The sequence below is a fragment of the Oncorhynchus gorbuscha genome, linkage group LG07 (assembly GCF_021184085.1).
Source record: "Oncorhynchus gorbuscha isolate QuinsamMale2020 ecotype Even-year linkage group LG07, OgorEven_v1.0, whole genome shotgun sequence".
Lineage (NCBI taxonomy): Eukaryota > Metazoa > Chordata > Actinopteri > Salmoniformes > Salmonidae > Oncorhynchus > Oncorhynchus gorbuscha.
Window position 1 is genome coordinate 33,326,530 of NC_060179.1, and position 72,089 is coordinate 33,398,618.

Here is a 72,089-nt window from a genome sequence, read left to right on the forward strand (position 1 = left end):
CAGACGGCCTTGACCGCTTCAGTGTCGTGGGTAATCGTAATCTCGAGCTGGTACAATTACAGTTGAACAATCGGTGAAATCGAAGCAGGCTTGGCTGCTCCGTTTTGGGGTCAATTTCATAAAAATTCAGGAATAGACTAAATTGAATCATTCTAGATGTACTATTAGGGGTATTGTAATTGTAATTTCAATTGGGTTATTTGCCTATTCACTGGATCAAAATAAGGTTTAGGCTACGCATGACCTTTAGATCTATCCAAATCGCACAGGTATTTTTCAATTCTTGCCCATGTAGTTTAGAAAATTCCATTACTTATTCTATGCCATTGAATGAGATTATAATAAGACAATCAGCAGACTACATCAGCTACATTTGCTCAGCAGATGGCGTGAATTTGCATGATAGAATGGACCTTTCCAATACTTTCGCATTCCTTCATACACTTCTAGCTTTGAAACGCAAACCGGTGTTGAGTAATGTCAATGACCCTTCGAGCAAATTGGCATTTTCCAGAACATTAACAAATTCCAGCGTCACCATTCACAACGGTTCCCAACCCCCTCCATATAATGCAGGAAGTGACAGTTGTTCACATGTGCGCAGAGCGCATCAATTGCACAGCTCCTATTGGCATACGGGTGTTTTACAGTCACGAGACTATCCATGTATATATGACATCTGAGAAAGCGTTGCTCTGTTCAAACACTGATGAGGTACTACAAGCACGAGCAGAATATCCGGAGACGCACAGTTTCCAACTATAGACGGATCGCTAAAAACAAAACCTAGTTCATTGGAATTCACATAGGTCAGTAAACGAAGGCACGGACAAATCTCTTCAGCTGGGGTGGAAGGTGAGCGCATTTTGTCTCAAATATTTGGACGTTAATGTAGTCGCTGGTGATGGTTAATTTGGGTTCTCGGGGGGGGGGGGCGAGGTCAACTCACGACCTCTGTGATCTTCAGGTCGGGAAAGTCGAGCTCTAGAAAGATACTAGAGATCTGACTTTGAAATCTGAGTTGGATGACCATTAAAAAAACAATTCTCAGTCGGATCTCGTGGTTTTTTTTCGAGTTCCAATTTGCCGTGAACGCAGTAATTGTGTCAGTGTTAAAATCCGCTGTAGCGTCTCGTTCCTGTCAGCGTCCCGAGCCCACGTATACCAGTGTTTCCAATTCCGGTCCTCGAGTACCCCAAACAGCACACATTTCTGTTGTTGTCCCAGACAAAAACACCTGAGTCAACAAGTCATTGGCTTGATGACAAGTACATTCAGGTGTCCTTGTCCGGGGCCACACAAAAAATATGTGCTTGGGGTACCCGAGGACTGGAGTTGGGAGCCGCTGTCACTTGACTATATTCTGTTGCAGCTGCGTATTTTAAGCCCTTCAGTCAGCTCAAACGAACGTCATCATAGGTATAGAATATTGTTTCAATAACTAATGTCATATTAGTTGTTGTTTTTGATCTATGTATAGGTAGGTACCTAGCACTTGATAATGAATCTGTGCCATTACATTACACATACGAGTCATTGGACGAAGGCGTCGTCAGTAAGGGGAAGTTTTGATAAGAGCCCTGATAACAGCATCACGTAGTTCATCGGCGCACAATTGGCCCAGCGTCGTTAGGGTAGGTTTTGGCCGGGGTAGGTGTCATTGTCAAATAATAGTTTTTGTTCTTAACTAACTTGCATAGTTAAAGTTTAAATAAATAAATAAATATGGGTTTGGAAGCATGAAGACTTTATCTTTCATATCAGTGAGGAATAAAAGGTTAAATTGATACACACCTTTTGTAGGGTTAGTGTTCCCATATGGCCATATCTCCACGTTACAGTGCGTGTTTAGCATAACAGAAATAAGACCGAGGAACCACCAGCGCTAGTTAGCTATTTAGCATGTCAACAGAAAGGCCGCCAGAAACCTGTTGTCACTGAACACTCTCAAGCCGGTTAAAACAGTCTACAGTGTATATTTTGCATTTGCGACATGATTTGAATGTGATATGAAAGTAAAGGGCTTCATGTTTCTAAGAACCGTATCGCAATTGGGAAATCAATTCACGTTTAGATGGAGTATTTAGCTCCCAGAGACAGTCTCCCTCTGAAAATAACACACAAGGATCTTGGAGTAATGGTAGGCTCCATCTCGGGAGTATATCTTGAGTATATCTTGGGCTAATAGGTACCATGCATTTATGCTGAAGGACAGGGCAATGTTTCCCTAACTTAGTTCAATGTTTTCAACCAGACAGTTCCTATGGTATTTGTTTTTGTCAGTGCAGCATTGGCATCAGTAGTATACAATATGCTAATGACACACCTTTGCTATAACATTTCAAGGAGATAGTTTACTTATTATCAAATCTAGAATGACAAAAACACTATCTTCAATATTTACAGTTGAAGTTGGAAGGTTACAGACACCTTAGCCAAAAACATTTAAACTCAGTTTTTCACAATTACTGACATTTAATCATAGTAAAAATGCCCTGTCTTAGGTTGGGATGGCGTTCTTCGGCCTGCAAGCCTTCCCCTTTTTCCTCCAAATATAACGACGGTCATTATGGCCAAACGTATCTATTTTTGTTTCATCAGACCAGAGGACATTTCTCCAAAAAGTATGATATTGTCCCCCCCCATGTGTAGTTGAAAACCGTAGTCTGGCTTTATGGCGGTTTTGGAGCAGTGGCTTCTTCCTCGCTAAACGGCCTTTCAGGTTACGTCAATATAGGACTTGTTTTACTGTGGATATAAATATGTTTGTACCTGTTTCCTCCAGCATCTTCACACGGTCCTTTGCTGTTCTGGGATTGATTTGCACTTTTCGCACCAAAGCACGTTCATTTCTAGGAGACAGAACACATCTCCTTCCTGAGCAGTAGGACGACTGCGTGGTCCCATGGTGTTTATACTTGCGTACTATTGATTGTACAGATTAACGTGGTACTTTCAGGCGTTTGGAAATTGCTCCCAAGGATGAACCAGACTTGTGATGGTCTACATCAAAACAATTCTGGGTTCTTGGCTGATTTCTTTTTATTTTCCCATGATGTCCAGCTAAGAGACACTGAGTTTGAAGGTAGGCCTTGAAATACATCCACAGGTACACCTCCAATTGACTCAAATTATGTAAACTATATCCAGTCAACTATCATCTACTATTACAGAACAATTAAGCACAGAGTATTTTACTGTAAGTAATGAGGCATAAAGAGAGCACAGTAACTATTACTTATGTCATTGAATTACCACCTCAACTGCCAGAAGATAGGGCCAACTCTGTCTAGCAGAGGACAGGAGTCCATTAAGATGCCTGAATTCCAGTGGGCTCACAATGACTTTACAGCATGGTGCCACTAATCTGGGGATTGAATGCACATTGTGTTGTTCCCTATGTCACAGAAACCACGTTCTCACTAGATGCCAGTTATGAAAACGAGTTACATTTCGTGTAGCCTACATACAGAAGTTATGCATGAATTAACTTGAATGTCTGATCCTGTTTGTAGTTCTATGCATCCCCATAACAACTTGACCCGATTCTTACCATCAGACAAATGTGAATCTAAAACAAGTTTGCTAGCCTTTTCCCCGTGCGTTTTACACAAAGGTAGGCAAAGAGTTCTTAGGAAGAGTTAATGATAGTACTTCTCCCTAATTCTAGTGGCTCTCATTCCCCCCCCCCTTATCCCTGGCTGTAACTTTTTCACTAGTTGGCAAAGAAGTGAGTCATCATATTTTAGAACCTGCCCTGGGCGATAGGAACCTCTGTTAGTCAGTAGAAGTAGACTACTCTATCTTTCCGTTACACAGGCATTATTGATGAGGTTTGACTTCTTCATACTGGCCCATACACACTCGGGTTGCGTAACACATTTGAAACAACGGCTATGATACAACTGCTATTCTTGTGACGCAACAGAGTTTGTCTGCACCAAAATATTGTCTCCACAAGAGCTGTGTAAACATTTTTGTTCAGACAAATGCTCTGTTCGATCACAACAGTTTTGTCAAATGCGTTCTACGTCAGTTCTACAATATGGGGGCGTTAATACTATGGACTCTAGATAGTAGTCTGTAGTTGATCCAGTCAAATAGATTTATAAGTGTGCAATAGTTATAAACTGCCTGGAAAAGTTGTGAGGTGCATACCATCGTTAGACATGAGATATTATGCTGGCCCCATGGGTATATTTCCAAACTCAAACAAAAATTGTTTTGTCTGATTTTACCACAGTTGGATTTGGCAATTTAATCAAACTTTCTGGGAAGATTTAACATCTTGGCACCCTTGTGAGCTCACGTGTTTTTCTAGTTTTCATGAATCCCCATGAAAGATCTTTTAATTGCTTTCATCAAATATTGTATTCAGAAGCTTCCACCTTGTAATGTATTTTGGCACAGCACTACAGTATAATGCTTAACAAACTGAAAATGTTTGTTTTAGTCTCGGCAACCCAGGCTCAAATCTCACAAGATTGGGCCAAGTCGGCCCACCACCAGGTGCACCCCTGCAAAATTGTGATTCGCCAGAAAAGAGTGACTCAAAAAACCCCAGAAAAAACAGTCTACCAGTAGAAATGTTTCTCATAATCCATATCGCTCAGCCTACCGACAGATGTAACCTAACATTTGAATGTTTATAGACTATAGCCTAACAAACTCAATGTGTTTTGTGTGAACTTTGTCTGCTTGGCTTACACACTGAGAACAAATGTCTTCAGTGTGCGTCTCTCTCCAATTCTAACCGGGTAGCTTCTGGGGCTAGGTACCTTATCTGCGTCTGTTCACACTAATAACCCCCCTCAACCTAACCTCTGTAACTCACCTGTAAATCACACAACTCAGTTACCCTAGCAACCAGCTGAAATGAGAATGCAAGAGTACATTTCCTGCACCATTTGCATGTGCCTTTAAAGTGGAATATACAGCGGGTTAGCAACATGAAGTCTTGTTAAAATCTGTTCATATACTTTTTCAGCTTGTAGTTCGCTATCAAAATTGAACTGTTAAACGATGGGGAATAGTAGCCTGTTCGCCCCTTCTGCAGTTTGCCTGCCAACCTGGTCTTGGAGCATTTTGTATTATTCTGTACGTAAATCATACTCCATTTAGTATGATATGTTACGTTTCGTATGGTATGGACATCAACAAATTAATACATCAGTCATTTCATATATGTTAACAATTATAATTTGTATTTGTTAAAAATTTGAAAAATGTACAATATGTTACGAATTTGCAAATATACAATATGTTACCAACCACCCTTAGGCCTTAAGTAACTATGATGGAAAATTTGTTGTGGAAATTCAACACCAGGGACACCTGAGGTCAATATTAAATGAATCGTCCTTTAATATCAGTTCGCTGGAGAGGTTCCAGCCAACTCAATGCACCATGTACATACGTCGGTCAGGAGCTCCCCCGGGGCAGTCCCGTTAGTTCTCTTATATACTGCTTACACAGACAAGTTATATTTGCATGATTTACATGATTTAATTATGCATCATTAATACATCATTAACTTTAGTTCCTGCATGTGACTGACCAATACCTCCACGAGGCTTCTTCGCTCCAAAGCTGGGACCTTGAAAATGAGATGCCTTTTGGTTCTCAAAACAATATTCTTGGTGAAATTGCTTATAGTGAGGATTCCTCCCAGGCACATTCAATCAGTCACTTGCATGAACACAGACATTGGTTATTAGAAAAGCACCAACATTTTCCATCACATTCCCTCTTATCACCCACTCTGATAATTATCATGACATTTTATTAATTTGGTTATTACTTAATCTATCAAAGTATTAAACAATCCATGCATAAAAACACACTCTTTCAAACCCTTCATCCTGGGTTGTACAATCCAATTTGTAAAACCATGGCTTAAGACCTTTGCTTCAAACAGTTACACATGTTTCATTACACAATTTCATTTATGGATTCTAGCAATGACATTTCAGCCGTAGCTTTTGTCACGAGTGGCATGTTGATGACTGATCGGTATCTCAATGCATTTTTTGTCTAAATTACTATACATTTTGAAGTGTGCAGACCTCCACAATCAACCTGATACCACAAATGAACTATTTTAAACAAGCCTATATCCATTATGGACACGGTTGACCACACCCTCCCTCCCGGCACTTGTTCTTCTGCCACCTATATTTTCCTCAGATAATGATTGTGTTGTTAGAATTAAATATTATTGGATGTAATGTATTTGTATTGTTTTAATGAGTATTTGAATAGTGGCTGTGTAAATGCCCTTACCTGCCCAGGGGCTACAGGTGCATTTTAGCTTTTGGCTAAATGCGGGAAATTTTACAGTTGAAGTTTACATAGGTTGGAGTCATTAACTCATTTTTGAACCACTCCACAAATTTCTGTTTAACAAACTATAGTTTTTTTCAAGTCGGTTAGGACATCTACTTTGTGCATGACACAAGTAATTTTTCCAACAGTTGTTTACAGATTATTTCACTTATTATTCACTATCACAATTCCAGTGGGTCAGAAGTTTACATACACTAAGTTGACTGTGCCTTTAAACAGCTTGGAAAATTCCAGACAATTATGTCATGGCTTTAGAAGCTTCTGATAGGCTAATTGACATCATTTGAGTCAATTGGAGGTGTACCTGTGGATATATTTCAAACTTGGTGCTTCTTTGCTTGACATCATGGGAAAATCAAAATAAATCAGCCAAGACTTCAGAAAAAAATGTAGACCTCCACAAGTCTGGTTCATCCTTGTGAGCAATTTCCAAATGCCTGAAGGTACCATGTTCATCTGTACAAACAATAGTACACAAGTATAAACACCATGGGACCACGCAACCGTCATACCGCTCAGGAAGGAGATGTGTTCGGTCTCCTAGAGGTGAACGTACTTTGGTGCGAAAAGTGCAAATCAATCCCAGAACAACAGCAAAGGACCTTGTGAAGATGCTGGAGGAAATGGGTACAAAAGTATCTATATCCACAGTAAAACGAGTCCTATATTGACATAACTGAAAGGCCACTCGGCAAGGAGGAAGCCACTGCTCTAAAACTGCCATTAAAAAGCATGACTACGGTTTGCAACTGCACATGGGGACAAAGATTCTAGTTTTAGGAGAAATGTCCTCTGGTCTGATGAAACAAAATTAGAACTGTTTGGCCATAATGACCATAACTATGTTTGGAGGAAAAAGGGGGAGGCTTGCAAGTCAAAGAACACCATCTCAACCATGAAGCACGGGGATGGCAGCATCATGTTGTGGGGGTGCTTTGCTGTAGGTGGGACTGATGCACTTCACAAAATAGATAGCATCATGAGGTAGGAAAATTATGTGGATATATTGAAGCAATATCTGAAGACATCAGTCAGAAAGTTAAAGCTTGATCGCAAATGGGTCTTCCAAATGGACAATTATCCCAAGCATACTTCCAAAGTTGTGGCAAAATGACTTAAGGACAACAAAGTCAAGGTATTGGAGTGGCCATCACAAAGCCCTGAACTCAATCCCATAGAACATTTTTGGGCAGAACTGAAAAAGCATGTGCAAGCAAGGAGGCCTACAAACCTAACCTCCATAACACCAGCCCTGTCCGGAGGAATGGGCCAAAATTCACCCAACTTGATTGTGGAAGGCTACCCAAAACGTTTGACCAAAGTTAAGCAATTTAAAGGCAATACACTCAATTAGTATTTGGTAGCATGTAAACTTCTGACCCACTGGGAATGTGATGTAGCTGTGATAAAGCTGAAATGTATAATTCTCTCTCCTATTATCATGACATTTCACATTCTTAAAATAAAATGGTGATCCTAAGATAGCAAATTTTTACTAGAATTTAATGTCAGGAATTGTGAAAAACTGGACTGTACATTGATGTTGCATTATTGATGTTGCATTGTCCCCAATAAATAAATAAATAAATTAACAACCACTTTCTATGTTCATGCAAGTGACAATGTGCCTGGGAGGAATCCTCACTATCAGTATCTGCAATTTGGCAGTTCACCCAGAACATTGTTTAGAGAACGGAAGGCGAGATCTCAGTTTCAAGGTCTCTGCTCGGAGAGAAGAAGCCTCGTGAGGTATTGGTCGGTCACATGCATGAACCAAACGTTAGTGATCTATTAATTGTGAATAATGAATAAGAAAAATAATGCAAATATGACTTGTCTGTGTAAGCAGTATATAGGAGATCTAACTGGACTAACCCGAGGGAGCTCACTTCAGACCGGTACTTTATGCAACTAAGTTTGACTGTGACCTCTCCAGCTTGCTGTTAATAAGGAATGATTCATTTCAATATTAACTTCGAGTGTCCCTGTGTTGAATTTCCACGACATAACCATCTGTCTTATGTAACCATACCAAACGTAACATATTTGGGTGTCCCGGATTTCTATGTTACGTCTAGTCTGAGACCAGGCTGTGCCTGCCAATGCATTATTGTCCCAATTCCTGTTTTGACAACTGAATGGGAACTTGCCTGCCTGCCCGCCCATTTGATCGACGCCAAATGCATTTGACCGACAACTAGGTAAAGGGGATACCTGGTCAGTTGCACAACTGAAATCTGTCTTCCGCATTTAACCCAAACTCTCTGAATCAAAACTAAGAGATATGCTAACTGTAACAGTGGTTCAGCATAGCTAGCTAGCAAAGAGATTAACATTTCTTGCGTGGTCACCAAATGACACCTGCATACCTTATCTAACTAGTCACACAAAAAAAAAAACGGTATGGCGGGACAAAGTCGGCCACTCGTCCAATGACATCCTCCCAGCAGCTAGCTAATAGCTAGCTAACGTTAGGATCCGTGTATTTAGCTTGCTACATAAATACAAACTGAAACCGTGCATCCTGAATGGGTGGAGGAACCAAGCAATGTTCCAGGTCAGCTGTGAATTTACAACATTATAGCAATATTTCTTGGACTACCAAGACATGTGATGGTGAATTATATTAATCATGCATTGAACTGCATCTATCTATTCTGCCAACAATTCCTTACTCTACATCAGCTGTTCCCAAACTAAGGGTTGTGACCCCATGTGGGGTCACCTGACGTGAAAATGGTGTCGCGGGAGAATTGACAAAATACTGAGAACAATGTATACCTTTTTATTTGCATACAGTCAAAAGTTTGGAAACACCTTCTCATTCAAGGGTTTCTTTATTGTTTTCTACATGGTAGAATAATAGTGAAGACATCAACTATGAAATAACACATGGAATCATGTAGTAACCAAAAAAGTGTTAAACAAATCAAAATGCATTTTATATTAGAGATTCTTCGAAGTAGCCACCGTTTGCTTTGATGACAGCTTTGCACACCAATTTCATGAGATAGTCACCTGGAATGCATTTCAATTAACAGGTGTGCCTTAAGTTCATTTGTGGAATTTCTTTCCTTTTAATGCGTTTGAGCCAATCAGTTGTTGTGACATGGTAGGGGTGGTATACAGAAGATATCCCTATTTTGAAAAAGACCAAGTCAATCTGGAACATTTCAAGAACTTTGAAAGTTTCTTCAAGTGCAGTCACAAAAGACATCAAGCTCTATGATGCAACTGGCTCTCATGAGGACCGCCATAGGAAAGGAAGACCCAGAGTTATCTCTGCTGCAGAGGATCAGTTCGAGTTACCAGCCGCAGAAATTGCAGCCCAAATAAATGCTTCAGAGTTCAAGTAAGACATATCTCAACATCAGCTGTTCAGTGGAGACTGCGTGAATCAGGTTTTCATGGTTGAATTATTGCAGAAAAAAAACAGTACTATAGGACACCAATAAGAAGAGACTTGCTTGGGCCAAGAAACACGAGCAATTGACATTAGACTGGTATAAATTCGTCCTTTGGTCTGATGAGTCCAAATTTGAGATATTTGGTCTTTGTGAGATGCAGAGTAGGTGAACGGATGATCTCCGCATGTGTGGTTCCCACTGGGAAGCATGGAGGAGGAGGTGTGATGCTGTGGGGGTGCTTTGCTGGTGACTGTCAGTGATTTGATTTAAAATTCAAGGCACACTTAACTAGCATGACTATCCACAGCATTCTGCAGCGATACACCATCCCATCTGGTTTGCGCTTAGTGGGACTATCATTTTGTTTTTGAACAGGAAAATTACCCATCAAACCTCCATGCTGTGTACGGGATATTTGAACAAGGAGAGTGATGCAGCACTCCATCAATGACCTGGCCTCAACAATTACCTGACCTCAACCCAATTGAGGTGGTTTGGGATAAATTGGACCACAGAGTGAAGGAAAAGCAGCCAACAAGTGCTCAGCATATGTGGGAACTCCTTCAAGACTGTTGGAAAAGCATTCCAGGTGAAGCTGGTTGAGAATTCCAAGAGTGTGCAAAGCTGTCATCAAGGCAAAGGGTGGCTACTTTGAAGAATCTAAAATATATTTAGATTTTTTTGCTTACTACATAATTCCATGTGTTATTTCATTGATTTGTCTTTACTATTATTCTACAATGTAGAAAATGGTAAAAATAAAGAAACCCTTGAATGAGTAGGTGTCCCAACTTTTGACTGTATCTCATTATTCTTGAAGAATGTCAGTCATTAATGCCTCATGAGATTTTTTCAACTGTCCTACCCCAACAGCACCCAAAGTACAAGCTTTCTTCATCCCCGTTGTCTGTAAACAATGTAATTATAAACAAATACTGTATAGCCTCAACACCACTCTGTATAGCTGGGATAATTGATATTGTGAATAGACGGTACCACAGACTGATGCATTAAACCTAAACTCTGCAACCAAGGACCACTTGGACATCGTCAATTTTTAAGATTCTGCGCGATGATCCTCAGCTTGGCAACAAAAATAATAGCAGTGGTGGGGCGGCCTGTGGCGCCATTTCCCCCTACTGCTGATTCTGTCTTTATTGTAGGATTGTTGCATTTGACGAAGGTAATGTCTAGGGCATCACTTTATGAATTTGTGACATTATTATAACTCAACTGTTTGGCCATTCATCTAATAACATGGCACATTTGTTTTGCCCTCTAACAATGCCAAACTAATTGGTCATGATGACTTTCATTTCCTGTCCATTAGTCAGCAGTCTAGCTCTATGCCTGGCCACTGTAACAATTCAATACTGTCGAACGAATGGCATCGATCATTGCATTGAGTAGGGATCTGATGCACTGAGGCATTGGGATTGATTGACCCACATTCAGAGCTCAGACGGGCACAGGTAGCTGTCAAACACTGACAGTATTCTAATCCATTAGCTAGAATGGACGTGAGGGAGACTTTCAGTACATGTGCCTTGAGTCAAGACATTGCGATTGTTGAGAGAGTCATGAGATGGGTCAGTGGCCAGGGCAATATCAGAGTAGGAGTGCTGATCTAGAATCAGTTCTCCTGTCCATGAGATCTTATTCACAATGGTCTAAATGCCAAGATTAATCCTAGATCAGCAGTTAAATTCTGAAACATTTTATGAATATAGGTCCTGTGCTCATCTGTATGTCTATTGAGCATGACTCCTATTCATGATCTAGTTCTATTGGAAGGGTGCGAGGGGGGGGGGGGGGAGGACCGAGCAAGCGAAGGAAAATGATAAACGAGAGGGAAAGAGTGTAGGATGAAGAGAGGAGTGTATCCCCTGCTCTGGGACAGCAACACTGACCAGGCCTGCTAGAGGTTTACCATCACTGTGCCAACCAGGAGGTGCATGAGGCATCATCTGCCCCTCCCCCAAAAAACACACACGCTCACATACACTAACAGAGCAGAAAAGGGCACAGAGGTTATTAATAGCAAACAAACAAACAGGATACAACTGGACTCCCAGTGGAACTGGTAACTGATTGCTCTACAAAGTTGATTTCATTGTTTACTAGTTTGTTTGTGGTTAAGAACATATTACTTGACAAATATCCTTCATGTATCAGTTTGTTTTAAACCTGGGCTTGGGGTCATATGTTTATGCCGTATTTCTATCTTTGGTAAGTATTGTTTGAAATAGTAGACATGGCTATTAGCTTTGAACATGTCTACGACTTTCGTTGGTCGTGTTTTCTCCGTCTATCTTTGACGAACTTGGGCTGCTCTACGGTTTCAGGTTTAGTTGAGGACCAGGCTGATTTGACCCATAAGTAGTTTGCTGTGGAGTAATGGTGTTTGTTTACCTGGTTTGTGTATCTACTGTAAGCTATGTCAGTTAGTGTAAGACAAGTGAAGTTTTGTGGGTTTTTTAAGGTCATTTGAAGGCCATTGTAAACAGCAGAGATTCTCCCACTGTCAATTAATATGTAAACAGATCTGTCTCTCTGCCTGCGTTTACACAGCCAGGCCAATTTTAATGTTTACCACTATTTGGTCTTTTGACAAATCGCATTAGATCTTTTTACATCAGATCTTTTTCAGAGCTGATCTGATCTGAAGTCAAAAGACCGATTAGTGACAATAATATAATAAACTGGCTGCCTGTGTACATGCAGCGTGTGTTTCTCACTCTCTTTCAGCCAGGATTTAACACTTGGCAGGTTCATAGCTTTTGGAATACAACATTTTATGGTTTAGTATGGATCGTATGACCGTGACTACAGTGTAGTAATTATTTATTTTTGATATGCGACAACCGACTAACTGCTACAGTAAGGTACTCACGGCTAAGTCCTAAATGGCATCCTATTCCCTATATAGTGCACTACGTTTGACCAGAGCCCATGGTTAAAAGTAGTGCACTATATAGGGAATAGGATGCCATTTAGGACATACACTCGAGAGCATAGCGCTTTACTTCAGTTCTGTCCTCACTGCTCTGTCTGTCTACAATTTGAGATCTGCTGTCTCGGGGACTTCCATTGGGCTACATAGAAATAGAAACCCTTAGAAAAGATCCACCGTTGAAAAGTTGCCTCTGTTAGCCACGTGGCCGTTCAGCAGATACAATGTACTATCGGTAGGTATGCACCTTGAGCTATGCACTTTTTACCTGGTAATCTTGCTCAATAGGGCATGTCCTGTTCTGATGACTGGAGTATTGGATCTCTCTCTCTCTCAACTTTCTTTGTTTCACAATGCTCCATTTGTACTCTTTTAAACATCTGATGTGATTTCCAAATAAACCGGGAATACCAGGCCTCGGGCAGAGACCTAGTCGCGTTATGACTGTTACTTAGTCATGGATGTTTCATTAAGTGTTGAACAGTGTGAGGCCACAGTAAGGAAATCATGCAGATTTTCTCCCGGTGTTGTGTGAAGGATCTCCTGTTAGATCAGGGGCCGTATGCATCGAGCATTTTGGAGTAGGAGTGCGGATCTAGAATCAGGCCCCTCCCTGTGTAGGTCATCTTAATCTTTGTGATCTGAAGGCAATGCTGAGACACTCGATAAACACAGCTCTTGCTCTCTAAAGGTTTCCCTTCCTATACCCCCTGTAGCACCCACTAGGTGCCCTATATACACCCACTAGGTATACTTTGTATGCTCTATACATTCTAGGAAATATCTCATCTGCTGCTACACCAAAAAAAATCTAAATACTAAATACAACATGTAAAGTGTTGGTCCTATGTTTCATGAGCTGAAATAAAATATCCCAGAAATGTTCCATTCGCACAAAGCTTATTTCTCTCAATGTTGTGCACAGATTTGTATACATCCCTGTTAGTGAGCATTTCTCCATTGCCAAGATAATCCATCCACCTCACAGGTGTGGCATATCAAGAAGCTGATTTAAGCAGCATGATCATTACACAGGTGCATCTTGGGCTGGGGACAACAAAACGGCACTCTAAAATATGCCGTTTTGTCACAACACAATGCCACAGATATCAAATTGAGGGAGTGTGCAATTGGCATGCTGACTGCAAGAATGTCTACCAGAGCTGTTACCAGATTATTTAATGTTAATTTCTCTACCATAAGCCGCCACTAACATCATTTTGGAAAATTTTGCAGTACGTACAACTGGCCTCAACCGCAGACCACGTGTAACCGTGCCAGCCAAGGACCTCTACATCCAGCTTCTTCGCCTTCATTAGAAACCGTCTCAGGGAAGCTCATCTGTGTGCTCGTTGTCCTCACCAGGGTCATGACCTCACTGCAGTTTAGCGTCGTAACCGAATTCAGTGGGCAAATGCTCACCTTTTGATGACCACTGATGTTGCTGGAGAAGTATGTTCTTCATGGACGAATCCCAGTTTCAACTGTACCGCCTGATCAAATCCTATGTGAAGATGTGTCGTGCTGCTTGAGGCAAATCGTGGTCACACCAGATACTGACTGATTTTCTGATCCACATCCCTACTTAAAATGTAAAAAACAAAATCTGTTGGTCACAGATTCATATCTGTATTCCCAGGGATGTGAAATCCACAGATTAGTCTAATGAATTTATTTTAATTGACTGATTTCTTTCCTTTTTATGAACTGTAACTCAGTAAAATCTTTGAAATTGTTTCAGTTTGCATGTTAAAAGTGAATTTCTAAATATGAAGGCTACATTGACTCTTTCGGGTGCGTGAGGAATAGCCGCTCGGATTGGAGAGGAGGCAGAGCGCAAGTTAAGCTTTCCTGATGAACTGGGCCTGCCTGGAGCATATGTGACCACATCCTCATTATTATTATTTTTATAGGACGCCTTGGGAGAATAATGATCTGCAACAGACAGCAAGTCTCTGTATCAAAAGTTTTTTTTAAATACAGCCAGTCTGGCCTGCTAAGGTGTTTTTCTAGACCTTATAAACTGTCGACTAGACCCACAACCGACCCAAATGAAATATTAAAATCACAGGAATTTTGCGGCGCTATTGAAAATGACATTTTCACTGCAGCTGGGAGTAGAATTTTTGTACTCACTTGAAAACAATAATGCAATTATTCATTGTGTTGTAGGCTAGTATAGGTAGGATCATTTGTATTGTCCCTAAAGATCAATAGGGTAGCTTTTTGAGCTGCGTGTCTCTTGTCTTCACTATTATTTCATGCGCAATGAGGGACCTGGCCTCTCTGCTGCCTATCAGCTATTCCTATTTATTGTAGTGGATTCATATTAAAAATGGATGCAGCTTTGAATGCGTTTTATATGTGGTATTATGCTAGTTAGCCTATTGCAGATCTGGACAAACGATCCACCTTTGCTGAATATACTTTTACACTGGTAGATTATACTGACCTGTGGTATAGTAAAAGTTAGCACACAGAAAAACATAAGGGGAAGTGCCAAAACATATGGGGACGTACATGCAAGCACATGAGGAAATCTGGCTAGTATGGAAGAAATTCTATAGTAAAATCTCCAAAATAATAATAATAATAATAATAATAATATATAATAATAATAATATATGCCATTTAGCAGACTCTTTTATCCAAAGCGACTTACAGTCATGTGTACATACATTCTACGTATGGGTGGTCCCGGGGATCGAACCCACTACCCTGGCATTACAAGCACCATGCTCTACCAACTGAGCTACAGAAGGAGAATGTAAACCATTAGGGGAAATGCACTACCCTCCCATGTGCCTAATTTTTTAAAAATAACCACACAAAAAGCCAACACACAAAAAAGGATGGACTTCCCCTATTTTGGAACCCCCCCCCCTCTCCCCAGTAAATTTTGATCTGTCCCTACTGTTAACTGTCACATGTTTGGAAAGTGGTCAGACACACACACACACACTTTTGCATGAAATCAACCTGTTTTTAAAGAGGATTTTAGTGATATATACTGTATGTTAATTGAGTTGTAATTGGACCGTTAATATGTGAAATGAATAAAGGGTGTACAGTGTGACTGGGGTGTCAGTGGGGGTTGAACGTGTGGTACGGGAGTGTTAACACTGTCTGGTGGATCATGCAGATGACTACTGGGGCTGTAAATTGACAGGGGAAGACGACGTCCCATAGAGATCCACTTTGGAGTTTATTCTTTTCAAAGCTGCCTCTCATTGGCCACATTAAGTAGCGAGGAAATGGAAGAGTTGTATGGGATGGAAGTACTGTATATCTGGGCACGTTTCGCCTGGTCCTCCAGGCCGCCTATGATATCAGTAAAGAAATGCTTATGGAAAGGGGGTCACTTGGGCGTTTTGGCTGTGGCTTCAGATCTTCATTCGTCCATATGCAATCGTAAATCACACTTTCACTCTTACTTATATTGGCAGGTCAGGGTATCCACTCTACCCCATCAGTATGTAACGTTAGAGCTAATGTTAGCTTAAGTCTTGTCCCCAGCTCGCCCTCCTTTCTTTCATCTTTCTCTTGCGCTCTCTCTTTCTCTCTTTTGCGCTCGCTCTCAAGAGGGCTCTATTTTTAAGGGCAGTTGATTACATTGTTTAGTTGTGCCACCCTGTGAAACCCTGCCCCTCCCCCCTTCTATCCTCACCCCACTGGGCCTGGAGGGAGGGAGGGAGGTTTCTTAGCTGTCACACATGGCTGCCTCTGTCACGGCCCCACTTTGTTGTGCTTTTCCCCTCATTGAGTTCCTCCACATTGTGTTTGTTTTTTTTTTTTAAAACGGCGCTTTGCTCCCTCTGCAGAGCGACGGCTGTTTAGAAGAAGGAACCAGAGAAAAACAGCCATGACCGAATACTACCAGATCTTAGGTGTCCAGAGAAACGCTTCGGCCGAGGACATTAAAAAAGCGTGAGTACCCAGTGTTCGGCCTCTTTTTTTACACGCATGTCGACTTTACTAGTGTGGGACACTCTCTTTAGGATGTAGTAGACTATAGAAACGGAGGAGAAACTGAGAGAGCGCTAACCGCTAATGCTTTAGAAAGTTTCCACTTTTCTCACTCCGCTATTCCTGTAACCTGGCTGAATAACGCTGTCGCAAACCTTCCTGCATGCTCACACACCGGCAGACACACTGAGCAGCCCCGCTCACGCACCGTGACCAAGGTTTCCTATTGTCTTTTGTGAACCGTCACGCGTGTCGTTTTGCCAGTAATGTGTTGTGAATGACGGACTCGCGCACCCCTCTTTTTAAAACTGCGGTATGATTGTGAGATGATTATCTGCCCTTTTGTGCTGCTAGGCTTGGGAATATAAGGTATGCTTTTTAAAATATATTTTTAGGGTTTAAGTTAGTGCCGACTCCACTGTGAAGGGAGTATTTTTCCTCTTTTCGTTTTTCAGTTTAAGTGTTGAATACAATGGTAACATAACCGTCTGTCACTAAATTACCCGAGAAGTGATCTTTTAAACACAAGCGAACTGTTTTTTCACTTTCAGTTTCAACGCTGACTAGGTCAATTGTGTAACCCAATCTCTCTGATACACTGGGCTAACCACTTCTAACCCTGCCAATTTGAACTGCTTTACCTCAATCTTGGAACCTCTTCGCACTTAATAGACTTCCTGTAAAAATATACACATATTTACACATATTACTCAAATGTACATTTGTGCGCATACTACATCTCGACCTCTACCTCCGGAGGTAGTTCATGACACTCGCCAGACAGTTGTTCCCCTTGAAGCAGGGCATTTTAAACGGAGTTGTCTCGTTAAGCTAACACACCCACGGTGTATATGGTAATGGCAGAGCATTGTTTTTGAAAAGGCTACAATTTAATAGACATTTTCCTAATATTTGAATTATGTTTTTATTAAGTTTTAACTTGAAATTGCAGTAACGGCCTGCTACATTTGCATTTTTAAAATTTAACCTTGTATTTAACTAGGCAAGCCCGTTAAGAACAAATTCTTATTTACAATGACTGCCTAGGAACAGTGGGTTAACTGCTTTTGTTCAGGGGCAGAACGACAGATTTTTACCTTGTTAGCTCAGGGATTCGATCCAGCAACCTTTCGGTTACGCTGTAACTGCCGGCTGCACTGAGCCACGTAACTATGTGAGCCCATCCCCCAATCCTTATCTGGTAGCAGGCTAATATAACCAACTCCGAACCTTAGTTGTAAGCTTATAATGTAGTAATTAAACCAGCTGTAAAAAAAAAAAAAAATATATTGGCTCTGATGGTGACCAGATTATCAGGTCATATTGTTTAAACATAACTCCTATCCCAGGGAGGATGAATACCCCTTAGACAGAGACAACTGCAGTTGAACAAAAACTAACAGGGTTGAGATCGCCATATGCAGGGTTGCATCATGTAAGGCCTTTGCATCAGTAATTAAAAATTATACTCATACACTGTCATCACTATTGTCATGAATGATTAATCCCAGTCAATCATTTTGGATTAAAAAGGCCGAGGTAGCCTAGCCACCCGACGACGTGTGATTATCAACCACATTCACATTTTCTCCGAACACAAAAACGTTTGCCTATTTCAGGCTAAAGATCCATTGCTTAGGCTATAAAAACATGGTGTTACATTTCCCCTGGCCCCTATGGGACAAGAGCGCATGGGCTTCTCTAGGTTACCTGCAGCTATGGTTGTTAACGGTAGGATACAGTTGATCAGACTTAAAAAGTAATTGGTGGCGGGTATGGGCTTCCATATAAAACAGCTTGTCGTGAGGAATTCACCGATTTTTATCCACGTTTTTCAGTCGCAATTTGCTTTTACCACATGCAATGATTTGCGTTACATTGATAAAAAATGAAGCCTGTTTTTTAAAATATAAGGTGTACTTTTTATATTTGTATGAGAGGGTTAATCGTTCATTTTGGATAGGCTAATGTTATGTGATGAAGACATGCTGTAGCAATTGTCTGAACATGATTTTGATTTGTTTTAATATGGTTTGGTTGCATTATTCAATCGTTTCAATGTTTTAGAAGAAAAGTCTGTCATTGTTGAATAGTTTGTTTACTGGATAGTGGCTACTATGATATTTACAGTCAATTTGAGCTGCGGACCAAGAATGTCGCGTTGCCAGCCGCCAGGCAAGAATGTCATGTGAATTGTAAAGTAAAATTCTCTTTCGCCATACCGCTCCTCAGACTCTCCTTGATATCTCGTAGTGGGAATTAGGGCCTTAGCCGCCTTGGTCATGTAGCTTGTTAATGTTAATTGTACTATACTGACTCTGTTTTACACATCCTTTATTGAGTATTTAAAAAATACAAATAAATTGTATTGTTTGTTGGTTTGGCAATGCCACTGTCAGCCAGAGAAATATGCTGAGAAGGATTATCACCACAGCAAGCAATGTACTTGGAGTCAAACAGACAGGCCTGGATGAGATCTTTAAGGTCAGGGCCCTCCAAGGCTCACAAAATCCCCTTGTACCTGCACTTTGAACTACTCCCCTCTGGGTGCAGGCATAGGGCATCCCTTGGCATGAAAAAAATAACTAGACAATAATTTGTGCCAGGTGTGATATCCCTCCTAAATAGCTACGGCTAATGGTCCTATCGACCCATTAAGGCCAGCAGGACAAAGTCGGTCAAGTAAAGTAACAAGAGAACCCCTGTTTACACCTCTCTGTGACAGTTAGTTACAGGATGAAGTAGTTTGCAGACATAAGCTCTTCTGAAAAATGCACAGGAAAAGCACTTAAGTATTTGTACCTGTATTCTCTCATGCAGGCCCGGTCCTGGCTGTTCTGCCGCCCACTGATTATCATGCCAATTTAGCCCACGAGTATATACTCAAAAGTATGTGGACACTCCTTCAAATGAGTGGTTTCGACTATTTCAGCCACACCCTTTGCTGACAGGTGTGTAAAATTGAGCACATAGCCATGCAATCTCCATAGTCCAACATTGCCAGTAGAATGGCCTTACTGAAGATGAAGAGCTCAGTGACTTTCAACATGCCACTATCATAGGATGCCACCTTTCCAACAAGTCAGTAAGTCAAATTTCTGCCCAGCTAGAGCTACCCCGGTCAACTCTTAGTGCTGTTATTGTGAAGTGGAAAGGTCTTGGAGCAAAAACGGCTCGGCTGCAAAGTGGTAGGCCACACAAACTCACAGAACCGGACCTCTGAGTGCTGAAGTGCATACCGCGTAGAAATCACCCGTCCTCTGTTGCAACGCTCACTACCCACTTCCAAACGGCCTCTGGAAGCAACATCAGGGAGTGTCATGATATGGATTTCCATGTCCCAGCAGCCAAACACCAACCTAAAATCAGTGGAAGCGCATCTCTCTCGTGATGAATCACCATCTGGCAATCCAACGGACAAATCTGGGTTTGGCAGATGCCAGGAGAGCACTAGCTGGCTGACTGCATAGTGCCCAACTGTACAGTTTGGTGGAGGAGGAATAATAGTCTGGGGCTGTTTTTCATGGTTCAGGCTAGGCCCCTTATTTCCAGTGAAGGGAAATCTTAACACTACAGCATGCAATGACATTCTAGACGATTCTGTGCTTCCAACTTTGTGGCCACAGTTTTGGGGAAGGCCCGTTCCTGTTTCAGCATGACAATGCCCCGTGCAAAATGCGAGGTCCGTACAGAAATGGTTTGTCGATCGGTGTGGAAGAACTTGACTGGCCTGCACAGAGCCCTGACCTCAACCCCATTGACCTCCTTTGGGATGAATTGGAACACCGACTGCGAGCCAGGTCTAATTGCCCAACGTCAGTGCCAGATCTCACTAATGCTCTCGTGGCAAGTCCCCGCAGCAATGTTCCAACATCTAGTGGAAAGCTTTCCCAGAAGAGTGGAGGGTGTTATAGCAGCAAAGGGGGGTCCAACTCTCTATTAATGCCTGTGATTTTGGAATGAGCACATGTCCACACATTTTTGGTCATGTACTGTATATAGAAAGCATTCACACCCCTTTACTTTTTCCACATTTAGTTGTTTCAGCCTGAATTTAAAATGGGTAAAATCTCAATTTTATGTCAAAGTGGAATTATGTTTTTTGCATTTTTCACAAATGTATTAAAAGCTGAAAGGTCTTCAGTCAATAAGTATTCAACCACTTTATAACACATACTGTCCACATACTTTTGTTCATGTAGTGTATATAAACCCTGGATGACTGGCAGGGGGCGCTGTATTAAAGCCATCGCTCAGCCATCTTGGTACTCCGCCATTGTATAAAAGATTTTGGAAGCTTTACAAATGCATTTATTAATGTCTACGTTAGTTTTTGACACTTGTTAATGCATAGGGCTTACTTTTAAATTATTATTTTAGCTAAGCATACAAATAAGTATATATAAACATTTTCCTTAGTGTTTTTGTCTTGAAACATTTTAATTGAAATACTGTAGCATTCCAATACCCTTTACTGTGGAGTACCAATATGGCCGACCGATGGTTACTAAGACTCAATGGCCAATAGATGGCAATCCAGGCTTTATATACATCATTGGTTGAAATTCCTGGACAGCAGTTGTGAGGAGCCTGGTTTTTCCATTCCAGATATTGTCCATTTAACTTTGACCTTTCCTGTTTTTAGCGTTGTGAATATGACATGTTAACAAAAATCATAGCACATTTTTATTTGATTGGGACACCATTTTAGGTTAGCTATTTGATCGGAAAACATGCATGATGTACAAAGTATCTGTCTCATGACATCGTCAAAAATATATCTCCAGTCTGTAGGCTACAGAAAACTGCACTTTTTTTGTACCGTAGGCTACAGGCTACGTGATTTATGGTCCTTTTTTTTTTACGTAACATTGTTGAGAGACTCAGCAGTGCGTCTCTCTCCAACAACACCGTTGAGTGTTATATGGATAATAATGTGCTCCCCTGCCCTTTGACAAAGTGGATAGGCCTACTGCTTATCATGGGGCGGCATCAGCGCTCACCTAAGTAACCCATATGCCACTGACTGAGAGAAATTTACATTGTTTTGAGGCAGAATTCTTTAAGGTATGTGTGTTGTTGCAAGTCTTGGTCAGTTTAGCTCGGGAAATGCCGCCCACAGGCCAATCTGCCGCCCCGGCAGCTGACTAATCGTTCCTATTAGGCTGGCCTGCCCTGCCTTCAGGTGAGACTGCTGCCTTACGACCAAGATGGGGTTTACCTCGGGCCTGAAGCACCCCACCAGTGCTCTTGTTGTTTTCCTTTTTTGTTTTGGTCTTTCACCTGTATGCGAGTTTGGACACCCTTTTTACAGGGGTCGTATGTAATCCAGCATCTGTGTATAAGTGCTGTTCTAAAATCAGTTTAGCCCTTTAGATCACCATTTTAATAAGATTACATGGACAGGGAAGACCTCGTCCTAGATCAGCACTCCTCCACAGAGACGCTTGACTCCTATGGCCCGAGGTCTGCATGGAGTCCTAGGTCTTAATGTGCTCCTTCTCAGCAGAATATATTGGCATAAAAGGATACATCCCTACTCTGTGGTCTCTATGCAGCCTTATGGAGGAGTTCTGAGTCAGGCCCATCCTCCATAGTGTCTGTACCCGTGTCTGTAACGGCACCCTAGTTTCTATTTAGTGTGGGTCAAATTTGGTGCACCCGCTCCTCCCGTCACATTCTGTTCAAGGTCCCCAAAGCGTACACATCCCTGGGTCGCTCCTCTTTTCACTTCGCTGCAGCTAGCGACTGGAACGAGCTGCAACAAACACTTAAACTGGATCGTTTTTGTATCCATCTCTTCAAAGACTCAATCATGGACACTCTTACTGACAGTTGTGGTTGCTTAGCGTGATGCATTGTCGTCTCTACCTTGCCCTTTGTGCTGTTGTCTGTGCCCAATAATGTGTGTGCCATGTTTTTGCGCTGCTACCAATGTTGTGTTGCTGCCATGCTATGTTGTCTTAGGTCTCTCTGTATGTAGTGTTGGTGGTGTCTCTCTTGTTGTGATGTGTGTTTTGACCTATTTTATATTTTATGTTACATTCTTCATCCCAGCCCCATCCCCTCCAGGAGGCCATTTGCCTTTTGGTAGGCCGTCATTGTAAATAAGAATTTGTTCTGAACTGACTTGCCTAGTTAAATAAAGGTTTAAATATAACTTTATTTTATATAGGGATGCATTTGGGACGTAGCCACTGTCTGCCGCAGGCCTGGCTTAGTCCGAGAGAACTGCTGAATCAGTACAAGCCGCTGTCCTGGACTGCAGAGTCATGGACTTTACACTGCCTCCCTTTTAAATATTTATATATTTTTTTGCTGGGTGGGTGAGAATTGAGCTAGCAGCCTTAAACACCTTGCTGCTCTGCCTGCACTTGTGGTTGTTTTTTTTTGTCTTCCAATTAAGTGTCACGACACAGATGGTTGTGTAATTTGAATGATGAAATTGGACTACTGAATCTTTTCTTAAAATGTTATCCTCTGTTTGCAATTCAGCAAACAGTTTGAGAAATGATCTGTTAAATTGATAATTGCACTCTGTAGCCTACAGACTGGTCAGCCCTCGGTCGTCAACCCACAATTCTATCAGCGAATGATAAAAGAACGCCTCTCTCAATTGAATTACTACTCATGGAACAATGTGGCATATTGACTGTTATAAGTAGTTGGTATTTGTTATGAAATGAATGGTGAGATTACCAATCTCCTGAGATGAGAACTGACGGTATCTTTGAACTTTACATGTCTGTGCATGCAAGTCTATTTCTATGTGTAGTAAAATATGTAATCTGCCATACTTTAGGTACAGAAAACTAGCACTAAAGTGGCATCCAGACAAGAACCCAGACAACAAGGAAGACGCAGAGAGGAAGTTCAAAGAGCTTTCAGAAGCCTATGAGGTCCTGTCAGACGGTAAGATTCCCCCCTCCACCTAAGTAAGACTCCTCATTATGCAAACGCTAATGCACATGTCACGAATCCCGGATCTCCTTACCACATCCGGTTGTAAAATAAATAAATAAAAATAATAATATAAAAGCGTGAAACTGCATCTTTGCAGTTCTTGAACCAAACCGTTGCACCTACTACCATACCCTGTTCAAAGGCACTTAAATCTTTTCTCTTGCTTATTTACCCTCTAAATGGCACACAAAAAACAATCTATGTCTGAGGCTTAAAATCATTCTTTAACCTCTCCTTCATCTACTCTGATTTTTAAGTGGATTTAACAAGTGACATCAATAATGGATCATAGCTTTCACCTGGTCAGTGTCCATTTTCAAAACGTTACAAGAACCCGTTACGCTAAAATGTGTAACATGATACGATTGCAACCTGTAAAGTTGTACGATGTGGTGGACAGATGACTAGCTACATCGCATGCACACATGAGGTCTAGGCCTTCTTGATTCGTGATATCTCTCTGCTATACAGATTACATGACTGCTTAAAATCCCCCAAAAAGGTACATTAGCCTATCACCCTAGGTGTCTTTATGATGTTTCCACCTCTTTGTTTCCACCCAAACATATGACCTGTCATGTGTTGCTGCCAGATGGTGAACACACCATAACTATTGTCTTTGTCCACATTGAAAATAACCCTTTGTCTGTTACAGGACTAAAATTATCTATGTACTTGACAGCGCTGAGACGTCACCTGTGTCCTAAATGGCACCCTATTCCCTATGCAGTGCACTACTTTTCACGAGCCCTGGTCAAGAGTAGTGCACTACATGGGGAATAGGGTGCCGTTTGGGACGCAGTTGTAGGCCTGCGAGCACAACAGAACTGTACTGTCTCGATTTATTTGTCCCCGTTATGTCCTGCTCTCCCAGCAACAGCAGCTAACAACAGGCCAGTAATTGTTTCCCTTCAAAGCACACGTCAGGACCGTTTGTGCTGTGGAGTATACACACTTGAACATCGACTTTCCTCTTTTGGTTCTCGTATAAGCCTTTTAAGTGGTCGCTCTTTTTGTCGTTTCACTTTTTTTTCCGCCTATCAAGTTATGGGGTGGTCATTTATGGCTTTCATGAAAATAGGCATAAACAGTCACGCTCTCGCCCAGTTGTCCAATGGTTTGTCTGCATCGTACACTCTCAGGTTTCTGACTGGGCCTTTTCCCAGCATTCACCTCCGAGACAGAATTGTAACCTATCGGTGAAACCGGAGCACAGGTGGAAGACTATGAGAGGTCTTCGAGGAAGGATGTTAAGACTTAGGAGACCGTATTTTAAGACCAGTTGAAAAGGCATGATTTCAACCAGTTTTGCCATTGAAATGATGCATTTTTCTCACTGGGTAGAAGAAAGGGTCTTAAGACTGAGATTGCGCTTGATGTTTTATTAACTCTTTGAATGTGAACTCTAAAACATTGAGTGTAATTTGGAAGCAAGCATCAAGTCAATAGATTTGTGTATACATTATAACTAAGCAGGTAGTAATAAGGAGCCACTAAGGCCATTTCACATGTACCTCGTGAATCAAGTTATGAGAATGAGGCAGGATCTGTTTCATATCCAGGAAGCTATTATTATCCAAAGGTCACAGCGCTCTCTCATTTAAATGGAGAACAGAAACGACACTTTGTCAAGTTCAAAGTACCCTAAATGGCACCCTATTCCATAGTGTTCTACTTTTGACCGAGGTCAGACCATGGCCCATAGAGCTCTGGTCAAAAGTAGTGTGCCCCATAGGGAATAGGTTGCCATTTGGGACACATACAGTGACCATTGCCTGACGGTTTCAGATCTCTTTAATCCCTCCTTTTCTTCGTATCCCTAGCAAACAAGAAGAGCCAGTATGACCGGTATGGTAAAGAAGGCTTGGCTGGAAACGGAGGCAGAGGTATACATTACTCTTCATGGTTTGATATGTAGAGCCTCTCTAGGAAATCTAGAGGTTAAACATGTATGTTATATGATACAGTATTATGAAATGACACACAAAGCTAGCTAGCATGCCTCTACCAATGTACAGCTCTATGGGGTCAACTTCAGTGTGTTTACCATAAACCTGACCGGGCAATAATTTTTTTTCTGAGGACTCAAAACCATTAACTGTCAACTAAGCCTCTTAGTGCCATGCTACCCTCATAGTTCCCTCGAGTAATTGAACTATGTTCAGATCGCCACGTGTACTGAAGGACCAGGAATATGTTTCCATCGCTCAGTAACTCTGTTCTTATTCTCTTGTTTCTTCCAGGAGGGCATTATCACAACGGTGATCACTTCAGTGGTGGGTTCACATTCCGTAACCCCGAGGATGTCTTCAGGGAATTCTTCGGAGGTCGAGATCCATTTGCCGATTTCTTCGGTAAGTCTTCTCACTGAGGCCAGAGAATGCCCAGAGAGAGCCTAGCTCCCGGAGACACCAATGGCAATTGCCCTTATTCTATAGAGTGGAAAGAGAGTGATTTGAGGATGGAGCCATACTTTGGTACGCTCTGTCTCTCTGACTACTTTTATTATGTACAATTCATCCAAGTTGGCTCAATTTTGGATGTGATGTAACCCCTTATCCCTGTGTAGATAATATTCAATAGGAATCTATCGATATACTGTAGATATAACCCATACGGCTTTGATCACCAGAACTGATGCAGGAATTGAGATTACGTTATTCAACGCAGCCTCGAGCGAGATCTGCGCTTTTTAATTCCTTGAGCAGTTCCGAACTTTTCACTGTCGATTATACCCACAACTAGATTCACGTTCTTAACCCCCCCTGTGGACATGCTACTAATTGTGTGCCGATCTGGGTCAACCTTGCTGGCTGGATGAGAGCGTCTGGGCTGTTTGCTGGCCTGCCTGACCGTCGTGTTTATGTAGCTGTTACAGAGAGTTGTACAGAACTGGCTACACTGCAGACTGATTAGGGGTAAGTGAGGTAGCCAGGGTGGGAAATTAAGTCTGTTCTTACCAGCCACATTGGTGGGGGGTCACACAGAGCAGTTTGTTTGATACAAAGCCCACATGTAATAAAAAATAAAAACATTTATAACTACAACTCTTTGAGTGTGTGTCGGCTCCGGAAGAGAGAATCTCAATGCTACAGTGGTGAAAGTTGGGTGGGGGTACAGCATAGGTTCAAACGATATCGAGAGCGATGGAGACCTTGCCTGCTGGAATAGGTCTGGCTGGCTGTCTGTTCTTTGAAATCAATTTGAAAACCGTTCAATATATGCTATTCTATGTGTTTTCTGTGATTTATCAAAAAATGTGGCTTGTAAACAAATTGAGTATCTGGTCAATTTGGGTAACCACTGTGGCTAGTGGACCAAAAAGTAAAATCCCTCCCTGGAGGCAGCCAGGACTGTGCTCAGGGTCCCGTCTAGCCTAACTGTCGTAGCCTGGGTGTGACTCAGGACTTTAGCAGTCAGTTAACCCCTCGTGTGTTTTACTAGTCTTCGCAGGACCCCAAGCTCCTGCTGTGTCTAGTGACTGACTGACAGACAGACTGACTGACAAACCATCAGCACCAGCTGGCATAATGACAGCCAGCTATACAATCACCATGCCTCTGGCTAGAGGGGTGGGTGGGTACTGCATTACCCATAGAACTGGCTTTTGAGAAGAAGGGGAAAAAAACAGCCATTGCATCCTTTAGACTCTTCCAACCACAGACTGGATAGCCTAGATGTTCTGGGTTAAAATGTAAAGTTTACGAGCAATCAGGGACGCCTATTAAGCCAGGAACATAGTGTGGTGCTCCATGCCATCAGCCTAGCAGGTACTATCCTCTTACCGGCTGCATTGAGGACATGCTGTCTGATGCTGCTGCTGGACACTGCCAACATGGGAGTAAACAGCAACAGCTGTCCTCTGTGGATGCGTCCCAACTGGCACCTTATTCCCTATATAGTGAGGGAGTAGGCAGTGTTGGAGTAACTGACTACATATGATTACAAAAAAACGAACTAATCAAACCAAACTTTATTTGTGTAGACTTTACTGTAAAATGCTTACTTACAAGCCCTTAACCAACAATACAGTTCAAGAAGTTACTTGTAATCTGATTTGAAAAAGAATCATGTAAAACATCAGTTTTTTTACGTTACCAGCAAAAATATTGTAATCGGATTATGCTAAAATGTGTAACATATTATGCGAAAGCAACCTGTAAAATGTATCAACCTCTGCGCTTCCTGCATACTCCTTCACCACACACATTCATCAAGTATCATTGTAACCCCTCTCCTGTTTCACATGTTTCCACACACACAGACACATGCGTCTGACGCTATTACAACTGGTCTTATTTTAATACAGAAGCTATTTTTGAAAGCATTCCAGCTGAATGATGTAGGCTCTCATATCCGTCCACTGTCTGAGGCTCGCCTCCATATTTAGAGCTCTGTGGGTGAACCGTGGATGCCTCGCTCTCATTCGCTGAGCAGATGCCGGCTTTTACACCACTGACTGAGCCAATAGGCTCCCTACTACAACACGTCTCCCATTGGTCAAAACAACACCTTCCGTAACCGCAAGGCACTGAACATTGGCTGAGTTTAGTAATAGTTTAGCAATAGCTTTCAAAGGTCATTTTCAAGTCCATTATAAAATAAATAACCCTGCTACATTAAATCCTCGCCTAACGACATAACTAAATAAGTCACATCAAGGGACACCGAGATAAACAAGAAGGGTTTTAATTCTAGATCATAAATGATATTATGACCAGCCTCGTTAGAAACATCTTCCATGCTCCTCTGCATTCCAAATGGCACCCTTCTCCTTACTTGGTGCACTCCTTTTGACTAGGGGCCCATAGTCATGAGCTCTGGTCAAAAGTAATGCACTGTATGGGGAAAAGTGTGCCATTTAGGACTCAGCACCAGTTCCAGTAGCAGTGGAGACCTCCTGTGGTGGGGGGTCACCACATTGTGGTGGGGGTCAGTCCATTTGAGATGCACAATGGAATACAGAGAGGATTAGAGGGCGGCTTTATGGAGAGCTTGCTGCTGGGTTTAATACGGACCTTTTCTAAGGGGAGAGGGAGTGTGACTCAGTCCTCAGGGTCCTCATGCATAAACGATCCAATTAATAAATGAATTCTGACATTGTGTGGTGGATTGGAGAGCGGAAGCAGCAGGGGATTTTTCTTTCTAACGGGGAGGGCAGCTATTTCTCTCAGCACCATCACGTCTGTCCCTATGGGAGGGTCTCCCATGTGACTACTGCAGCCATTTCTGGTTAAGAATAACACAAACCTCTGAATGATGATGATGATGATGATGTGATACTGTAAATGATTGAACTCTTTATTACATTTTTTTTATCCGTTTGAAACCAAAACCCCTCAAATATTATTTGACATTTCCTTCCAAAAAGTCTGTAGGTTAATGCACTTTACCCTTTGGGGAATGGGGACACGACATCAGTGAATGAGCCAGCTCAATTTATAGATATGTATTTATTCTCCACATCAAAAATAAACACAACATGTAAAGTGTTGGTCCCATGTTTTATGAACTGAAATAAAGATCCCAGGAATGTTCCATAAGCACAAAAAGCTTTTCTCTCAAATTTTCTCCTTTGCCAAGATAATCCATCCACCTGACAGGTGTGGTATATCAAGAAGCTGATTTAAACCGCATGATCATTATACAGTTGCACTTTGTGCTGGGGACAATAAAACAACACTCTAAAATCTGCAGTTTTGTCACACAAAATGAAACAAATGTCTCAAGTTTTGAGGGAGTGTGCAATATGCATGCAGACTACAGGAAGGTCCGCTAGAGCTGTTACTGATAATTGAATGTTAATTTTTCTACCTTAAGCTGCCTCCAACATCGTTAGAGAATTTGGCAGTACATCCAGCCGCCCTCACAACCACAGACCAGGTGTAACCCCGCCCAGCCCAGGACCTCCACATCCGGCTTCTTCACCTGCGGGATCGTCAGACCAGCCACCCGCGGAGCTGACACCTCTGGGTTTGCACAACCGAAGAATTTCTGCACGAACTGTCAGAAACCGTCTCCGGGAAGCTCGTCTGCGTGCTCATCGTCCTCACCATGGTCTTGACCTGACTGCAGTTTGGTGTTGTAACCAACTTCAGTTGGTAAATTCTCACCTTCGATTGCTACTGGCACACTGGAGAAGTGTGCTCTTCACGGCTGAATCCCGGTTTCAACTGTACCGGGCAGATGGCAGACAGTGTGTATGGCGTTGTGTGGGAGAGCGGTTTCTGATGTCATCGTTGTGAACAGAGGGCCCCAAGTGGCGTTGGGGTTATGGTATGGGCAGGCATAAGCTACGGACAATGAACAACACAATTGCAATTTGAATGCACAGAGAACTTGACGAGATACTGAGGCCCTTTGTCGTGCCATTCATCTGCTGACATACTCATGTTTCAGCGTGATAATATACAGCCCCATGTTGCAAGGATCTGTAGACCATTCCTGGAAGCTGAAAATGTCCCAGTTCTTCCATGGCCTGCATACTCCCCAGACATGTCACCCATTGAGCATGTTTGGGATGCTCTGGATTGGCTTTGACAACAGCGTGTTCCAGTTCCTGCCGATATCCAGCAACTTCATACAGCCATTGAAGATGAGTGGGACAACCTTGCACAGACAACATTCAGCAGTCTCATCAACACTATGCGAAGGAGATGTGTCACGCTACATTACGACTGGTTTTCTGATCCACGCCCTTTTTTGTTTTAAGGTATCTGTGACCAACAAATACATATCTGTATTCCCGGTCATGTGAAATCCATAGATTATGGCCTTATACATGTATTTAAATTGACTGGTATCCTTGTATAAACTGTAACTCAGTAAAATCTTTGAAATTGTTACATGTAGCTTTTATATATATTTTTCAGTGTAGATGGGCCTATGCCATTTCCAGTGGTGTAAAAATACTTTAAAGTAGGTTATTGTGGTATCTGTACTGTACTCTTTATATTTTTGACTACTTTTACTAAACTACATTCCTAAGTAAAATGATGTACTTTTTACTCCATACAATTTTCCCTTACACCCAAAAGTACTCCTTACATTTTTTATATTTAGCAGGACAGGGAAATGGTCCCAATTCACGCACTAATCAAGAGAATATACCTGGTCATTCCTACGGCCTCTGATCTGGCGGATTAACGGACTCACAAAATACAAATGCTTTGTTTGTAAATGACGTTGGAATGTTCCCCTGGCTAACTGTAAATTTAAAAAGACTTTTGATACTAAAGTATATTTCAAACCAAATACTTTTAGACTTTTACTCAAGTAGTATTTTACTTGTTGTCTTTTACTGGAGTCATTTTCTATTAAGATTTCATTACTTTTACTGAAGTATGACAATTGGGTACTGCTATGTGGGTGAAAGTGAACTTGACTAATGTGTTGTCATGGTCTCTCCCCAGCAGACGACGACTTCTTTGGTGGGGGACACAGGCAGCGGGTGGTGAACCAAAGTAGGACCGGAGGATCCTTCTTCCACGGATTTGGTGGCTTCCCCCCCTTCGGGGCGGGCTTCCCAGGGTTTGGTTCAGGTGCGCTTCCCCTGCAGCACGGTAATACTTCAAATATGTGTGTACTAAAACTCTGGTTAAACTAAACCTTCTTCTCACGGAAGTTGTTTACAATTGAAATCATATCATGATTCAATCCCATCTATTTGAAATGTTACTATGCCTTTCACTCACGGGTGTGTTTGTAAGACAAATGTCACCCAGAGAGCTGAAACATTATTTGATGTTACTTTTCCTTTAATGAGATCTATCCTGATGTTACCCTATGATAAGTTTCACGCAGTTCTTAGCTACAGTCTCAATTGAGATGAAAATGTCAAAATGAGAAATGGTGAGATTTGGAGTGGGTATATGAGTGTGACCAGTAAAATGAAATGCTTACTCGTAAGCTCTGTGTCCCTCCTAGGTTTCACCTCCCTGGGACATATGGGTGGAGGAGGCTTCGCCTCGTTTTCCTCTTCATCTTTCGGAGGTGGAGGAGGAATGTGCTCCCGCTCGGTGTCTACCTCCACCAAGTTCATTAACGGCAGACAAATCACCACAAAACGGTACAGCTCAACACAGCTAGTCAGTCAATGACGTCTATGCCTCACTGACTTGTCCTCACCCTGTGTTTTAAAGGGATAGTTTCCTCAAAATAAAAACACAGGACTTTCCTAGGATGTTGTCGTCGATTCATCAAGACAGTCGGGAATAGAGAAAAACAGAGTAACGTATAACAAGGTTATGGTTTAAAATGTCTGTTTCTATCTCCTGCAGGATTGTGGAGAACGGCCAGGAGAGGGTGGAGGTGGAGGAAGACGGTCAGTTAAAGTCTCTAACCGTCAACGGTAAGGAGCAGCTCCTAAGACTGGATAACAAGTGATGACCTCTGCACAACGTTTGAAATACTCACACCTGACCTGGAAACAAACTAAACTAACTCAACGTGACGATGCTGCTCAGGGTCGCGACCTTACGGTAGTTGGTTTCTCTCCTCTCCCTCCCCTGTTGACATTCGTAGTTAACATTCCTCATAGCGAGGAAATGTTCTCAACTGAGTTTAGCCGCAGGAGCGAGGGACGTTCAGATACGGTTGTATTTATTCCTGTTTCACCTTTTTTTGTTCTGGGACCTTTCTCTTACTAGGACCACTGTTTATTACTGATTTGTACTATTCTTTTATTTTTCTGTATTGCAGTTTTTTCACGAGTAGACTTCTTGTCCTTTTTAGTTCTAGAAGCCAAGGGCACAAGCTGTACTGCTTTGCTTTAGTTCAAAAGAACAATCTCAGCTTTAACCTTTAAAAAAAAAAAAAAAAAAAAAAAATTCACACTCCTACGTTTCAGATGAACACATCTAGAGGATTAGTGCGTTGATACAGTATTCCTGTGCATTTTGTTTTTGCTTTCTGTTGGTTTGTTTGCTTGTTTTGGAATATGAGTGTTTCTTTCATCTCTGCATGATTGCCAATGACAAGGCTGTTCATGTTCCTGACTAACTGTTTCATCAACTCATCATAAACCATAAACAGAGACTATATAGCGTACCAGTCAGAAGTTTGGACACATACCTACTCATTTGAGGGTTTTTCCTTTTTTTTCTTTTTTTACTGTTCTACATTGTAGAATAACAGCGAAGACGTCAACTATGAAATGACACGTATAGAATCATGTAGTAAACCCCCCCCCAAAAAAAGTGTTAAATAAATCAAAATATATTTTGTATTTGAGATTCTTCAAAGTAGCCACCGTTTGCCTTGATGACAGCTTTGCACACTCTTGACATTCTCTCAACCAGCTTCACCTGGAATGCTTTAAGTCTTGAAGGAGTTTCCACATATGCTGAGCACTTGTTTGCTGCTTTTCCTTCACTCCGCGGTCCCAACTCATCCCAAACCATCTCAATTGGGTTGAGGTCTGGTGATTAGGGTGTGTCCAAACATTTGACTGGTACTGTGTAGATCGATCTCGAAATAGGGGATTTTGTGTACTTTGTAAAACAACTAAAAAATATATATTGGTCAATAAATCTCAGCTTGAACCCTCTTAGGGGCCGTTGCATTCACAATGAGTGTGTGTGTGTGATGATTCTGTTCTGCTTGAGTGACACCCACCCACTCCCTCAATGTGTGTGTGCTTACTTGATGACACCTGCTTCACGCAAACACACTGAGAAAAGGAAACTGCCCTCACTGTTTTTCCAATAAAACTCACTCATCACTCTCACGTGTTCATTTGAACCTACTAATGAAATAATTTTACCGCTGTGCTAATTGATTACGCCTGCATTTTTATAGTGGTGCATCATATCAAATTAATTCAGTGATAGCAGTCACTTCGTGCACTATCAGTATAGAATGATTAGCTAGCATCAACATAAGATGCACTGTGGCAGTAATTAGTTGCCTTGGGTCAAGAATGACAGTTTCAACAAAAGGTACGTATTCTTACACACATCCCTCTTGAATCCATTAAGCTGTGTCCCTTGCCCTCCTAGTATCAGTAAATGTGATGATGTGTTTGCTTAGAGACTGGGAGTTATACTCATCCTCACCTCAGCGTTTCCCTAAGCGTCACAGCACAGTGTTTGCATCCCAGTTGCACCTTATTCCCTATATAGTGCACTAAATAGGAAAGGGTGCCATTTGGGATGCAGACGGTGTCTGTTTTTGTCCTTCATCTAGCAACATGTCATCTGTTTATCAGATGTGATTACCCGTGTTTTGTTTGTAAACCGTTAGGTTTAAAACAAATCGGCACTGCTTCGATGTTCAATGCAATGTCTTATAATGGAGACTGGGCTTGCTTCAACTGGTACCCTGTTACCTACATAGGGCTCTGGTCAAAAGTAGTGCACTATATTGGGAATAGGGTGCCATTTGAGACGTAGCCTGGGTTGTAATTGTCCCTCAGCAATGGGCGGTTTTGTTCAGATGCTGTCCAACTGTGCCACTGTCTGACACTGGCTGTGGGTACAGGTGGTGGCAGACTGGCAGCAGTTGGCACAAGGGGTTACAGCTGTTTATTTTGCCCTGGCCTGCTGTAGAAGGGAATGTGTGTGTGTGTGTGTGTGTGTGTGTGTAGAACAGATCAGTCGTGCACAGCAGTTCTGAGGAATGTGCTAAAAGGGGGTCTGTTTATTTACACAAGCTTCAGTGCATTTTTGTGAGAGGCGTTTATATGAGGGGAGAAAGCTGTCACTGTGGAGCAACGAGAGCAGAGCGAACAGGTCTCTCCACGCAGTTTACTGTCCCGTTTTTTGTTTGTGTAAGAACCATCCTCTCATGGGAAACGTCTATAATAAAGCTGCAACAGGCACGTTGTAATACACCCATAGCTGACCGTCCCAGTATCTATTAATGCATACTGTCGCAAAACATTTTGCAACGGAAAACGATAAGCGTTTCTTACTGGATAAGCTCAGATAGTCCCTTCCTGTTTGTCTGTTTTCTTCTGTTTGGTTGTCTAGTCGGTACGATCCTGTATTTCACAATGTTGGCGTACAGCTCTATTTGTCCTTCAAATTCCTTCAGCTGTGGCAGCCATTTTTCCATCACTCTGCTGCTCTGTTGGTTTTAATTCTCACCTGAAGGTTGATGGAAGATGTGGATGCGTTGCTAGGTGACATTGTGGCCCTGTCCTTGTGGCTGCCTGGCTCAGGTTACCTGTGTGTGTGTGGGGGAGATGTGCTGATGAGTGGAGGAGATTATTGTACCCTCCACTGTGGTAGAGTTGACATTGTAAGGAGAGTCAAGGTCCCTGGATAAATACAGGGACTAGCACTGCTGTTAAAAATTTAACAATTCCTGTTAAGGCCTTGCATTCAATTGAATTACAACACACTTTGCCCTCGGTGGGAGACAAATATATATTTTAAGGGTCAGAAAAGCAGCTTGAATTAGTCTTCCCATTTGCTTTTTAATATCTGTTTGAGCCAGGGGCAAGATTACGGCTTTGATTATGAAAACGTAATTAAAATGAATGTAAGGGCTTGAATATATTGATTTCCTCAATTGTAATGAAATTACAGTCAAAGTATTTTTCCACGGTGCAATAGCTCCTCCTGTTGACTGAAAACCGCCATTGCACTTTGTTAAACACAATAGAACACAGTATTTTGTAATTACATTTTACATTTAAGTCATTTAGCAGACGCTCTTATCCAGAGCGACTTACAAATTGGTGCATTCACCTTATGACATCCAGTGGAACAGTCACTTTACAATAGTGCATCTAAAACTTAAGGGGGGGGGGGGGTGAGAGGGATTACTTATCCTAATGATTTAAATAATTGAATCTGCATTTATTACAAACGAGTTAGGTGTTGTACACAACAAATGATGAAATGTAGGCCTGAAGACAACCTGGAAGACAGTGTAGTTCTCTCTCTCTCCCTGTGTTGTAGAGCATGTTCCTGGCACTAGGTTGCACTGTCTCACTCCTGTCACATTAACAGGAGAGGATGACATCACCCTATTCTACAAGTAACTGCCAAAATAATAGAAAAACTTGAGTAAATGAGGGACACAAAGTATATTGAAAGCAGGTGCTTCCACACAAGTGTGGTTCCTGAAGTAATTAAGCAATTCAACATCGTATCCTGCTTAGGCAGGCCATTATTTTGGCTACCATAGCTATGCCCCCCGTCCATAGGGTGCGAGTGGTCACTGAACGTTTTGATAAGCATGAAAACAATGTAAACCATATGCAGTCTCAGTCACCAGATCTCAACCCAATTGAACACTACTGGGAGATTCTGGAGCGGTGCCTGAGACAGCGTTTTCCATCAACACACCAAAGTTATGTTATTTCTTGTGGAAGAATGGTGTCTCCTCCTTCCAACAGAGTTCCAGACACTTGTAGAATCTTTGCCAAGGTGCATTAAAGCTGTTCTGGCTCTACACTTTATGTTGGTGTTTCCTTTATTTTGGCAGTTACCTGTAGCTCTACCTTACAGGTGCAGTTTTTTTTTGTATATATATTTTTTACATAAATATTATACTGTACCAAAGTGAATCCTAATTCTCAGGTAGAAATGTTTGTGTTCTAAAAACGGCTTGTATTTGGTTATTGCAGTGTAAAATGCCTTCCAGCTTAGTGAAATACATTTTAAGTTAATTTTTTGATATCGTGGACCAAAGTCACATTCGCACTGACTTTTTTGCGTATGCTGCAAAACCAAAAAACATTCTGCTACACTGCATACCTGTAACCTAAACGTCTGACATTGCAAATGTGTGTGTGTGTATATATATATATTATTTCCTCATCTTTGAAGTGGATGCGTCCACATTATTAATGTGGACTCGCACAGTGGAAGGTAGGTACTAGCGTGCCTGCCAAATGACACCCAATTTCCTATATAATGTGCTACTTTTGACCAGACTCCGTAAGGGCTATGGCCAAAAGTAGTGGCCGATGTAGGGAATAGTGTTTTTATGTCCCAAATGGCAGAGTTGAGCTGTCTTCCCCTGTCTGCAGTTGTCAGCCACACAATGTAATTAAACTGTCGTTCATCTCTATGATTTACTGAGTCTGTTGTTGCTTCTGTAGTTCACTTTCTTCAGTGGCTGAACCACTGGGCCTTCTGTCAGCCTGTCAATCTCTTTACATACGGCTAGCTTTGTTGTGACTAGCCCTACTAGTTTAGCTACGATAACAAGGTGGAATGAGCAACGACACGATACTACTATCCATGTCTCAAACCACAAGCCACTTTATGGTCAAGTTGCCCGCACCTCCGTGAGCACAGGAGGATTCCATTGTTCATGCAGTTGCTAGAGGCAACAATATGACAAATGAACACCGGTAAGCTTTTATGATTGAAAACCGAAAGGCTGGATCTCATGCTCATCCATCACTAATGGCAGATCATGTTTTGATTTCCTGTCCCGGGGCCACAAAATGGCTTCCTGGTCGCAGCAGGCAGCATCCTGTATGAATTGCATTCTATGCAACTGTCATCGCTTGGAGTAGCAGGGCCATCTCTGGCCACCATCAACGCCAGGGTTGTCGGCTGCCTTATGGAAGATGGAGGAGATGGAGGCTAACAACGGGACAAACCCAGCTGTTGCCTGACCACGTTTGAACATGGGCACAAAATTACATCCTGTTCTCTGTTATAGTGCAAAACGTTTGACCAGGGACCATAAGGCTCTGGTCAAAAGTAGTGCACTATATAGGGGATAGGGTACCCTTGACAACGTAGTCATTATCGGTGTGCTCAGCAGTGGTGTCGCCTCAGCAGACTTCTGCGGCTGCTGCTGGGCACCCGGCCGGGGATGTCAGTCTATTTACGTTGATAGGCGTTGGATGTTCAAGCCCAACCAACAGTGTGTGGCCTTCTTCAACGCAGTCAAATCCAGTAGACCTACATAACGTTTGGCCAACATGATTAAGGTATGTGAGTGTCAGGTGTCTGGATGTAGACTCGTACACCCTGGACTGAAACAAAACAAATGATGGGCACCTTTCAGACAATGGATCTAAATGTATTCATGGAGAAGTGGGAACGTCTGTTCTGTAGTCAAATTAAGTCTTTGATCCAGAAAATAAAAGGCTGCCTTTATGACTATTAAAATATCTCATTATCATCAATGCAGTTTGATATTGTTTTGTTTAAATTAATTAAATGATAATGGATTACACAGCTCTGTGGGGCGGGGGAGTCTTATCGCCCAGGTAACGACCTCATAATACAAACAAATATTGATCTGCAGAGCAGGGACATGTTGACAATACGCCTCACGGCCCTGGATTCTCACACGGTAAAATGCAATTACTCTCCATTTCTCCAATGCAAAACTGATTTAGGTATTCAGGCAGTCTGCAGAAGGGAATATGTACTTGGATTAGTTGTCTTTCAGAGCTAGAAGCAGACAGGAGCCAGGGGAATACCTGAGCCGTAAACCACCAATTGTGTGTGTTACTCCGCCGAGGGGATTATCACTCTGTGGTGTCAATCCTCCATTTGGGATGTGGACTTTGGAGACTGATTTGTTTGGCATCCTTTATAAAAAGACTATTGCGCCCGTTCGCCTCTCGCAACATAGACTGTCGATTTGCCAGGGTTGCGATTGCTGACCTCACGGTAATAAGTCTATTCATCCAGTGAGTTGAAAGCTGTGTCCCAAATGGTGACCTAAGCCCAATGTAGTGCACTACCTTTGACCAAGGCCCATAGGGATTTGGTCAATAGTACTGCACTATATAGGGAGCCATTTGGGACATAGACAAAGTCTCGCCGTGCTTTTTCCTTTGTCTCAGACGAGGTTTATTACAGCCTGAATGAGGACCGGCTTATCCAATTGTCTGCTACCTTCCAGCATCCTTCCGACCGGTTTTTACTTTCTCTGCCATGTCTGCAGACATGTCTGGACAAGTGATATTTATATTTGTTATGGATCCCCATTAGCTGCTCCAGTGTATACCATTTTTTGTTTAAACATTACAATACATTCACAGATTTCGCAACACACTGTGTGCCCTCAGGCCCCTACTCCACCACTACCACATCTACAGTGCTAAATCCATGTGTGTGTAGTGCATTTGTTATTGTGTGTGTGTGTGTATGCATGTGTTTGTGTTGCCTCACAATCCCCGCTGTTCCATAAGGTGTTTTTTTGTTGCCTTATCGTGGACATACTTCTCACCATCTTAGCTATTGTTGTATCAATATGTTTTGACCATGACGGTTTACAATCCAGGGTAACTCCAAGCAGTTTTGTCACCTCAACTTGCTCAATTTAGGGTTTAGTGAATGATTTGTCCCAAATACAATGCTTTTAGTTTTAGAAAAATGTACGACTAACTTATTCCTTGCCACCCACTCTGAAACTAACTGCAGCTCTTTGTTAAGTGTTGCAGTCATTTCAGTCGCTGTAGTAGCTGACGTGTAGTATTGAGTCATCCGCATACATAGACACTCTGGCTTTCCTCAAAGCCAGTGGCAATTAATGATGTGATTTGGAGCTTGATAACTATGAAAATGGAGTTTCAACAACTTACGTAGAATAAATAATTAGTGGCTGAGGAAAGGGTCACACATCCAGAAATGAGAGAGATTTGTTTGTTACCTTGGTGGCTTGTGCCAGTCAGGACAAAATGCCACACCACACACACACACACACACACACACACACACACACACACACACACACACAGGACCTAAACTGCCGAGAGAGAAAATACAGTAAGAGACTTGAGGCATACAACGCTTTACTTTGAAGTCGTTAATAGATCTCGTCCGACTCAGAAAATGTGCAAAATACTAAATACGCGTGTGTAATTGTATTTTACAAAAGGTCATCCTTGTGTATACCTTGTAAAGCCCAGAATACAACGCAGTGTCCTCCAAGGCTATTTTTTTCAATGCAGTTTACATGCAGTGCATTACTTAGGTTTACTCTTATTCCAAGCAGATTGGCCAGTGTGTCCCTAAACACATCCCCTGGTTTGATATGTCACTCTAATGGCATGTGATGTGGTAAAGGCTTGACTGTTGGAAATGATGGAAGGATGATGGAGGGGGGTTGAAAGTTGGTGGAGACCTTTCTCGAAATGAAAACCGGTTCGGCACGAGGGAGCATCTGGCTCCATTCTTGCCCTCTATCCCCCCCTTTAATTACAAAACACAATGGTGGTGAAATCTGCCTGTGTAATCTGAGCGTAATAAGTCTCCCCTTATATGCTGCGACCTAATTCAATATAAATGTAAATTACCGAGAGAAAATAACAATCTCTATTTACATGGCTGATCACAATAAAAGTGCGGCCACATGAAATATGACTGAACTTTATGGTTGCAATATGAAAGCAACTGGTTGCTGCAGCCAGAGGGGATGTTTGAAGATCTTTTGCGTTTCATCCTCTTGGTTTTCCTGGTATGGCTACAGGTTTGAATCGCACTTGTCGTCTTTTACAAGCAACATTATAATCGGAGAAGCTTCTCGTTCTCACCTGGATTGTGTTCCTCGGGACAAGGATGTCACGTTGTACTTGAACAGGGACTGTTCGGAATCCAGGCGTTTTAACGAGCACCACAGCTGATGCCTCTGAATGATCACTTTATTAACATGTGGCCAATGCAGCTTAACACCCAGGCTTCATATTGCAACATAAAGGAAATTCTCCCTCCCCACAAGTTGTGATCCAAGGCCTTGTATAAAAAAATGGTTTTGACAGCTCAAGATTCATCCACTTCACCACGGGTGGGCAGGCCCAGGGTAACCTCTTATCGACGCTATGTGGGTCCTTGTGGCACTCCCTTTGACCATGGGGGAGTTGGTCGATAAAGGTAGATTTACATCTACCAGAGGCGGGGCGACTTAGTGCCGTCTCAGTCTGATCGCGACTGATGCCTTTTTATATCAGATTCTCCCGGAGAATCATATCGCCCTTCGTGCTATCACTTAGCATTAGCATGCGCTGCTGGTAACCATCAATTGCACCGGTATAAACTGTGTACACACTCTGCGGTGTTGGTTCTGGGACTGTCCTTCCCCCTATCTCCGCAAAGTAAATCTAGTTTAGATTTACAGATGTGTGTTCTGCTCGCAGGTCCTTGCTAACTACTCTGACCACCCCTGCAGGTCTGGAAGATGACAACCGGCAGCAGAACAACCTCCTTGGTCTCCCCTCCCACCAACGCTTCCTGAGGAATAGCCCACAGAACCCCCCAGAGGAAGAGGAAGAGCGCGGCCAACAGAGCCTGGGACTCGCCAGAGGTGTGTCCCCCCAACTTAGTGTTCTGTCCTGAGGTGAAAAGCTCTTAAGGCGTGGAGGTTGTACAGAGAGACAGGAACAGGCCTGCTGTGTCAACAAGATCTCATCGTGTCCCTTTTGAAATGCAACGTATTATGGATAAACCTCTTACTTTACACATTAAATCCACATGGCTACCGGGTTAATTCCGTGCTGTTGAGGGGTTAAAACAGAAACAACTCTACTGTTAACCATTCGGACTGAAGGCCTAAATTGTTAAGGTTAGGGCAAAGCTTAAAACAACATAATAAAAAAACAATGTGCTGTTTCCATCAACTATCACCAAGTATTATCTTTGCTTGCTAGAGTATTGTGAATTGTGGTGGCGCAGTGGTCTAAGCTGCATGCTCTACCTCCAAGCATTGTGAGTTTGCACCCAGTTCTGGGGGAGCGAAGAGATAGACAGACATATGTCCAATGTTCTGGGGACATTTTTTAAACATCCGAAATCGAGGTGACCAGGCTTGTTCTAGAGTAAACTGTAAAGCACTTTGACGACTGCCTACGTGAAAAGGGGCTTATAAAATACATTTTCTAAACGGGAGGTGTGTAAGGACTTCTGTCGAGACTGAAAGGGACACATAATTCCATTGAATTCCAAATTCAATTTGTTGCGTTCCTAAACCTTTACGTTGTAAATGAGGTTGTTGATTGTACACCGCACTTAATGTGGTGTTTTGTTTCAGATGGATCAATCAATGGCCTCCAGGCTAAGCTTTGTTCAAAGACTGGAGCTAACACCTTAATAACGACAGCTAATTGGTTGTTGTAACGGGTGGCTAAACAAAAGGTCCAGTGACAGAGGCAGACATGTTTGACTGGTAGAGGTCAACATTGAGGGGAATGAAAGGACTGAAGTGTTCATTAAAGGGCTCTGTTGATCGGCAGTGTAATGACTCTGGGTCAAACACAAAAGCCATGCAACTATCTTACACGCACTCAGAAATAGTTCACTCGGGCCGATATACCGTTGGAAAAAAAAACGGTCGGTTCCGGTCTACTTCACGGGGCGAGTCTCCCATAGACACCAATGCAAAAGCAGCTGGGTCTGGATCGTTGTCTATAAACTCAGAACAGCAAGCTGTCAAGCTACTCCTAATTCCTCTTTTTGGATTGGAATCCTTTCTTTGAATATTTGATGAGGGGTGTAAATTATTTGATGAGGGGTGTTATCAACTGCTTGAAATCTATTTTTTTTACACCTTTATTTAACTAGGCGAGTCAATTAAGAACACATTCTTATTTTCAATGACGGCCTAGGAACAGTGGGTTAACTGCCTGTTATGGGGCAGAACGATAGATTTGTACATTGTCAGCTCGGGATTTGAATTTGCAACCTTCCGGTTACTAGTCCAACGCTCTAACGCTCTAACGCTCTATGGTGAACGTATTTCACATTCATCGTCCTGAATATGCATATAGACTGTCTTGGATTTAAACAGGGATAACTGATATATAAAGTGTTTTTTTTTTTCTCTCAAAGTTTCCAGGATGTCACGTGGATCACAGTTATATCAGGAAAAAAATCCTCACTTGCTTAATAATTAATGATCTGCTTAAGGGGTACCGTTCTTTTGGTGGAGAAAACCCTCTCGCTGACAGTTTGACTAAAATGTTAACATGCTTTGCAAGAAGGAGTTCCCTAATACTTCCAGTTTACATGGACACATTTGAAATGGGGCTACCTGGTGGCATTCTGACCGTGTCATTTTTGGGAAGCATATTTTACTCTAAGTTCGGAGAGACTGTATAGCATTTGTGTGTGAGAACTATTTCTAAAATGCCTACATTGATGTTCTGAACTCACGCTAAAAAACGGAAGGCTCACTCGGCTGGTGCTAGCACATGCAGAGATTAAATACACCGATGGAATGCCGATTAAGGTGTTTACATGTCCAAATAATTCCAAAATGGCCCAGAAAACCAGACGTCTGTTTACTTCGATTATGACCTTTTAAGATGACATAATCAGTTTAATACCGAATTTATTAGTGTACACTCTAACACACAGGGGTCCTCCTGGTTATAATGAGGCCTCAATTTGCTAACTTGTAATTACTTCGCTACTATGGCCTATTTATTGCCTTACCTCATGCCGTTTGCACACACTGAATATAAACTTTTTCTTTTCTATTGTGTTATTGACTGTACGCTTGTAACTCCGTTGTTGTTTGTGTCGCACTGCTTTGCTTTATCTTGGCCAGATATATATATATATATATATATATATATATCTAACCCCAGTCCATCCCCAACATAATAAAAAAAAAATATATATATATATATATTTTTTTTATTATGTTGGGGATGGACTGGGGTTAGATATATATATATATATTAAATGTTTGGGATGGACTGGGGTTAGTTTTTTTTTTTTCAGGAGTTTACACTTTTTTTTACCAGGACATTGTGTAAAGTTTATGCCTGATAAGTTATAATGAAGTATTGAGGAATATAGAAGTCTAGATCTGGTGCACATTCTGCCAACGTTAGTAGCATGTAATTGTCTGTTTGATGGCCATTTCTCCATAGGACACATGGACACCAAGAGGAAGAAATATCCTTGGAGGCAGGAGGCGGAGCTCAAAAAGAAGAGAACACCTCGATTGGCTCCTCGAATCGGTGCCTGGTTCTAAAGCACCACCATGGCTCCGCCCTTCCCCGTACGTGTCATCCGGAGGGAAAGAACATCAGTAGATTAACACAACTCAGCCGTAGGGTTGCCAAATTCAGGTTACTCTTCCAAAGATTCCAGATTTTGTAGAAATCCCAGTTGGACGATTCCCGGAATCAAGAGGGAATAAGCAGGATATCCGGATCCTCCAACCACAGGTTTTCTGGAAAACCTGGGAATTTTGGGAAAGTTACAGGAATTTTTCAAACAATGCCAGCCACCACTGTGCCAGGTCTCCCCTTGTCTATCAACTTCTCAGTGCAAACAGCAAATCTCATTTAGCCATCTTCTATGCAAGACATTAGACTTTGTCAAGGTCTGTTTTCTATCCTCATGGCTCTGCTGTGTTCTCTACTCAGTTCAACTTTCATTACCAGTAGAACTGTCAGTAGAGGCCATGGTTTATTTATTTTTGAAGATGTCAGTAGAGAGGAGCAATTCTTTTTTTTTTCTTCTGGATTTTGCATTCATCACAAATGGTAGTACCGGAGGACCTTAGCATAAGCATGTGCAGATTCGGTCATAATTTGTCTCCTCTGAATGGAATTATACATTTTTCCTCAAATGTACTTTCTGAAATATTTCTAGTTTGTTTCTTAAAGGGGCAATCAGCAGTAGCTACATCCATTTCTGCTCTTATAAATGAATGATGTGTCCGCATTGATTCTTGAAGAATATAACTTATAAATAAATGCCTCATGAGCTTAGTTTAACTGTTGTACCCCATCAGAAGTGAAAGTATATGGGCTCTATTCAATCTGCATCGAGGAAGTTGAGCGTCACAGCGTGATTTGACATTTTAAAGGCAATGTTCCCGCTTTCGCAGAGACTGCATTCCCGGTAAACGCTGCACATGTCGGCTCAATCGGAAATTACCTTTACATTTCTATCGCGGAATCTGTAACGCTTCAGCTTTACAGATTGAATAGAGCCCTAAGCTTGTTTAACTCCAATGTTTGTAAACAAAGTAAATGTAAACAAACACTACATAGCCTCAAAACATGGTTAAAAATAGTGTTGATATCATGGCTGTTCAATCCTTGCGTTCATAGATCAGTCTATGAATTTGAGTGGTTACATTTCTCCAGCCCCATCCATCAGCTTTTTACCAAAACAGGTGCGAGTAGTGGCTTTGTTATTGTTTCTACTGCTAATTGCCACTTTTTAAAGGGATGTGATGTAGCAGAGTAAACGTAATGGATGTGAATGGTCTGGAAGAGCCTGTAACAGGAATCTAAGTGATGATGCCAGAGACTCTGAAGGAAATAAAGGTATAGGGGAGTCTTCTAAACCTTAAAGGGATAGTTCATCCAAGTGATTTGGGTGAACTATCCCTTTAAATACCCATTTGAGGTTAGAGACAACTGTCCAGAGACCAGAGAACTTGGCTTATCTTAAAGGCAAAAGAGCAAAAAAATTAAAGAAGAATTGCTGATCAAAAACACACTTATTGTAAAAATGGGCTTTAAAAAATATTTTTGATTGACGTATAAATCATACAACAATATACTGTAGGTTTTGTCTGCACTGAGTGAAATATTGTCACTGTCTGCACCAAAGAGAACAGTAACACCAAAGTAGCCCTTTCTCCCCCTTCTCACTTTTTCCCCCTTCTCACTTTCTCTCCCCCCTCTCACGTTCTCCCCCCTTCAAAAAGGTTTGTCACTGGGGTTTTCACACTCCACTGCTTCGGTTGGGATGGAAACCTGGTATGGAAGTTCCTGTGTTGAACATGTTTATAACTCTTTACAGAACAGTTTAAAAAAAAAATATTCTTTGATTTAGTTTATTGTCAATTTGCTTTTATTCATGCCAGGGGAGATGGAATGCATGCGAGTTTCCTTCTCTATAAACACCCACCAATAAAGCTTCATGTCAACCAGATATGTGATGGTTATGTAGTCACATTATCCTTCAATAAAGACCGAACGTATTAGGTTCCCAAGGTAGTGAAATAATGGATGTAATCTATTGAATACCTTTACTCTCATTATGAGCCTTTTGATGGCATCTGAAATGTTCCTTTCAATATGATGCATGGCCTTGTATTCATTGTGACACATGCATGCTTGTAGCTGTGTAATTATGAAGTGTAGGCATTAAATAGTGACACGGTCCAAGTGAAATGCATTTCAGGCGTCACTTGCTTTTCCTGAACATTGTCAATTTTAAACATATTGAATGCATTTCTTCCCAGTCATTGGCCCCCAAAAAATGCATTCAACGTCAGTTCTATGTTCAGCAACTTTCAGAACTCAATGAACATGCACCTCTGGACTTCAAATATGACTTATTTTTTGTTGAAAGTTTATTCTTCCAGATTATTTCAAAGTCTGTACTCTAGGTTGCTTGAAAAAAAAAGTGGTATCGGAAATGGGCAGCATAAACAAAGCAGAATAGACCAGTGTCCCAAATGGCACTCCCTGTATAGTGCACTTCTTTTGACTAGGGCTCTATGGGGAATATGGTGTAGGGGATAGTGTGCCGTTTGGGATGTTACTCTCCTCTTTTAAAACTGCACTCCTTCCTTAATTGAAAAGACCTCTTCAGAACAGCCCTGGATTAGGCTGTCATTGGCAGGGCTGTGAAAGCAGCGACATTCTCTGTGTGAATGTCGACAGTGTGTTGTATTATTCATGGGCGAAAAAACATGCACACGACCTACAGAGTAATTTGGCCCTTGTTCCTAGGAACCAGTCTCTAAGGGTTTAATTAAAGTCTTTGGAGGCAGTGGCCCATCTCCCTCTATTAAATGAAAGGCAAACACTCCATGCATCCCAAATTGCACCCTATTCCCTACACAGTGCACTACTTTTGACGGGCTCTGGTCAAAAGTAGTGCACTACCCTTTCGTTTAAACACAGCCTTCCTCCCTGAGTTATGTGGGTCTGTCCTCCTGACTTAGGAAGACGGTGAGAAGTGTAGTGCCCATTCAAAAAAGACAAACATGATTATTTTTTCTGGAAGAGAAAAATGAACATGGCTTTGAATTTGGAAGTCAACAACGGGTACTGTAAATGTATGGCGATAGTTTTTTTTCTTTATTTTCATGCTAAAACCAAACATTTTGTTATTGTTTAGAGTGATAGACGTAAATTCGGTGTCGTTACATCCATGTATATGGTGTCCATATTAGGACAGCCTCTGAAGCTGGTCATGTCAGCCAATCACATGGTTGCCGATTCGGGGTTGGAGAACGAGTTAATGACTGATGGTCATCAAACTCCTGAATCAAACTTTCATGTTGTGCTGCTGTGGTGTTTGTTTCAACAGTTTCCAATAAACCCCCCCCCCACACACACACATATAACTTAGTTTGTTGAATAAGACCTTTGGTGTTATATAGTTGACTCAGCAGCACACTGCTCTGTGGCTCAATAGCAGCGGGAGACATGATTTATGAAGGGATTTAATGGAGCAATTAGGCCATACAAGTCTCCAATGGGAGGACATCTACTAATGAGTCAACCTAAAGAGGTAATGAACAGCTACCTGCCTCTGCACTCTTTTAAAAGGGCAATCTGGAATTCAAACAACCACAAAGCTGACTCCCTGACGCTTTTTTTGTTGAGAAATGCAGCTACTTAAATTCAAAGATAGAGCTATGGATGCAAGGACTGACCATCCATGTTTAAGACCCATTGGACTAAGCTCATGAGGCATTTCAAAGTTATATTCTTCAAGAATAAACATGTCTAATCTATTTTAAAGTCCACAAATGGATGTACCAATCCCAGATTTCACCTTTAATGGCTGTTGATGTCTTGGTTGCGTGGGGAGTGTGGATATAGGGTTGGTTTGGAGACTGTACTCAGCAGATTCAGTCAACTCAGAGACTACGGTAGGGGCCTCATTTATAAAATGTTGTTAGATTTTATACTACAATCATTTCTTAAATAGGAAACATTTTGGCGATTTTTAAAATCTACATCCATGTACAAAGTGGTGTCAGTCAGATATAACCATATTTCGTTTGTAAATCACAAAATGTCACGCAGAATTCACTTTGCATATTTTCATGTCAAATCCGAGATTCATAAATCTTTGGCTGTGGATTTCGTTATATATGCACAAATCTGTGCAACACAATCTCACCCTCAATTCATGCAAACATGTACAAAAAGTATTTGTGCATTTTTTTGTGTGGCAATTCATGTGAAAATGCCCATTTTTGTGTGACTTCGTTCATAGGATAATACATTTCGGGTGGGGAAAACTTCAGGAACAACCTTTTGAAAGTTAGCAGAACAATGCACACCTACTCATTCAAGAGTTTATTTTTACTGTTTTCTACATTGTAGAAAACTATGAAATAACACAGAATCATGTAACCAATAAAGTGTAAAATAAATCAAAATATATTTAATATTTTAAATTCTAAAAAGTAGCCACCATTTGCCTTGACAGCTTTGTACGCTCTTGGCATTCTCTCAACCAGTTTCACCTGGAATGCTTTTTCCAACCGTATTGAAGGAGTTCCCACATATGCTGAGCACTTGTTGGCTGCTTTTCCTTCATTCTGCAGTCCAACTCATCCCAAACCATCTCAATTGGGTTGAGGTCAGGTAATTGTGGAGGCCAGCACTCCATCAATCTCCTTCTTGGTCAAATAGCCCTTACACAGCCTGGAGGTGTGTTGGGTCATTCTCCTGTTGAAAAACAAATGATAGTCCCGCTAAGCGCAAACCAGATGGGATGGTGTATCGCTGCAGAATGCTGTGTTAGCCATGCTGGTTAAGTGTATCTTGAATCCAAAATGAATCACTATCAGTGTCATCAGCAAAGCACCCCCACACCATCACACCTCCTACATGCGTCACGGTGGAAACCACACATGCGGAGATCCTCCGTTCAGCTACTCTGCGTCTCACAAAGACACGGCAGTTGGAAACAAAAATCTCAGATTTGAACTCATCAGACCAAAGGACAGATTTCCACCGGTCTAATCTCCATTGCTCATGTTTCTTGGCCCAAGCACGTCTCTTCTTCTTATTGGTGTCCTTTAGTAGTGGTTTCTTTGCAGCAATTCAACTATGACCATGTCTTAAAGTAATGATGGATTGTCTTTTCTCTTTGCTTATTTGAGCTGTTCTTGCCATAATATTGACTTACCCCTATTTGGTAAAAGACTATCTTTTGTATACCACCTCGACCTTGTCACAACACAACTGATTGGCTCAAACGCATTAAGAAGGAAAGAAATCCCACAAATGAACTTTTTACAAGGCACACCTGTAATTGAAGTGCATTCCAGGTGACTACCTCATGAAGATAACTCCCAAGTGGTGCAGCGGTCTAAGGCACTGCATCTCAGTGTAAGAGGTGTCACTACAGTTCCTGGTTTGATTCCAGGCTGTATCACATCCGGCCATGATTGGGAGTCCAAAAGGGCGGCACCCAGCTTTGGCTGGGGTAGGCCGTCATTGTAAATTGACTTGCCTAGTTAAATAAAGAGAATGGTTGAGAGAATGCCAAGAGTGTGCAAAGCTGTCATCAAGGCAAAGGGTGGCTACTTTGAAGAATCTCAAATATAAAAAATATTTTGGTTTGTTTAACACTTTTTTGCTGACTACATGATTCCATATGTGTTATTTCATAGTTTTGATGTCCTCACTATTATTCTACAATGTAGAAAATGTGTCCAAATGTTTGACTGGTACTGTGCACATACACTAATTTTGTTTGTAGTCATGTTATAGGAAACTCTTGACCTTCGTATTAATTATTTTTAATAAAATATTTGTATCTAGTTGTCAAGTATTCCTTATATTGAACTGGTTAAATGTTTGTAGTTTACATGTTTCAGTAATGATTAACATGGATAAATAGTCAAATCTGTAACGAGTGCGCTGAGAGTTGGGAAGCAAGTACAGGGAGTGAGGGTTTAAATAAATAAACAAAACAATAAACACAAAACACAACGCATGACATGAAACAGAGTCAATAACACCCGATGAAAGAACCAAGGGGATTGACAGATAGGGAAGATAATCAAGGAAGTGATGGAGTCCAGGTGAGTGAAATGAGGCGCAGGTGTGCTTGATGATGGTGACAGGTGTCCGAGATAATCAGCAGCCTGAGGAGAGGCTGGAGAGGGAGTATACGGGACAGTACCTCTGCTTGATTTAGCTTTTGGTATACAGTTGAAGTCAGAAGTTAACATACACCTTAGCCAAAAAAAATTAAACTGTTTTTCACAATTCCTGACATTTAATTCTAGTAAAAATTCCCTGTCTTAGGTTAGTTAGGATCACCACTTTATTTTAAGAATGTGAAATGTCAGAATAATGTAGAGTAATTTATTTCAGCTTTTATTTATTTCATCTCATTCCCAGTGGGTCAGAAGTTTACATACACTCAATTAGTATTTGGTAGCATTGCCTTTAAATTGTTGAACTTTTGTCAAACATTTCGGGTGGCCTTCCACAAGCTTCCCACAATAAGTTGGGTGAATTTTGGCCCATTCCTCCTGACAGAGCTGGTGTAACCGAGTCAGGTTTGTTGGCCTCCTTGCTCGAACACGCTTTTTCAGTTCTGCCCACACCTTTTCTATAGGATTAAGGTCAGGGCTTTGTGATGGCCACTCCAAGACCTTGACTTCATTGTCCTTAAGTCATTTTGCCACAACTTCAGAAGTATGCTTGGGGTCATTGTCCATTTGGAAGACCCATTTGCGACCAAGCTTTAACTTCCTAATATATAATAATAATATTCCTGACTGATGTCTTGAGATGTTGCTTCAAAAAAAAACACATAATTATCCTACCTTATTATGCCATCTATTTTGAGAAGTGCACCAGTCCCTCCTGCAGCAAAGCAACCCCACAATATGATGATGCCACCCTCGTGCTTCACGGTTGGGATGGCGTTCTTAGGCTTGCAAGCCTCCCCCTTTTTCCTCCAAACATAACAATGGTCATTATGGCCAAACAGTTCTATTTTTGTTTCATCAGACCAGAGGATTTTTCTCCAAAAAGTATGATCTTTGTTCCCATGTGCAGTTGCAAACCGTAGTCTGGCTTTTTTATGGCGGTTTTGGAGCAGTAGCTTCTTCCTTGCTGAGCTGCCTTTCAGGTTATGTCGATATAGGACTCGTTTTACTGTGGATATAGATAATTTTGTACCGGTTTCCTCTAGCATCTTAATAAGGGCCTTTGCTGTTGTTCTGGGATTGATTTCCACTTTTCGCACCAAAGTACGTTCATCTCTAGGAGACAGAATGCGTATGACGGCTGCGTGGTCCCATAGTGTTTATACTTGTGTACTATTGTTTGTACAGATGAACGTGGTACCTTCAGGCATTTGGAAATTGTTCCCAAGGATGAACTAGACTTGTGGAGGTCTACAATTATTTATCTGAGGTCTTGGCTGATTTCTTTTGATTTTCCCATGATGTCAAGCAAATAGGCACTGAGTTTGAAGGTAAGCCTTGAAATACATCCACAGGTACACCTCCAATTGACTCAAATTATGTTAATTAGCCTAGAAGCTTTTAAAGCCATGACATATGTTCAATGCCAGCAGCAATTTCCAGTGAGAAATGCTCAGTCTGAAGCCATTCGGCTGTGGGTTTCACAGCCCTATAATAATGATAATAGTTATATCACCTTAAAAAGTGTTTATTTACAATGTCTGGGGTATAACATGTTGGGCAAAGTAGTATAGGAGGGTCTGATATACAGTATATAACCCCTAACTTGAGTTCAGTCTTCCTTAATGAGAACCAAGAGTGCCCTAGCTTCGTCCTTCACTGACTGGGAAAGGCCTAAATTCTAGGCCGTAGAAAATCCTACATCCATCTCATTAGATCAGAACAGGATGGATCAACAGTGATTCATATTACTGGTTTGCTTCCTAAAAAAACGGATGGTAGTGTTTTGCTGGATAGCACACTTACATTATTTCTCTACCTATATGGGGCGGCAGGTTGCCTTGTGGTTAGAGCGTTGGACTCGTAACCGAAGGGTTGCAAGATTGAATCCCCGAGCTGACAAGGCAAAAAAATGTGTCGCTCTGCCCCCGATCAAGGCAGTAAACCCACTGTTCCTAGGCCGCCAGTGAAAATAAGAATTTGTTCTTAACTGACTTGCCTAGTTAAACAAAGGTGAAATAACAATATTTCTCTAACCATATGATGTGGATCAGGCTATTTTATATATAAGCTTCAGTAACAAAAGAACACCATGGTTCTAATAACACTGTCAAAAGGCTGTTTGTAAATGTGTAGAATGTGTTTGTTTTGGGTCCACACTCGTAAGTTTACTTATGTAAATTAGGTCAGAGAGGATTTTCTTCTGAATAACTCAGGGTTTTGCACTTTCCATTCAGCTTTAGGCAACTTTTGTATAAGGCTGGATCACACCTGTAGTGACGACATCTATCTGTCACACCCATTGATGCTTCTCCATTGTTCACTAGATGCAGCAATGTAATTACACCCGACGCAATGTTGAAAAACACAATGTTTTTATACCACATAACTAGACTGGACGGGATCCCTACGCTGCCACCAATGTAGAGGAAGAAAGTGAAAGCTGCAACAGGGACTCTAACCAGGGCTCATACGTGGCGAAGGGACCTCTAATAGACTGTTGACATGAAAGCCGAGTAGGCGTCTGGGCTGAGGCAGTAGGATTACAATGCTGGCAATATGCCTTGTTACAATAGCCTATTGTAACAAGGCATGCAACATGATTGTAACGTGATGTAACATGATTGACACTACCGTAATAATCAACCTGAAAGGCCGTGGAAGTGTAAGCTAAGGTAATTCATTATTTTACATTAACCTGTTAAACTACATTGACACTGCTTAATTGATTAAAGTCCAGACTCGTTAGAGTTTCAAATATCATGCTGTTGCATCAGGGGAATTACATGTTTTTTTTTGCAGGTCTTCTGTTTCCCCACATTTATTGATGAATTATTTTCCCATCATGAAAATGTATCGCCATTACCCCAATCAAATACCTTCATCGATACCACAAAATAAAACTCCAATCTGGCAACCCTCATAAAATCCGACACAGCACCAATATCCAAAGTATTTAAGTGAAAACAAGTATAGAAAATAGCGTTGGCATTAATACAACAAAAAATGTAAGGCTACTATTATATTGTAAGTATTTTGTTGACAACCTGGTTGATTAACAATATTGGGTTCTTAACACTTTTTTTATATACAAATTAATGTGTGACACACAAAAAAAACACCATTGCCCAAAATGCATTGCTCCAATTTCTTTCAAAAGATTGTCTCACGAAGTTACCCCCCCAAATGTATTTTCCTATGAATGAAGTCGCACAAAAATGTGTCTTTTCACATGAATTAAGCCACACAAAAACGCACAAAATCTGCTGAAATACTTTTTTGTACATGTTTGCACTAATTGAGTGTGAGATTTTGTTGATCTGTGCTTACATACTTTTTAAAATAAATGATGCCCCCTGAATTTCTGCTGTTTCTCACAATGATGTGAAATGTAATAGTGTACAGTAGCTGTGTCCCCGAGTGACGCACGTGCCAGATGGATTCCATTAAATTGCACTAAAAATGATTTGGAGTGTTGCTAAACTTTGGACATTTAAGTCATCAGTTGATTTCAAAGGGTGGATTTATTTTCAAATCCTCCCCCTTCAAAATGTCAACACCCCTGATCAATTTCAACACTCACTAATCATGGAACTACATGACAACGGTCCAGTCGTCGTGAACCAGGAGCAGAATCCAGGTTTAAACCGCTACGCGTGGCGTCAGTTCCATAATGATTCAAACTGGCTAAATGTCCCGAATTATTGCACAACGCTAGCCCAACGCTAGCCCAACGCTAGCCTAATGTGATCCACTGATACTAGCGACCCTCAGGAACAACTACACCGACGTGACAGAGGAAAGAAAGGTACACGGAATGGAATGATGCAAAATGTAAGCTACAAATTGAAGAAAATGAACACAAAAGTGACAGTTATGAATGTATGTGGGTATTACTGAAGGTGGCTCTCGATAGTGGCAAATATTTAACATGATACAAATTGTCAAATAAAATGGAGAAAAGCCCGGGTAAATAATGACAACATTCTAAAGGGCATACACAAACTCGGCAGGTTCAGCCCTGCAGAAGTATACCTTGGATCTTCAGGTTTGGAGTGCACACAATTACAATTCTGAATAACGGCACAGGTATTTATAGCCTACTTCACTGTGGAAAAGGGGCCACAATACGTGAAGTTTATATGATTTTCAGTTTGCTTTCATATGACTGGTTTAATCTAAAACAATTGCTATGTGTACTCACAATCCCCTTCACCAAACAGATTACTCACATACCTAGCTTTTAACAATAGCTCGAATCAATGTATACATTACAGTGCATGGAGAATGCTGTTATTTATATTGGGGAAAAGAAAGTATATGCTTTTTCCATTTGTAACCGGCAGGTTCGCTTGGCTTTATTCATGGTTTCCTCGTGTGTAAATGTGGTGGAATTATGAGGGAATTAAATCAAGGTCAGAAAATGGATAATCTGTAGACACACCTCCGCCACACCTTAATTTCTTAGATCTCCACCACAAAACGAATAGTGGATGAATAGCATGCCGTTCTCATTCTTAAATTCAAGGTCAGAAAACGCATTGAGAGAAAAGTGCATAGAAAATGAATTACATTCCTTTTACGAGCGCGTACATTTAACGGAATCGACCCTTTTGGGAGCTCGGTGTATCTCCACATGTGCTGTGGAATCCCTAACCCTATTCCCTACATTACTTTTGACCAAACTGACTAGACTTTTGACTGGTAAAAAGTAGTGGAATAGGGTGCCATTTGGGATGCTGGCTCAGAGTGGGAATAACAAGTAACAAGTAAGTACTAAAAAGAAAACATCAAGGATGATCAACATGATGGGACTTATGAGGTAGGCATTTTCATTCATGTTAAAGTCCATAGGCCTACATTTTGTGATTGGCTGAATATACAGATGTAGGATCTTAATTTGAACCTGTTTGTTACAGCAGGAAAATAATCCTGCAGCAACAGTAAATGTGAATTATTATGTGGATTATAATTAATTGAATTATTTTGTAGAGCTTGATACATTTTTCGTTAGGGGCAAATCAAGTCTGACATTTTAAATTGGAAAATTCTCAACAACAAAAGAGAGAGCAAATTAAGATCCTACATCTGTACTGTATGTTCTTTGTCCTTCGAGGAAATATACATATACTCTAGCGATGAATCTAATGATCCTCCTCTTCTTATGTATATTTTCTATCAGTCAGACAGGAAGTCCCTGACAGAAATAGAATCCCTAGAACGGGCACAGAACCTATGATGGTACACTCTAATTGGCAACCAGTCCACCCAATTACAGTGCATTCGGAAAGTATTCACACCCCTTCACTGTTTCCACAATTTCTTAGGTTACAGCCTTATTCTGAAATTGATGAAAGATTCCCCCCTCACAAATCAACACACAAAACTCCATAATGACAAAGCGAAAACAGGTTTTTAGACATTTCTGCAAATGTATTAATTAAGAATAAAAACAGAAATACTGTTACGTTCCCCAGTTTCTGTGTTGTTGTGGGTTTGTATGTGTGTGTATTTCAGGAAATGGCTTCCTGGACTCCTAAAGCAGCTGATTGGTCGGCCCCATCGCTGATTGGCGCTCTGACTCCTCACTCTCGTCAGGGGATACAGCTGTCTCTTCAATGACCAACTCCTTCTCCAGCTTGATAAACGTCAGTGTTCCTCCTCTCAGAGGGGAGAGCTTCTTTTTTTATGGCCTGTGTTGGTTGTCATGGCGGTCAGTGAAAGTTGTTTTGATATTATTTTGTAGCAGCTCCTTCAGAGGTATGTGTATGACAATAGGACTTTGTGTTTGTGGTTATTGAGCTTTCACACCTAGTATTGGTAAATTATTATGTTTCATTTGTTCCCAGGGGGGGAAGGGGAACGCACCGAGAGTGTTTAGGCAAGAGGCCTGCGGGCATACATAACCCGTAGTATTTAATCTGTCTGCACACTAGGTAAGACCTGGGTGGACAACCCTCTGTGTTTTTGTTAGCGTTCCAGGTGGTGCTAAAGGTTTGGTTAGAAGTGGGAAGGCAGGTAAGGTAGGAGAGGGGACGCTTTCACTTTCTTTGGTTCTGTCCAGCCCCTTTTCCCCACATTACTGTGTTTATGAATAATACATTCCCTGTAAACTGTATTTTTCTGTGCCTCTGTTGTCCTTCCCCGCACCTACAATCACATACATTTATCACCCTACGGGGAGTTGAGATGTGGAGGGGTGTTGTGTTCCCTCCAAGAGGCGTATGTAACAAATGACTTATTTATATACGTATCCTTTGCTATGAGACTCAAATTGACCTCTGGTGCATCCTGTTTCTATTGTTCATCCTTGAGATGTTTCTAAAACTTGATTTGTTGTCCACCTGTGATTGGACATGATTTGGAAAGGCACACACCTGTCTATGTAAGGTCCCACAGTTGACAGTGCATGTCAGAGCAAAGACCAAGCCATGAGATCAAATTAATTGCCTGTAGAGTGCCGAGACGGGATTGTGTCTAGGACACAGATCTGGGGAAGGGTACCAAAAAATGTCTGCAGCATTGAAGGTCCCCAAGAACACAGTGGCCTCCATAAATCTTAAATGGAAGGAGTTTGTAACCACCAAGACTCTTCCTAGAGCTGGCTGCCGGGCCAAACTGAGCAATCGGGGGAGAAGGGTCAAGGTCCGGAAGGTGACCAAGAACCCGATGGTCACTCTGACAGAGCTCTAGAGTTCCTCTGAGGAGATGGGAAAACCATCTCTGCAGCACTCCACAAATCAGGCCTTTATGGTAGAGTGGCCAGACGGAAGCCACACCTCAGTAAACGGCACATGACAGCAAACTTGGAGTTTGCCAAAAGGCACCTAAAGACTCTCAGACCATGAAAAACAAGATCCTCTGGTCTGATGAAACCAAGACTGAACTCTTTGGCCTGAATGCCAAACTTCACATCTGGAGGAAACCTGGCACCATCCCTACGGTGAAGCATGGTGGTGGCAGCATCATGCTGTGGGGATGTTTTTCAGCGGTAGGGACTCTTGAGATTAATCAGGATCGAGGAAAAGATGAATGGAACAAAGTACAGAGCGATCCTTGATGAAAACCTGCTCAGGACCTCAGACTGGGGCGAAGGTTCACCTTCCAACAGGACAACGACCCTAAGCACACAGCCAAGACAACGCAGGAGTGCTTCGGGACAAGTCTCTGAATGTCCTTGAGTGGCCGAGCCAGAGCTCGGACTTGAACTCGATCGAACATCTCTGGAGAGATCTGAAAATAGAAATGGGAGAAACTCCCCAAATACAGGTATGCCAAGCTTGTAGCGTCATACCCAAGAAGACTCAAAGCTGTAATTGCTGCCAAAGGTGTTTCAACAAAGTACTGAGTAAAGGGTCTGAATACTTATGCAAATGTGATATTTCAGTTTTTCTTTTGTTTTAGTACATTAGCTCAAATTTCTAAACTGTTTTTTGCTTTGTCATTATGGTGTATTGTGTGTAGATTGACATTTTGTAGAATAAGGCTGCAACGTAACACAATTTGGAAAAAGTCAAGGGATCTGAATGCTTTCCAAATGCGCTGTATGTTATCATTGATTTGAATAGGGATTAGCATTCTACTAATTCTATTTCTGTGGTCCCAGACACACCAGTCTATGGCCGTTTCGCCAGCTGTTAGAGGCCGTGGTAGAATAAGTACCCATTTGTCATACTTGATTAAAAGTAAAGACACCATAATAGAAAACGACTCAAGTGAAAAAAAGTTAAGTACAGATACCCCAAAATGACTTAAGTAGTACTTTCAAGAATTTTTACTTAAGTACTTTACACCACTGGTTAGAGGAAACTCAACTCATCTTTTCCCTATGTCCCCCCTCTACCCATTGGCTCAATTTTGATCAGCCATCAAAGATCCTGATAGGCTGCAACGGAGAGTCGTTCTTGTTGCTAGGATTCTGTTGCTAGGATCGTTGCCATCTCGGGCGGCTCAGCAGGAAACATGTCATGAATCATGGATGGTTGATTTCTCTCTGAGAAGCCTAATCTGTAATGCAGATTAGCCCAAAGCCTGCCTTCTTCCCCCTCCCCCTCTCCCTGCGTGTGAGGGTTCATTCAAAAAATCCATTTTGAAATCAGGAGCCTGGCATTTCGCAAAGTCTGTGGTTGCCACAGCTGTGACCGGCGGAATACTGATGTCAAAGTTCATGATCGGTTATTTGCTCAGAGAAGGTATAGGGGACTCACTGTGACCCTGAATGACCTCTGGGATTATTCCTGGTTAAGTGACTTGCGCAGCAGACAAGCCAGAGATATAGCCACACCTCCTAGAAGGATAGAAAGGGATCTAGACCTAGATTCAGTCAGAACGAGCTTTAACCTGCGATAGCCGACACCCGCATAGTTGATGTTCTGTCGGTGTCAGAGGTGAAACTGAGTTGGAGCTGTCAAATCAGTGAGCAGCTGCACTTGTAATCATTGTCACGAAACCACACCCTTCCCACTCGTGTTAGAAGTTCAGAACGAGAAAGTGTAGACTTGTCACGCCCTGGCCATAGAGAGGCGTTTATCCTCTATTTTGGTTAGACTAGGGTGGACATTCTAGTCTCTTTATTTCTATGTTTTCTATTTCTTTGTTTTTGGCCAAGTGTGGTTCCCAATCAGAAGCAGCTGTCTATCGTTGTCTCTGACTGGGAATCATACTTAGGCAGCCTTTTTCCCACCTGTGTTTTGTGGGTAGTTGTTTTCTGTATAGTTTATTTGCCTTACAGAACTGTTCGTTTTTCACTTAGTTATTTTGTTTGAGTGTTTATGAGTACTACAGAATTATGAACACTTACCATGCTGCGTTTTGGTCCATGCCGTCAGACGAGAGGCGTAACAACACTATATGTAAATAATGACTCTCAAAGTGAAAATCATGAAATGAAGTAATGAGGATTTGTATCAGTCTAATCAAATAATTAGGATTTCTATCAGCTTAATCGAGGTGGAAATTACATTTCACGTTCCAGTGTTCGAACTTGTAAAGGCTGCATGGGATACATTTGAATGTCACTCCATGCAGCCAATTGCAATGTCTGCTTTAAGTATAATGCCGGGAGCTGCTTGTGGATTTGAACGCTCTAATCAAAACATCAGCTATGCGAATGTCGGCTAAAGGGAATATAATTGAACTGAGGAAAGGTGCCTGAGCTTCAGACTCAGGCCTGGCTTGATGCAGAACCTTCATCCTGACATACTGTAACACATTCTACTGGTTTGTTGTAGATCTCCAAGTTTCACACAGCACACCAGTGTTTGCTTCGCTCTCCCAGAGAAACTTTTGGTACTCATTATTCATACAGTTTACTTCCCGATGCCAGAAAAGCCTTATTCAATATTAATAGTACAACCAACACTGTCAAAGTGAAAGCAGCTGCACAGACAGTGGTAGGTTGATATTCTGATCTGATGTATTGGTGATGAACATTGAGATTGAGTGCAAATACTAAGTACTGTTTATGATATGATTTTACTCTTAGCATCATGAAGAACATCTGGGTGCTGTCTTGACAGCAGAAAAATGTCTAACCCCAGTTATTGCTCCTTATGATCCTGTTTTGTTACTGTTTTGTGGAGAAAACTCATGAAACTGCCTCATTACAATGCACCAAAGATTGTCCATCTTGGTGAAAATGTGCGTTGTGTGACTTAACAATCGCTGTGGGCATTTTTAATATCACGTTATTGAATTGTGCACAGTAAATACAGGTCTGTACCAGGCAGGGAGGAACACATGGTTCATGTCCCAAATGGTACGCTATTCCCTTTATAGTGCACTACTTTACTCCTTAAGCACTGCACTTCTCTATTATATCCCTCCAATGAATCACCTTCCAGTTGGAGAATATTTTAGCCCTATGAAAAGTCTGCAGCTGTTCCCTATGGAAAGGTGAACAGTTTAACTGTTCATGTGGAACAGGTGTCTCGTACAGTGGAGATTAGCTCTCAGTGGGTGAGAAGGTCTAAAGTGTTAATCGACTGAAACAGACGACAGACGTGGGCCTTTCTACTATAATGCCACATGCAACAGATGAGCCTGAAGAGTCCCAGATCCCACAGCACGTCCCCAAACAAGATGAGCAGCGGAGAGGTGAGGAAGAGGAGGAAGGAGCAGAGAGGAAAGGGAGCAGAGAGCTGTGAAGATGAGAGCAACAGCTCGTCCTACAGCGAGTCTTGGAGTCAGTCTGACAGCACACCAGAGAGCAAGAGTGATGAGGAGAACGGTGACAGTTTCGAGCCCGCCGGTGAAGAGCCATCCCAAGACTCTCCCTTCCCTGATGAGGTCCTGCAGCAGAACGATTCACTCAAACAGAGGCTAATGATGACGACCCACCAAACCTTGCCAGTACTCCGGTTGCCTCCCACTTCCTTGGTGGCTACCCTCCTCTGTCCCCAGACACTTCCAGCTCCATCGATGGTACCCGCCTGTGGAAAAAGTGTTAAGAAATGTCCTGACTCTTCCCCTCAGGAAGAAGGGACCACAAAAAGACAAAGAAAATAGATTTTTTTAAACCCTAAATGAGTATCATGAATTACCAAATTGACTCGATTAAAAATCTGTCAATGTGCACATTTTATTTACCTTTATTTAACTAGGCAAGTCAGTTAAGAACAAATTCTTATTTTCAATGACGGCCTAGGAACAGTGGGTTAACTGCCTGTTCAGGGGCAGAACGACAGATTTGTACACGGCTGGAGGGTTTGAACTTGCAACTAGTTACTAGTCCAACACTCTAACCACTAGGCTACCCTGCCGCCCCACATAACGCTCTGGATAATAGCTCCTGCTCATTCTGTATATCTTGTACTGTTTAGCCCTTTCCTTTCCATCCAATGCCTCTCTGAATGTGTTATATAAAACCTTGTTGCATATCTAACGCTAATATGTTATGACACATTTGTTAGCGGTGTCCTTATCGTTAATAATTATGCACAGGAGGTGGCAATCTTAGTATGCAACTGGTTAAGCCCCCCCGGAGTGTGCCGATTAGATGTGTGTTGATAAACTCACTTATGATGAGTGACAGTGAGCAACATTGGGGTCACGCTGGTCAGTCCCGCTGCCACTGCTGATGAAAACACACGGAAGCAAAATGCCAGGAGTGTCCCTGATGCAGGATAGGACAGAAATAAAACACTATAAAACGTGGGTGTTTCGCATTTTTGCCAGTTAATAACCAGGGAGAGGTGTGTGTGTGTGTGTGTGTGTGTGTGTGTGTGTGTGTGTGTGTGTGTGTGTGTGTGTGTGTGTGTGTGTGTGTGTAATGAGCAGAGATATCCATCATGGTTGAAGGCTGCTTATGAAACAAAAACCCCTTAAACTCTAATTTTACAGCCGTGTCCAAGCTCAGGTGTTATATTCCAAGGGACAAACACACATCTGACCTTACATTGACTGGTTAAAACCTGAGACTGAGCTCTGTGTTAGACTTGACTCAAAATATAGTCCAAATGTAAATATAATGCAAGTCTGTCTCACACCCACCAAAGCCAAGGATTTCATACGTGAAATTTAAAGGTAATTTCCGATTGAGCCGACATATGCAGAGTTTACTGTGAATGCGGTCTCCGCTAACACAGGAACATTGCCTTTGGATCGGGCTACAATGCGAAACTTCAGCGCTATGGATTGAATCCAGCCCTAAAATGCAAGTGGCTCTGTCCCTGTTGAGCCCTTGGTGACAGTGGCTGCGTTTAGACAGGCAGCGCAATTCTGATTTTTTTCCCACTCATTTGTGTTTTGACCAATCAGATCAGATCTGAAAAAGCTCTGATGTGAAAAGATCTGTGATTGGTCAAAAGACCAATTAGTGAAAAAATATCCGAATTGGGCTGCTTGTGTAAACACAGCCAGTGACACACCTGTGTGCCCAGAGCGAGTACATATACTGTAGGCTACATCTCAATTGTTTCCCTGTTGCTGACGTGTCCCTCCCCTGACACCTCTAATAGCTGGGGCTGAGACAAGGCTTGCTGCTGCTATTTGCCATTCCTAAGACCTCAGCATTAGAGGCGTGCAGATGAGCTGCCACGGTCAGCACCAGCAAACCCTACTCAACCATAACATTATGAATATTCCTCAGTTATAGGATGTAAAGTACACAGACCTAATCAGTTTAGAGATGACTGTATGGAAACCATAATTCTGCATGTTTAAATGCTTATATTCTTTAGGATACACGTTTATTAGAAAATGTATTTATTGTTATTGCTTTCTCCTGCCTGTCAATTACCGAGAGTATTCCAATGCCATATGATATCTTGCCATCTCCCATTTAGGAGGATTAATATGTATAAAAAATATTTAAAAAATAGTTAAACAAAATTTTTTAGCTTTTAAAATCCTATTAACAAAGGATTTGTGATTTTAGAAAGATGATTGTTTAAGCAGGTCCCCAAATGTCACTGAGATCAATCTGATTAAACTATTGGGAACTTGTTTTCTATAGATGTGCATTTTTTTGTACTCCCACTGCCTGCCCTGAAAGAATACATTGGAATGAATGGATCTTTCAAATCAGTCTCGGACCTTTTATCAAGTGTGCAATTCTCCCCAAAACTCTTTTTATTTTTAAAATCCTATCAGTTTCAACCCACCCTTTTAATGACCTCACATGCTCCCCTCTCCTCAGGCTCTCAGCCACTACCTCGTTTTAATCACTTCTCGCTCTCAATCCCGTAACACACTTGTAAATTCATGGTCTCATTTGTGGCTGGTCTTAGTTAACGCAATACTTCACCAATCAATAGGTCCTTTGTACATTGTCCCACTCCAGATAGTGCAGCGGGCCATCTGTACAGATAACTCATGGGATAGCCAAAAAAGAAGTTTGGCTACAATATCATGTCCTAACATTCGGAAATGTTACAAATGTGACATCGTCCACTGAACCCCCTTTAATCGTCAAAAGGGTCAGAGTTAATCTTACCAAAAACGAAAAACCTGTAGCTAATATTGGTGGGTGGGTGGGGGGAGAGTTCATGAGCATGTCTTCACTACCTAATTATACATCTAGCTAAGGTGTTTTGAGGTGGTATAATCAGTACTTAATTTTTGAAATGTGTACGAATATTTGGTAGCTAACGCATTAGTGTCTGCTTGCTGGCTAAACTAGTCTCAAATAAATCCATATGAAACAAAAGGCAGGGATGCTAACAAGGCACGTTCACACATTTGATGCTGAATACTCCCTCTAGCTAGCTAGCTAACTAGTGTAGTGAAGATTTAGCTAATGCACAAATGGGTTTTCATGATATCTGTCCTGCAATGATTAGTGCAGAGAGTTCTACAGCACAGCTGACTGCTCTCTGTGAGGTTATCATGACGTCCCTAGGAGGGGTGCGTCACTTGAGTGGGTTGAGTCACTGATCTTCCTGTCTGGGTTGGCGCCCCCCCTTGGGTTGTGCCGTGGTGGAGATCTTTGTGGGCTGTACTCGGCCTTGTCTCAGGATGGTAAGTTGGTGGTTGAAGATATCCCTCTAGTGGTGTGCGGGTTGTGCTTTGGCAAAGTGGGTGAGGTTATCCTTCCTGTTTGGCCCTGTCCGGGGGTGTCATCGGATGGGGCCACAGTGTCTCCTGACCCCTCCTGTCTCAGCCTCCAGTATTTATGCTGCAGTAGTTTATGTCGGGGGGCTAGTTTGTTATATCTGGAGTACTTCTCCTGTCTTATGCAGGGTCCTGTGTGAATTGAAGTATGCTCTCTCTAATTTTCTCTTTCTTTCTCTCTCTCGGAAGACCTGAGCCCTAGGACCATGCCTCAGGACTACCTGGCATGATGACTCCTTGCTGTCCCCAGTCCACCTGGCCAAGCTGCTGCTCCAGTTTCCACTGTTCTGCTTGCAGCTATGGAATCCTGACCTGTTCACTGGACGTGCTACCTGTCCCAGACCTATTATTTCACCATGCTGGTCATTTATGAACATTTGAACATCTTGGCCATGTTCTGTTATAATCTCCAAACGGCACAGCCAGAAGAGGACTGGCCACCCCTCATAGCCTCGTTCCTCTCTAGGTTTCTTCCTCGGTTTTGGCCTTTCTAAGGAGTTTTTCCTAGCCAACGTGCTTCAACACCTGCATTGCTTGCTGTTTGGGGTTTTAGGCTGGGTTTCTGTGCAGCACTTTGAGATATCAGCTGATGTACGAAGGGCTGTATAAATACATTTGATTTGATTTGATCATGTTGGCCAAACGTTACAAAGTAGTGAGGCACAGTGCCTGCTGTCAGAGTCAAATACATGCTGATTTCTGAGAACAGTCCTATAACTTTGTTGCCTATTGTGACTTGTGACCTTGTGGATTTTGTGAGGGTGGGTGTTGGGACATGGTGAAAACCGATTTGATGGGGTGGGCTGTGGTCTGTTCAGAAACCCCAAAACCTTTAAAGTTTCAATCATGCTTTATTAATAGCCTGAGATGTGAATTTAAAATTATGCCAATCATGATCAATTAATTTATAACCAGAGAATTTGGATGATTACAACAAGACAAAACATGCTTATTTTTTAAATGAGTCCATGTCAAGGAAGATTACAGGCACATCTTTTCATAAGAGAGACAAGGCTTTTGGCAGGAGTGAATTTCAAGATGATGGTTTTCTTCTAAAAATATATATATCACCAACCTAATTTATTATGATGGATTGTATTATATCATGAATATAATAATATATTTATTTCCACTCACATTGTGTGTGTGTGTGCGTGCGTGTGTGCTCGTGCATGCGTGTTAGCCCAGCTAACACCACAAACTAGTGGCTATTGGATTTCATATTGGAGTGGGTTTGTTCTGGGAAAGGCAACCACTTATATTTATATATATATATATATAAACATATATATATAAACATGTCAGTTCTTTTTAATGCTTTTTTTTCTAAATCATCTTTCTCAATGTGTGTGTGTGTGTGTGTGTATGTATGATTGAAAATAGATGTGTTTTAATTTAAATGGATATGATTGTGATTTATAACCAGCTTTTCTTTTCACTATTAGAAGTTCTGGGGGAAATGTAATTGATCTTTTCATTTATTATTTAGTATAATATTTTTTACATTCTTTAAATTGTTGGATAAAACATTTCCACCCCAGATACAACGTATGCAAACAACAACTTACAGACGCACACAAACAACGAGTGCATCTCATCTGCCCAGACCCGCATGCTCACAGCACACCCTCATCCCTAGTGCCTGCATTATTGCTTGCCACTTGGCCTTAAATTGTACCAATTCGTTTTTCTCGGTCACAAATGCGACTTCAATATTTCAATAATAAACCTCGAGATTTTCCACTTTGTTAACGATGGCGGACTGATTGATTTTTAGTATACGTTTTCTCAAGATGAGTGATGAGAAGTGAATCGTCCATCCCATTAGGTATCTCACTACACCTAAATATGCAATTTTCTTGAAATATGCAGACAGATGGATTACATTGTAGTACGTCTCGCCCCGTCCATAACGTTTGAACTTTGTGGCATTCCCAGAAAGCATGGATTATTCAGTCATTGTTAGTTTTACACTTAAGACATGACTCTGCCGTTGTGCTGTAGAATTCGTGCATTTTGTATCTTCTATAACACATGCTATACATTAGTTTATGCTGCATTAAGTGTACATTTGTCATGTAAGTCATTTGCTATTTTCAATGCAGCACCAGGAGAGTACAGCTACCTTCTGATATTCATTCAGTAGTTCATCAAGGGCTAATTTCTGTGCTTTTAACTTGATTTTTATTGTCTTTATAGACCTGTTATCCACAGCTGAGAACCAGGGGCCTTCATAACATGGGCCAAGTTCAGCTAGCACGGCCAGTGTAGTGCCTAGTAAACGTATGCTGTATATATCTGCTGATTCAAATGGTAGCACATAGAGTGATTGTTTCCACTTTATCCTAGTGAAGCACACTGGCTGATAGAGAATGATAAAGTAGGATTTACAGTCCCAATTCATACATGATTTGGTTTTACCTTCCAACATACAGGGCCTTCTGAAAGTATTTAGACCCCTTGACATTTTCCACATTTTGTTTGTTACAGCCTTATTTTGAAATTGATTAAATATGTTATTTTCCTCAGCAATGTACACATAATACCCCATACTGACTAAGTGAAAAACAGGTTTTAGGATTTTTTTGCAAATGTATTAAAAATAAATAACAGAAATACCTTGTTCACATTAATATTCAGACCCTTTGCTATGAGACTCGAAATTGAGCTCATGTGCATCCTGTTTCTACAACTTGATTGGGGTCCAGCTGTGGTAAATTCAATTGATTGGACATGATTTGGAAAGGCACACACCTGTCTATATAAGGTCTCACAGTTGACAATGCATGTCAGAGCAAAAACCAAGCCATGAGGTCAAAGGAATTGTCTGTAGAGCGCCGAGACAGGATTGTGTTAAGGCACAAATTTGGGGAGGGGTACGAAAACATTTCTGCTGCATTGAAGGTCCCCCAGAACACAGTGGCCTCCATGGCTTTCCAGAAGGACAACCATCTCTGCAGCACTCCAACAATCAGGCCATTATGGTAGAGTGGCCAGACGGAAGCCACTCCTCAGTAAAAGGCACATGACAGTCCGCTTGGAGTTTGCCAAAAGGTACCTAAAGACTCAGACCATGAGAAACAAGATTCTCTGGTCTGAAGAAAAAAATAACTATTTGGCCTGAGTGCCAAGTGTCACATCTGGAGGAAACCTGGAACCATCCCTTCAGTAAAGCATGGTGATGGCAGCACCCAAGATGTCTCGAGGCTGTAATCACTGGCAAAGGTGCTTCAGCAAAGTACTGAGTAAAAACAAAAAAGAATACTTATATAAATGTGATTATTTGTGGTTATTAATTTTATTTCTAAAAACCTGTTTTTGCTTTGTCATTATGGGGTATTTTGTGTAGACTGAGGGATAAAAAATATATATTTTCCAATAAGGCTGTAATGTGACCAGTGTCCAAAACACATCAACGGCTGGTCACCATTGAAAACACAACGAAGGCTGGTCACTAGCCTATGTTGGTCTATGCAGTTTTTTTTCAGCAGAGTGATCAATGAATGTGATAACAAAACAAGCTTACAAACATATCATTTGTCCGTGGAGCACATCTTGAAATCCCAAGGGTTTGCTGGGAGCTGGCTGGCATGCTTTCCAGGATTTCCAAAGAGAAGGGTCCTGGTGTTGTTGGGAGTGAATGGGGAGCAGATTGCTGAGGCAGTCTCTCATGTCTATCCAAGGCCTTGATACCTTTGATCTCCTTCACAAACAAACAAGCTTTTAAACTAGTTGGCGCTGCTGGGCAATATCTCCCCGCTTGCTTTATTTTTCTGTCTGCCTGGTAAAAAAATGCTGATCCTGAGTAAACTGCTCCAACATGAATAGTTATGCACAAAATGTAGTTTACGAAGGTTCAATCAGGAAGGCTGGTCTGAATGCTCATTTAACTTCTTCCAGCAAGCATAACATAACTCACTTTGTTTCCTGTTCTACGGGCATAGTGGGAATGAATAACAACGTTTCATCAGCGCAGCATCTTGTTTCTTCTCCTCTTTCCTATGAGCCATGTGCGGAATGTCATTTACCTTATAGCCTGTAAGCGCGGCACAATAATGCATTTTCCTCATGCTTGCTGTTAAGCTCTGGGCTCACTCTTGCAATTATCACCTTCCCTCTCTCTCAACCAATGGGCGTAAATCTTAGAATGTATTTATATGTCAACTTACCCTCGTTCTCCACTTGCTGTTTTCCAGTAAGTTTTTGACAACCATCCAACTCCCCACCACCACCAGCTATACATAATAACCTTAAGGCCTGTCATTGGAACTTTTTACTCTCAGAGGTGGGGGGTGGGGGGCATTACATCATCTGGCTCCGAAGATCTTCCCTCGGAGACGAGGCCATTCCCTGAGCTATTTAATAAAATGTCATATTTCATTCCGGTCTTTGTTGTTCATTCAGCTAAGCCTGTACTCGATTCGAAGTGTACGGCAAGGAGTTGTGGGTAGGAATATCGACGACCACCATCTTCTGAAAGACATTCAGAAGCTGAAAAGCGCTATGAAAACCTAGGAAGTAAAGGGGATCAGTGCCCTCGGTGCAATAGGCTATAGAAACCGGACATGAGATTGAAATGAAGACAATCTGATTGTTATCTCCCGTATAGGCTATGGCTTTTCTACCTCAACCATGTACTGTAAGACAGCCTGAGAAGTGCCCAGACCATTCACGCCTGATATTGTGGGTAAAATACTGGGCTGATTCTCTTTCATAGTCTGCCCTCTCTCTCATCTGAAAAATGCGGTAAGAAGACAATCATTTCATCTGTCCAGGGACGGAACTTTCAACCTGCATTTACATAACTATGGTTAACTGTACTGTGAACTTCGACACCTTCTCACAAAGCAACTGTATATGATTATGGTGTTCACAAATCCTCATTGTCAGCCCTAGCTATGGAAACACAATTTCCCTAGTATAACACAAGGGTGTATACACTGGTGAAACAACAGTGTCACAGGTGAAAAGCAGCATTTAGGGCTCTATTTAATCCATATCTCTGAAGTTTGAATAGTGCCCTTCATTTCAGGCATGGAATTCAGTCAGTGCACTCACCCTCTGGTAAAAGAAGCCATATTTTATTTAACTGTACATCAACTTGTCACACCCAGATATGGTTAACCTGTCCTTGTGATTGTCTCCCCCCCCCCCCCAGGTGTCGCTTATTATCCCTGGTGTATATGTCCCTGTGTTTCCTGTCTCTGTGCCAGGTCGTCTTGTTTGCCAAGTCAACCAGCGTTTTTCCTTGCTCCTATTTTTTCCCCCAGTCTCTGTTTGTTTCGACCCTTGCCTGTCCTGACTCCGTACCCGCCTGCCTGACCACACTGCCTAATCTGACTCCATTCCCGCCTGCCTGACCACTCTGCCTGTCCTGACTACCAGCCTGCCTGACTACTCTGCCTGTCCTGACTACCAGCCTGCCTGACCACTCTGCCTGTTCTGGCTACCAGCCTGCCTATCCCTTTGTACTGTTTTTGGACTTGGACCTGGTTTCTGACCCCTGCCTGGCCTGATCTCGAGACTGCCTATTGTCTGGTACTGTTCGGACTCTGACCTGGTTTATGAACTCTCGCTTGTCCCCGACCTGCCTTTGCCTACTCCCTTGGTTATAATAAATATCGGAGCTCTACAATCCGCCTCCTGTGTCTGCATTTGGGTCTCGCCTTGTGCCCTTATACAAATACCATAAGTACTCTTTTGAATGTTTTCTAACGAGCTAGTGGAAAAAATGACAGATAAATCTCTGGTCAACCGTTCTATGGTTTATTATCAATCGGATATCATTTTTATTTCCACACAAAATATATGGTTTTCATTGAAGAGTTCAGTAAACATTTTAATAGCACTACAGGGATCCAATCATTTATATTCTATACATCAGGGGTGTCAAACTCATTTTGCCCCAGGGGCTGCATTCGGTTTTCAAAGAGATCCAGAGGGCCGCACTGAAAATTGGTTATATTTCAAACATTTTTATAGTCTATTTTTTTGAATTTTCTTATCTTCCTAACTGTCTAGTTTTCATTTCAGTGATTATTAGCTAGCTGGATGCAGTCAAGAAACTGTATGAGTGTAGGTCCATTATAATTTCTACACAGTTTCCAATTGGTTTTAGTCATTTTAAAGTGAATTAAGTTAATTTCCCCCCTCCCCAAACGAAAAGTTCCACCCACGGGCCAGATTGGACTCCCTCACTGTATATTTGACACCCCGGCTATGGACTTCACCTGCACACGTCACAATATTCTGTCAATTAAAAGGACAAAACAAATAGAATGAACAATGTCAATATAATTCAGCTTCATCATATCATATTGTTAATAGCTATATTTATCACTCTATTTGTAATCACTATATTTCGGGGACGTTTAAATATACCCGGTATTACATTCGTATACATAACAATGTCAAACCCACGAATACAGTCTGCTGCAAGAATCCCTGCACAAGAGAACAACTAAACCTCACAGTCCAGCCCTGTTCAAATACTTCAAGAATGTAATCCTTCCTTCCAACCTTCAGTAAAATAATCACATATATGAATTGGTTGGATTGGTGGAAGTAAAAGGACGATAACCTTGCTTACACCGATACAATCATATACAGATCTGTTAACTCAATGACGGAAGGATGCAGTTCGAAAGTACAGTTGAAGTCAGAAGTTTACATACACTTAGATTGGAGTCATTAAAACTAGTTTTTTAACCACTCCACAGATTTCTTGTTAACAAACTATAGTTTTGGCAAGTCAGTTAGGACATCCACTTTGTGCATGACACAAGTAATTCTTCCAACAGTTGTTTAAAGACAGATTATTTAATTTATAATTCACTGTATTACAATTCCAGTGGGTCAGAAGTTTACATACACTAAGTTGACTGTGCCTTTAAACAGCTTGAAAAATTCCAGAAAATTATGTCATGGCCTTAGAAGCTTCTGATAGGCTAATTGACATCATTTGAGTCAATTAGAGGTGTACATGTGGATGTATTTCAAGGCCTACCTTCAAACTCAGTGCCTCTTTGCTTGACATCATAGGAAAATCAAAATAAATCAGCCAAGACCTCAGAAACAAAATGTAGACCTCCACAAGTCTGGTTCATCCTTGGGAGCAATTTTCAAACGCCTGAAGGTACCACGCTCATCTGTACAAACAATAGTACGCAAGTATGAACACCATGGGACAACACAGCCGTCATAACGCTCAGAAAGGAGACACGGTCTGTCTCCTAGAGATGAATGTATTTTGGTGAAAAAGTGCAAATCAATCCCAGAACAACAGCAAAGGACCTTGTGAAGATGCTGGAGGAAACAGGTACAAAAAGTATCTTTATCCACAGTCTACATAACCTGAAAGGCTGCTCAGCAAGGAAGAAGCCACTTCTCCAAAACTGCCATTAAAAAGCCAGACTACGGTTTGCAACTGCACAAAGATTGTACTTTTTGGAGAAATGTCCTCTGGTCTGATGAAACAAAAACAGAACTGTTTGGCCATAATGACCATCGTTATGTTTAGAGGAAAAAGGGGGAGGCTTGCAAGCCGAAGTACACCATCCCACCGGGGGTGGCAGCATCATGTTGTGGGGGTGACTGGTGCACTTCGCAAAATAGATGGCATCATGAGGTAGGAAAATTATGTGGATATATTGAAGAAACATCTAAAGACTTCCAAGAGGAAGTTAAAAGCTTGGCCGCAAATGGGTCTTCCAAATGGAGAATGACCGCAAGCATACTTCCAAAGTTGTGACAAAATGGCTTAAGGACAACAAAGTCAAGGTATTGGGGTGGCCATCACAAAGCCCTGACCTCAATCTTATAGAACATTTGTGGGCAGAACTGAAAAAGCTTGTGCGAGCAAGGAGGCCTAAAAACCTGACTCAGTTACACCAGCCATGTCAGGAGGAATGGGCCAAAATTCACCCAACTTATCGTGGGAAGCTTGTGGAAGGCTACCCGAAACATTTGACCCAAGTTAAACAATTTAAAGGCAATGCTACCAAATACTAATTGAGTGTATTTAAACTTCTGACCCACTGGGAATGTGATGAAAGAAATAAAAGCTGAAATAAGTCATTCTCTCTTCTATTATTCTGACATTTCACATTCTTAAACTTAAGTGGTGATCCTAACTGACCTAAAACAGGGAATTGTTACTAGGATTAAATGTCAGGAATTGTGAAAAACTGTTTAAATGTATTTGGTTAAGGTGTATGTAAACTTCCGACTTCAACTGTATTTGAAGGGGGTCATAGTATATGTTTCAGAACTTAAATAGTAAAGATCACTTCGACATCCTTCTCTTAAGCATCTTCTCTATATACAGGACACAGATGTCTGGGCCTTGAATACAATATTACATACATCACATCAATAACCAAGTATCTGATCATAAGTTTAACACATTATTCAGATCATAAAGAGAGCGAGAGAGAGAACACATGTTATCTTGTCTAGCTATCTGTTAGTGGCACTAAAACCTATGATCGATAACAACTGCAAACAGAATACATCACAGTTAAGAAGACCAGGTCGCTCAAGTATCTGGCACAACATTCATAAGTATACCAAGAGAGAGATTGAGAGTGAGAGAATCAGAGGGGAGAGAAAGGAGGAGAAGAAATATGTGTCCCAAATGGCACCCTATTATAGGACCTGTTATATAAAAAAAAGAAAGTAGTCCGCTATGTAGGGAATAGGGTGCCATTTGGGACATGGACGAGATGTCATTCTTGAGTGGGCAGAGGAACGTGTGTTTAGACAGCGAGACATGGCATGGTGCGGTGCGCTGCGGTGTCGTTTCACTGCGGAAGTGCTTTCAGGATGGCATTCACCTCCTCCGCCACGGCTGTCAGCGCAAACTCAAACTGCTCCTG

The 72,089-nt window shown here is 41.7% G+C and overlaps 2 protein-coding genes across 7 annotated transcripts in view; one reads left to right on the top strand and one right to left on the bottom strand.

Moving 5' to 3' along the window:
- Positions 1-668: 668 nt before the first annotated feature.
- Positions 669-45,512, top strand: dnajb6b (DnaJ heat shock protein family (Hsp40) member B6b). Of its 6 annotated transcripts, none has more exons than XM_046356245.1 (10): positions 669-855; positions 16,527-16,632; positions 23,474-23,583; positions 25,458-25,520; positions 25,878-25,988; positions 31,050-31,175; positions 31,561-31,702; positions 31,914-31,984; positions 40,726-40,860; positions 43,430-45,512. In XM_046356245.1, exons 2-10 carry the CDS (start codon positions 16,568-16,570, stop codon positions 43,531-43,533), a joined length of 927 nt encoding a protein of 308 aa, XP_046212201.1. In that variant the 5' UTR covers positions 669-855; positions 16,527-16,567; the 3' UTR covers positions 43,534-45,512. The 6 variants fall into 6 exon arrangements, with proteins under 6 accessions (XP_046212201.1, XP_046212199.1, XP_046212200.1 ...); XM_046356243.1 differs by having other exon boundaries at positions 671-855; positions 31,050-31,196; XM_046356244.1 differs by having other exon boundaries at positions 672-855; positions 31,047-31,175.
- A 25,815-nt stretch (positions 45,513-71,327) lies between these two features.
- ptprn2 (protein tyrosine phosphatase receptor type N2) overlaps positions 71,328-72,089 on the bottom strand; it is a 289,171-nt gene continuing 288,409 nt past the window's right edge. The window contains 1 exon segment of the mRNA XM_046356247.1: positions 71,328-72,086. Coding sequence (XP_046212203.1) covers positions 72,015-72,086 — 72 coding nt within the window. The 3' untranslated portion in view covers positions 71,328-72,014.

What these genes read in the sequence shown, in the direction of transcription:
- dnajb6b (XM_046356241.1), top strand. Translation starts at nt 16,568, where the DNA reads ATGACCGAATACTACCAGATCTTAGGTGTCCAGAGAAACGCTTCGGCC. An exon ending in TGCGCTTCCCCTGCAGCACG is followed by an intron (nt 31,197 to 31,560) that starts GTAATACTTCAA and finishes TGTCCCTCCTAG; the next exon opens with GTTTCACCTCCCTGGGACAT. An exon ending in AGACAAATCACCACAAAACG is followed by an intron (nt 31,703 to 31,913) that starts GTACAGCTCAAC and finishes TATCTCCTGCAG; the next exon opens with GATTGTGGAGAACGGCCAGG.